Source organism: Porites lutea, chromosome 3 (genome assembly GCF_958299795.1).
Source record: "Porites lutea chromosome 3, jaPorLute2.1, whole genome shotgun sequence".
In the NCBI taxonomy this organism is placed as follows: Eukaryota; Metazoa; Cnidaria; class Anthozoa; order Scleractinia; family Poritidae; genus Porites; species Porites lutea.
The window spans coordinates 7,716,436-7,781,133 of NC_133203.1; the positions used below are offsets into that span (position 1 = coordinate 7,716,436).

General features: G+C 40.2%; 3 protein-coding genes across 3 annotated transcripts in view; 2 read left to right on the forward strand and 1 right to left on the reverse strand.

Annotated features, from left to right (window-relative positions):
* LOC140930345 (organic cation transporter protein-like) overlaps positions 1-2,053 on the reverse strand; it is a 14,893-nt gene extending 12,840 nt beyond the window's left edge. Inside the window, exon 1 of the mRNA XM_073380027.1 lies at positions 1,971-2,053. The gene's annotated coding sequence lies outside the window, so the exon portion shown is untranslated. The remainder of the gene's footprint in view (positions 1-1,970) is intronic.
* Positions 2,054-5,684: 3,631 nt separating this feature from the next.
* Positions 5,685-30,620, forward strand: LOC140931516 (uncharacterized). The gene is made up of 19 exons (XM_073381325.1): positions 5,685-5,985; positions 7,236-7,464; positions 9,699-9,897; positions 10,407-10,619; positions 11,287-11,421; positions 11,836-11,930; positions 12,129-12,237; positions 12,894-12,966; positions 13,945-14,144; positions 15,147-15,302; positions 16,793-17,120; positions 19,296-19,483; positions 20,029-20,268; positions 21,539-21,754; positions 22,795-22,929; positions 24,857-24,975; positions 25,687-25,795; positions 27,862-27,934; positions 29,094-30,620. The coding sequence occupies exons 1-19, from the start codon at positions 5,695-5,697 to the stop codon at positions 29,298-29,300; spliced, it is 3,315 nt and encodes a 1,104-aa protein (XP_073237426.1). The 5' UTR covers positions 5,685-5,694; the 3' UTR covers positions 29,301-30,620.
* A 2,008-nt stretch (positions 30,621-32,628) lies between these two features.
* Positions 32,629-57,944, forward strand: LOC140930346 (EGF and laminin G domain-containing protein-like). The gene is made up of 7 exons (XM_073380029.1): positions 32,629-32,780; positions 43,042-43,228; positions 45,929-46,947; positions 49,527-50,114; positions 51,440-51,888; positions 53,942-54,125; positions 55,561-57,944. The coding sequence occupies exons 1-7, from the start codon at positions 32,717-32,719 to the stop codon at positions 56,460-56,462; spliced, it is 3,393 nt and encodes a 1,130-aa protein (XP_073236130.1). The 5' UTR covers positions 32,629-32,716; the 3' UTR covers positions 56,463-57,944.
* Positions 57,945-64,698: the final 6,754 nt, after the last annotated feature.

Consider the following 64,698-nt stretch of genomic DNA (forward strand, 5'->3'; position numbering starts at 1 on the left):
TGGGTTCTAATTTTTGCATTTTTGCCTTTTATCCCAGCGATCCGCAAAAATAAGTTCCCGCATATAAAAATTACTTCCCAGCAAAAATTTACTCCAGAGTAAATATTCTCTAAAAAGTTAAATTCGCTACACAAAAATACAGTACTAAGAAATCGTGTCTGTTCAATCACAACTTGTCTCTTTCATTCAGAAACAAAACGGTATACAACGACTGTACTGGTTTTTTTTTTTGAAAATATGTATTTCTATTGCACATACTCAATAAGAACGAAAATATTGTCAATACTGGGTACTGGGTACTTTCTAAAAATCGCAAGAATTAATTCCCGGCAAGAAAAACCAATCTGTCCTAACCACAAAAATTAGTTCCTTCAAAACACAAAAGATCGCCAATCCGCAGAAAAAAACTCCCGCAAACATTTCGTGCCACGCGGTATCTAAAGTCTTGGCAGGATACCGATTTAGGATCTACCGACTGCATTATGATATGGGTCTACTATAAAAAACAATAATTCTTTCTGTAGCTGGTATCAAATAATGTCGGGGAAATAAATGGCTTTTTATGTAACCTTCTAACCCTTATAAAGAAACCACCTTACGTTTCTCAAAGTACAGATATTATTTGGTGCGGATGGGCTTAAGGCTAATCCAATTTATCTTTGAGGAATTGCCCGTTTATTACGTAACTTTGAAGCAGTCAACAAGCATTCTCTTTTTGGACACTCATAAAAATCAATGTTACGCTCTCTTTTTTTTCCAAACATTTAAACTCGAAGAGAAAATGCTAAAGGGCTCTAGCAAGTTTCCTTAATAAATGGGTGGGGGAAGTAGTCTTAAACATAGAGAGGAACAACCCGCGACACCCAGGGGTGGTGGTGGGGGGGGGGGGGTAATCTTTATTATGATCTAAACAGGGAGGCTCATGTCTGAATGGGGTATTCGTGTCAGGCTTCAGGTATAAGAAAGGGTAGTGATTTTGAGGGTGGAAGTATATGATATAAGGTAGAGAGGTTTCTGAATTACAGTATAATGCGCATCGCGCCGTGGAAATGACACCAAACTCGTAACTGGTAAAAACTAAAAATTACAGGAAATTACAGCTTTTAGAGACTCTGCAAATATAAAAATTTCCAAAAATAGGCCAAAATAATCTACTGACAAATGATGTCGATAATTTGTGTTGAAAATTGATTCGGCATAACCCAAAAGATTTAGACTCCTGTTATGTTGAATCATTATCCTCCCGAAGTATCCCTTCTGAAGTGAAGGGAGTTTGCAAATCAGCTTTTTCTTCTTGCGCAACTATACGAAAAACAGCAATACGGTTAGTTTGGATGGTTGCAGTTTGAGAGTCGAAATCGTTTTTGTGAAGCTGGAACAAAACCGGTCTGGAAAATGTTAGAGCCTCTAGCTTGTTTCAGGCGTTCATTTTTTGGGAACGGCGGATTTGTCGAAGGGCTCGCTCTCTGCCTTTCCGCCGCACTCCACTATCTGAACGCCTGGAACAGGCTAGAGATAAGCGAGCCTCTTTCTTGTCCGAATTCTAAAATCTTTAATTTAAGGTCGAACTTAGATATTGTCTCTGCGGAACAACGCAGAAAATTTCGCCCGCTCACAGGCGAGCAATGCTCAGTTCAGGGTTGCATCCGTGCGCTGCAGATAAATTTTCATCGCGAAAGAAACTGTCGAACAATTACCACGATCCATATTCACCAAAAGCTCTAAAACAAACCTGCAACAAGAGCCGCCTTTTGTTGGTCTGGTGCCCGGCCTTTAAGGCGTTTCGCGAGGTAAATCTGAATCGTCTCTAAGCGGAGAATGAAAGAGAGGTGACTTTTTTCCCGAAGCACATTTTGAAACCAGATAAAATAACAACCCTTTTTCGATCAGCCGTTTCTCATTTTCCATGATAGTATCTGGTTAAAATTCGAATTGTGAGTTAAGTGTCTCAAAAAATTGAAGATCCTTACCTACAATGCGGAAATCTTCAAGATTTTTCCTCGTCCCACGTTTACTTCTACTTTCCAAGCTATTCTTTGTGCGTTTTTCACAGCTTCAGCAGCTTTGGTTGGAATTTCCTCCAGTTTTAATTTCCTCCTGTAACATTAAACTACTGTAAATGGAAATAGGACAGACAGACTGATGCCCTTTGTATGTACACCCCATATAGTATAAGCTATCGCATTGCTTATAATTAGTAATTTGTGCTCAAGTATTAGAAAGATCTGGCCCCCATCTGGCCAGACCTTGCAAATTACTGGCGTCACATTTTAATAAAAGAAGCAACTACAACAACAACAACAGGAACAGCAGGTTTTACAGTTTCATCGCATCGGGCATCAAGGGCTCTTTCTCTGTGGTTCAATTTTAGCATTGGTTTAAATTCCCTTTTCCCTTGGTTTGTGGTGCGGTAATTTACGATAATAAGGTTAAAACAAAGGAAAATAAAATTCAAACCAATGGTAAAATTCAACCAAAAGATCAGTACATTATATAAGACCATATAAACCAGACCTAGACCCAACAAACGAGGAGTGTCTGCATGAGTTTTCGAGACCAAAACGACCCTGAAGCTAAGTATTAATGAAATTCTTGTCTCATCAAGCCTAAAGCTAAGCCTTTTTGAAACCGGCCCTGATGCTCGGTTCATGTTCGTCTATTATACAACAAGAGGCTGATAGGTTTATAATTACTTTTCCCTCAATTAAAAGATTATATCCCTGAATAGTAAGGACTCACCTAAATTCCTAGTAAAAGCGATAACAGCAACAATACATCTTTTATAAATCTCCATACAATGCCCTATCGGCCTGTTGTTAAGCGCTCTCATGTCCAAACGACTGATGTTGTTCTAATTCTTTTTTAATCATTAAATACTTTGCAAGTAGTTCGTGTACTACTGTATTATATGCAAAGATCGCGCAAAAAGTCAAAAAACAAAACAAAGCAAAACAACAACAACAAAAAAACAAGTCAAAAACAGACAAGTCGAATTTCTACGTGTAAGCTTTGGTAACATCTCGAAACTGACGTATCTCCGTGACAAAGGTTCTTTTTACACTTGTGGACCCTATTTATTGAGGGCTCGGAGGGGCACTCCCTTATTTGGCCTATACGGATATATGCCGCTGAACAGTGTATGCTTTTCAAGGTCTTGAGTCTTAACAGGGTATACAATTTCACTATTGAGCGTCTTGAACAGGGTGTCTTTTTGGACTGGAAGCCTTTCAAAGAGTGTGAAGACTTGCGATGAGTGGTCTACATTTGCAATACCAATAATTTTTTTTCCTAAATATATCTTTTCAGTGTGAAAAATTACCTAATTCTGTATGCAAAACAAACCAGAAAGAAAAGTAGTGTCTCATGTCTTACACAGGGCAGCGAAATGATCAATTTTTGTCTTAAACAGGGTCAGGGTTTGAAGGCCTCGGCGGCACAGCTCTACCCCGACTTCCCTTGAGTTTCCCCCGAACTGAGAGCCCCAATAGGGTTCTTCAATGAGTCATTCCGACCCCTTTTCAATCCCCAATCTCTCCCCCCATTTTGCCTCGAAATCCCGAATCCCGGCCTTCAAAGAAGGCAAATCTCGAAAATCTTTATCCATGTTTATTGTCTTTATCAATGAAATAAATTGAAAACCGGTAACTTAATTGAGGCCCAAAGATTATACGCCGTGGCAAAACCAAACCATAGTTTCAACTACCCGTGAAAGAAGAGAAAGAAGTGAAGAACAAACACGGATTTTAATATGCAGGTTGATACTAGAGTGTGAAAAGTTACTGATTAACAAATTAATAAGCCTCCTTTACATGGAAACCATTGTATTGCTCTTACCATTGACCATTCTGTCTTAAATATTTAAATCATTTTGCTTTCGGCAAAGCAAAAGCAGCAACCTGGGAGATAAAAGGGACCATTAGGAACAAATATATGGTCAAGATTTTTAAACTAGTAGCGGTGGAACAAAAGTAGAAGATCAGAAGAAAATAGAGAAGAGAACTTTGTCTATATCAGTTTTCACCATATCACGCCACTGGGTTGTACAACCGCTTTTGCAGGAGATTTACTTGATACCATATAAAGGTGAGGAATTTTGATTTTGTCATTCAGCCAAACGACAAATAGGAAGGAACTAGCTGTTTAAATGTTTAACTGAATTTGGAAGTCTCTTGTTCAAGTATCTGTCAGCAGAAGACGAGTCAAATTCCTGGTCCTAGCCGGCAACCAAGTATGTGTGTAATTTATTCAGAAGAGTAATTGTTTTTCTGAAACAAAAGGCTAGTCCACGACTGGTGTTAACAAAAGAAGTAATGTTATTTAACGTCAGTAATTAAAAATGAAACGCTCATGAAAGACTTGCATATCTGCGGTGCTGGAAACCTGTAAGCAAGCCGAGCCATGCTATCCCTTCGTGGAAAATCATGAGAAGTCGCGCGCGAGTAGCACGCGAAGCGAAAGGAGACGCGCGAGAGATTGGCCGATAGAACTAAGCCTCTCGCGGCTTTGCCGTGCCGCCCACTCGCGCGTTCTCTTGCGGGGTTTACTTCGCTTGCCACTCGAAATGGAGAGCTTACTTGTGGGTTACGTTGCTGACAGAGAAATTGATTTCCCTTGCCTCATAATTTTTTTGGGGTTCTTTGGTGATTGAGAGCAAATAGAAAAATCATCTCTCTCCTTGCTGTCCAGTCTATGTTTTGTTTGAGAGGACTTTTTCTCCCTTTTATTTTAATCAACAAAACTTCTTTTTTGCCCCTATTTTAAAATCTGTGGCTTCATTAACTTCTAGTAATGTCCTGAATGATGTAGTCGAACTTTCCGTCTGCAAACACCCTAGCCGTGTCCGTTTAACACTTGAGACACAGGAATGAACGACATAAACTTTCTGAAAAATGTATTGACCTTTTAACTAATTCTCTCAAGGAAATGTAAGGATTACCGTACAGCACAGTTTGAAGAATTTGTATGTGGACACTTGGCTGTTCACATCATACGGGATCAGTTTCCGTGACGGACAATAAAAATCTATCCGTTAAGGTACGGTAAAACGTGCAACTTGTTTTTCAACATTGCTGCAAAATGAGTTTAATGCCGACGTTGCGCTATTTACTAGTCACGCTGAAGCCTATCTTGCAACAATTCAGGTTGTTGCAGGTTTCAAAAATTTGTTGCAGAAAGTGGAGAGTGGTCCCTTTTTTTTACAACAAAATCTTTACTTGTTGCGCGTTTTACCGGCCTAAAGCAGACTCGTTTTGCAGCTAGCCTGCATAACAGGCGCTTTATGAGCCAAGCGAGGCGAACACGGCATTTTGCGTGCAGCGCGAGACGAGGAGAGGAGAAAAAAAACAAAGCTTTATTTTTTCTCCTCTCTTCGTTTCGCGCTGTGCGCAAATGCCGCGTTCACCTCGCTTGGCTCAAACGGAGCGCCTGTTATGCAGGCTATTTTGCAGCAAGTGCCTTAACTCCCGTGTATGGCGTGACTCCTGCGTAATTTAAGTTTATCCAGACAGGTTTAATACGTGGGTGGTTAAAAGCGCAACATCGCTATTCAGCTTGTTTTGCAGCAATTGTTGCAAAACAAGTTGCATGTTTTTGCTGCCCGTTTTACCCTAGCTTTATGGTCTGAACGCAACCTCAGTTAATATCACGGGTTCCAAGTATTCTCTTTCCTTCCCCCGATCAGGTTTCTTTATCATAATGGCACTGGACATTGATCAAGTACTGGAGCAAATCGGCAGCATGGGCCGATATCAGATCCGCTTTATAAGCGCCATGTGTTACCTTGGATTCTTCGTATCGGGATTTCAAACCATGATCATGACCTTCATTGCAACCGAACCCGGATGGCGTTGCGTGACCAACAGTACCTTGTGTAACGCAACAGGCGTATATCGTCCTGGAGACGTGGGTTACAATGACCGGTGTGATAGAAAACTGCCTAGTTCCGAATGGGAGTATGAAGATACTTTCACATCAACAGTTACTGAGGTATGTACCGGTCAATTGGAGATTTCAGGTCCTCATCTCCTGGTGAATTCCTATAGCTTTAGGAAAAGGGCCCTTTGCACGAAACGGTCACGCGGTACAAAAAGCACCTAGCCGGGATGTAGCAGCTGCTAGGAAGCTGAAAGCCAATTGGTTTGCTACCCAAACCCGAAAACAATGGAAATCAATGGCAAACAATGAATTACCATTGTTTAAAAGAACGAATCAGGAAAGACGTTACGAGCGGCTCTTACATTACCGCCTTGCTGGTTGGGAAACGTCCCAGAGGGGCAAGAAAAACAAAGTGATGACATCATTCAAAAACTGAAGCTAATAAATATCCTTTCTTTTCAAGGTCCCACTGCCTCATTTGCCATCCAGCAAGGTGTTTTTTTAATCATGTTTCGTGTAAAGGACCCATTGAGTTGGTCAAAATATCATTCCTGGGCAAAAAATATTGCTCAAATACCCCACCTTATTTTGGCTATAAGAACCCGATCACAGACCCCTACCTCCGGTAAAAAAAGGATCAATTTAGGTTTCTGGGAAACTGCCCACCTACCCCTCCCCTAAGCCATCATTTTGCCTTAAGTGAGAAGTAAGTGTTATAATGTTAGCTTAGGGGAGGGGTAGGTGGGCAGTTTCACAGAAACCTAAATTGAGTCTTCCCCACCCCCTTCCACCGAAAAAAAAACAGTGGAGAAATTTAATCGTATTCCAAGGCAAACAGGTAACGTTAAAGTTACTTTTTATCTCAGCTTACAGTTCTTGCATATCTTTTCGCCCTTCCTTTCTAGCTTCATACGAAGAACACAGCTTAGCCTCCAACATCAGATATCGATCGTCACCATTACTTGCACCGAGGATAGTATCATAACTACAAAATCCGTTGCTATGGGTTTTACCATGCTGAATTGTCGACCACAGGAATGACTCTGTCTTTCATTTTTTTATGAAACAAGTTCGCGTTGAGTGAGAGAATTCTTGTATCAAGATTGGGACAAGATTGCATAAGCTATGACTTAGAATATTTTGGTTTCTGAATGAAAAACACAAATTCTAAGAAAAAGAGCACCTTAATTGGATCAATTTAGGTTTCTGGGAAACTGCCCACCTACCCCTCGCCTAAGTCAACATTAACACTTACTTCTCACTTAGGGCAAAATGTTGGGTTAGGGGACGGGTAGGTGGGCAGTTTCCCAGAAACTTTCAATTGATCCCCTTAATTTTCCCCATTCATTTCTTCCTTCCAGTGGGATCTCATCTGTGACAAGTCAATTCTTGGAAGTGTCTCATCTTCGGTCATCTTCGCCGGATGGCTTATTGGAAACGTTTTACTCGGATGGATCTCGGACAAGTTCGGTCGTCGTAAACCTTTGTATTTTACTGTATGTCTGGCAGCAGTGTTCGGCTTTGCTGGCGCATTTTCTCCTCTCTTCTGGTTATTTGTGTCAGCAAGATTCTTTGTGGGATTCATGCTAGGTATGTCAAGTGCAATAGTGATAGAGGTGATGATACTGATGTTAGGATACAAACAACGGACCTTTCCAACTTCGTTCCCAAGGCTCTCTCATACTCATCCAGCGCGAGAGAGGGAACCCTGGAAACGAAGTTTCGGTTTTTTTCCTTTACAGTACAGTTCAAATCCTCTTGTCGGTAAACCTGTTACCATGGAGTTGCACTGGCGACTACACGGTCGACTAGTGCAGCGAAACCGCTCTTATCCTGTGTAGACCTCTTTGCCTGCTCAATGGGGAAATTTAATAATTTAGCGATATTTATCCAAAGGTCTTGTTTGTATGGACGCCTAGACTTCGCAAACAGCACCTTCTCTGTCAGCGTAGTGTATGGACAACGGCAAAAATGACTAGTATATTTTAAATATTGGCTCATGGTCACATTTCTTTCTCTCCTCGCCAGGAAAGTCCTCCTCCTTCTCTGTTTCATTTTTATTGTTCTCCCTCCTCCTTCTCCACCACATTTTTTTTTAACAGGCAGGTTATTTAGAAGGTCAGACAAGTTAAAACCGGGCTGTATATAAAAAGTCACAGCAACAAACCAATGAGTGGTGCCGAATCTCCCAGTTGTAGACCTGGATCAGTACAATTAAACTTGTAGAAAAATATGAAACGGCAAACTGAACCTTACGGCAAGGCGATCAAGAAGGAAACAAAAGAATAAAACAAAAAAAAATTATATTTAAACAAATTACCTAATGTTTCGGTTTGAAAACAAACCTTCTTCAGGGGCTAAAAGAAAAATGGAAATAAAACTAAAAAGTAAAAAAAGTTTCCAGTTTTAAAGGAAGCTAAGTCACGCTATTCAATATCTTTTCCAAAGATAAAACTTTTTTTGCGTCAATTAAATCCTAAACATAACGGTCCATTTTTGTTACTCAAGACCATGTTTAGGCATTGAAACTGTTTCCTGTCGTCTTTTGCAACGGATGGCAAGGATGGACATGGACTTAAACTTGAAAAAGTTGGGTCAGTGTCATAGAATGCGCAATTAATAGTAGTTACTTCTTTTATGCTAATTTTTTTGTTTAAGTACTTTTTTGCCATAGGACGCTATTGCGTAACTTTTAATTGTTGCAGTTGGTACTTTATTGTTCGTTATAAAACTAATTCGGTAGAGTATTCATCGTAAGCTGTTCTATTGGTTGTAAGCCGTTAATTACCGGATCAGACCTTTTACAATGGTCCCTTTTGCCACACCTTGCGTTTGCATGGGATTTGGAAATCTTGGATATTAAGAAAGAGCCGCGTCGCTAAAAAAGTCAGTGCGGAGGGCGCGTTCAGAGAAAGTGTAGGAGAGAGAGACCTTGAAGCACAACCACTACTGAAATCCGTTCAGCAGAGGCGTCCCCTTAAAAAAAAAAGAAATCATTTTGTCAGGAGGAAAGCGGTTTGATGTGCTGTAAAAGTTGAGAGAGCAGGAGAATTATTGTGGCGACCGTAACGTCGCTCCACGACCGTAACATCTCTCCAAGAACGGTTGCGGAAAACCAAACTGAACTAGAGAGCAGCGACAGACCGGGAGACCGAAGCCGGAGCAAGTCTGTGAAAGATTTAAGAGTAAGGCGGCCTACTGGAGTTTAGAGGTTTTGGGATTGAGTAAAAGTCGTGTTGTGTTCGGAAGGAGTCGCGGCGGGCTGGACTTAAGGAAAGAAAAGGAACTCTGTTTTATACGTAAGGTGAACTAAAAAGGGAACAATTACTGTGTGTTCGAAGAAGATAATTTGTAAATACGTTGTAGATTAAGTAGTTCAAAAATTGCTGTGTATTTTTGAGCTAAAAAAGCAATATCGCATTAGTCTTTAGAAATTAGAATAATTACCACGTTTTAATTGTTTAGTGAAACGAGTATACAGATACGTTAAGTTAATCTTAAAATCGTGGACTGTTGGGAGTATTGTTTTAATAAACATATAGAGCATTATTTTTTTATATACGTGTTTTCTTGAGTTTGTCTATGCTCGGTGTTATCGTTGGAGAAGACTCACTTTTGTGGCAGGTTTCGTCACAGTCAACTTTTTCGAGTTTCACTGCTTTGCCCTCCCCCGCCCCCCCTCCTGCATTTTGTGTATGGGCAAAGACACAAAGTAATAACCTCAGGTCAGAACTGACCTAAAACGGCAAAATCTGATTGGAATCACCAACTAATGGCTCTTACCGTTACCGTTTTGAAAAATCAGTTTGTACAATTTGTTTCAGGCGGATCTGGGCTGGTGCAGTTTGTTCTTATCACCGAATTGGTTGGCATACAACACCGTCATTCGGCTGGAATCATCAGCTTCTTTGCGTGGGCCACATCTCTGATGACCATTCCCCTGTTTGCCTACTTCATTCGCGACTGGAAGCTTCTCAATACTGTACTGTCCGCACTGGGCTTACCATCCTTGTTTTTTTGGTGGTAAGACAAATTAGAGAGCATAAGAAGCAGAGTTTTTGAGCGACGGTCGTCAAACGGAAGTGGACTTTTTGCATCATTGGGGAGTGGTTTGGTTGAAACTCTAGCTCGGGTAAATCGTCTTTATGAGAGAAAAGAAACTTGGCAATACAAATTTGTTAGCGTCAAGGCATATAAAAAGGGAGATGGCCTCACTTCCGGTTGACGTACGTCGCTCAAAAACGTCTTTGCTTGAGCTCCTTATTATTAATCTGGCCTCCCGTTGAAAGTGGGGGGAGGTGGGGGAAGATACTGCTGACACTGTAGACTACGCATAGTATAGGCTGTTTACAGTTCCCCTAGTTTTTCTCTCTCCCCGCTGCGTGTCGCCTTTTCTCGAGTGGGGTGATTTTCACGCGCGCTCTACTGTCCCTGAGGAAAAATGGGGGACTACTCGTAGTCTATAAGCTATCCGGCATGGTGTGAAAATAACCGTAGTATCGCATAACAATCACTTCATTTATCACTCACAGGCTTATTCCAGAATCTCCGAGATGGCTTCTAGTTAAGGGCAAAGTAGAACAAGCCGAGAAAGGCCTGGCGGAAATTGCGCGATTCAACGGGAAGGAAATGCCCCAGGAACCATTACTCGCTCCAGTGGATGGGGAAAAGTCATCGGGCGGTTTCCGCGACTTGTTTGCTACTCTGAAAATGTCTCGAATTACACTGGTATCCTGGTTTGGATGGTGAGTCTGAGACCTTTTATAGAGTACATTGGAATGATGATAGACAGCTTTTTTTCGATTTCTTACGCGAAAATCAGCGCCGTTTGTGATGCGACTTCGATGAAATCCACAGTGAAATGTTTGATCACGTGTGCTAAAATTTTGATAATTTAGTTGCAACCCAAAGGATTGTGGGAAGACATTCCAATCCTCTTTGTTGACTACGAATGGTCTCTCATGTTGAGCGAGCGAAATGCGCGAACCCGCGTTAAAATATGCCACGTGCGTTGTGGCAATTTTCACGCGCGCTCGCGTATTTTACTCATTCAACTACTTCTGAGGGAAATGAGAAATTACTCGTAGTAGAGAGCTTTAATTAGTAGCCAGGAGGAAGGACAAGTTATCAAAAAACCATAATCGTCATCCTTTTCAGAAATCTTCTTCAAGTTTGTTCATCTTGATTCCTTTTATATTTGCTTTGCCGTTTATACCTTCTTTTAACGTTCAGAGTGGTCTTTTTTTGTTTCACTCAATTTAGTGGCAGTTCTAACTGTTTGAATTTTGATAACTGTTCCGACACAGTACCTTTTAGTCTCCGAGTAAGCTAATTCCTGGACTCTCGTAAAAACTATAGGAAAATCTTCATACAGGCCATATGTGCACTCACTCTATCATTGTCTTTTGCCAGGTTCGTGAACTCTATGGTTTACTATGGCGTAAGTTTAAGTGCTCCTGTCTTGGGCGGCAACATGTATCTCAACTTCTTCCTTATCAGTGCTCTTGAGGTCCCCGCCAACTACGCCACAATCTTTTGTAACAGAAAGTAAGTAAGGCTTTTCATTGTCAGCATATGAAATGCAAGCCTCTAATGCTGATTGTTTCAGCCGTTTTTATCCCTCTTTGTGATTCTATCGTGCCCCAATCTATGAGCATAAATCAATAATTCGATCACGTGGTAAAAACCCAGGTTACCCGTACGATCTCCCGCCAAAATGTGGAATTCTGCAGAGGGTTACTTCACGTTAGCTTACAAGGATAGAATGGACGTACAAATGCTGACGTCATAACCAAAATTTCTTGACTTCCCAGGTTATCCTAATTTTTAGCCATGGTGCTACGGTTCGTGGAGCTCCGCTTAAGTAGTATCTTTTTTGCGTTTAAAAAACTCACTTTACCAGACATTTGATAAATATGACGGTACCCTTTACCCTCTCAAGTTTAAGTTGCGTGTTTTCAGGTTTGGACGAAAGAAGACGGTTATTGTTCCCATGGTTCTTGCTGCGCTTGCGTCGATGGGGGCGGTGCTGTTGACCAGCAACAATGATGAAACCGGTGGGTAGAAAATCATTAAGAGAATCAGCAAACCTCAATTTCATTTGAACTTTATCAACGCCGATAACGTCAGATTTGTGTGTATATAGTTTTTAATCATAATCTTTTGTTGTTAAGCTGTAAGAAAATAAACTTGCTGGAAATGTAATACTTATTAGCAAACGTGCAATTGTATGAAGATTACATGTTCTGTTGCAGGTTTTTTTGTCGGGAGGATCTTAATGGCACTGACAGCTAAGTTTTTCATCACAGTCTCCTTCAACGCCATTTATGTGTTTTCTGCGGAATTATTTCCAACCGTCGTCAGGTACCGTGATACTTATGATCTCTAATTTAAACCAGAAAAAGGTGCAATTGATAGGAGTAATGGCAAATGTAACGCATTAGTTTTTGGCGTTGACGGTTGGTTTAGCGTGCACAGGGGCTGTGGAACCGGCACTTTGCATTCCGCCCTTTAGTTGTAATTAATGCTCCGCACCTCAGTTTTCCTGCGCTTTACTAAAGCTGCAACGTTTTTTGTGTTCTGTGCAGTTTCGTCTTGTTGATTATTGTAGACTTTGCATCAATTACAGGCCTCTAACAAACTCCACAGACTGTGTCACGTGTATCTCGACCCTTGAACCTCGTTTTCTTTTGTGACATGATCAGAAAACTTGTAGATTGCGAGCAGTCTCTGTTTTTCTCCAGATTCAGTGAGGGAATTGCACGCGCGCGGAACGAACGTCGAGCGCCGAAGCTACGAGACGCAAGAAACTAGGGTGCCTCTGCCCTCGCAAGCCTTCAGTTACGCGCGTGATCATTTTCGTGTGTCGCGCGTTTCGTTTGACGGACTAAGAAAAGAGGTAACCTTTTCGTAGCCTAGAAAACTTGAAACTTCAGGGCAAGAATTTCGAGAAGGACAAAGTGGACAAAAAAATGGCATTTAATTTTATTATCAGTTCTGATTTGTTACTTTTCTTTAAGAAATACTGGAATGGGAACAAGCTCAGGAGCTGGAAGGATTGGGTCTTTCTGTTCTTCATACATTGTTTGGTTGGTAAGTACGTGCTTTTAACAATTATTGATTCTCGTTTCTTTCCTCCCGAAGATGGTGGTGGGTTTAGGGGTGTCTCTATGACTTTTGGGTAAGTTCAACTGCAATGGCAACGCTTTGCTAAAACTCATTATCTTACTCCATTATAACTATACAGTCAAACCTCTTTAATACGGACACCAAAGGGACAGAACCAATTGTCCGCTTTATAGAGGTGTCCGTATTATAGAGGTAGGGAATGTATGATTTTTGGCATTTCTGGGACCAAACGAACTGTCCGTAATAGAGAGGTGTCCGTATTACAGAGGTGTCCGTAAGGAGAGGTTAGACTGTACAGTAGTTAGAAAAAGGAAATGTTCAAACAAGTGATCAGTTTTCCATAAATAATTGAAAGGTGGCCGTTTTTGAAAACAGTTTGTAGAGCGTTTTCACTCATTTGGCTAGCAGCAATGCAAATTTATTGGAACAAAAGAAAGTTTTTACAAAAGAAAAAACTAGGTTTAACTCCTACATGATTGGTTTAGAACACCAACATGGCCGCCGCTTCATTGTTTTGGGACACCATTATGGCGGACATGGTGACGTCATGTGAAAATGCTCTATAATTCGCCATTAGCAGAAGTATTCTGTTGTGTAATAACTATGAGGTGTCTGCCCTCATTTGGGGGTATCCATTCAATTCTAGCCACTTGCATTTTACATCAAACTAAACTTCTTGAAAACTTTAACCTTTACAGCATATATATGACAGTACCCCCCCCCCCCCCACCCCCTTTCGGTAACATACTCTCCATCATATGTCTCAGTGTTGCCGAAAAGAGTTCCAAGCGACACTAGGTACGTAGTCAAGTACATTTTCTGATGTAAAAATACAATTTCCTTCATTTTAATTTATGTCATTTCGCAGATCCCTGGGAGTCTTTTTGAATAAACAAATTACATTTCGAAACTTTTTTGGTTTACAATTATTTTGATCAACAGACCCGAATACACGCACTCCTGCCCTATGGCATTATGGGCATTGGTGCTTTCGTGGCAGCCATGTTGTGCTTGACACTTCCGGAGACTAAGGACCAGCCCACAGCGGAATTAGTTCTCAATGATGTCAGTGATGTAGCAGTGAAAGAACGAAAAGAAAACCTTGACAGTGAGGATGAGAAGATGGAATTTACTTCAAGATTGTAAAAAAAAAAAAAACCAGTAGTACGTGCTGTGTCAGTTCTTGTCTACCTGCTGAAGAGAGGAAACGTAACCTTCATATAAAATGGTAAAAGTTGTATTAAGTCTTAACTAAACATCACCCAATCCGTACATGATTTTAATATTAAAACGTTTTAGACTTTTTACTGGTGAGAAGTATTAGTTTTTGTCTCCGTTTGATGAGCTCCCTTACGGCCTTAACTGTTATTTGATCATATCTTGAGCGATGGTCATTATCAAGGCCAAAACATGGCCTGTATGGCAGTGCAAAGTGGTTTCCCCGCGTGTTGTTTCGTTCTTTGACTATAGCCTAGGTACCAAGTTTTTCTCGGGGATAGATCAGAGGGTTTTATTGGCACTGGTTTATTCTGGAGCAGACGGTGTCGATGCTTACATTTCGAGCTGGGTACCTGTAGCTAGCAATCAGGCTCAACTGATTACTCATTGATGATATTGACCATTGATTAATTATGCCTGAATATGTGCACGTTTTAGAGAAGAAGGGGCGTACTAAAAGTTCAAGTGCTGATTAAAATTCCCTTTGGTGAGGTCCAATACAAATAGTGAAGATTATTACCATGTGATACGCATGCAAGGTACGTTCGATTCAAAAACAAATATTGGGAAAGGAATTAAAGTGATGCAGCTGATGACTTTGCTGTCTACAAAGCTGCACAAATTTTCGGTACTAACCAGCGTGTTTATTCAGTAAACGGGGAAGGAAAAATGGCTATTATAAAATTCTTAATTCAGTTATCGGTCGCTGTTTTACTCTCGCTGTCCATCGTGGATTCTTGTTCGCTTGACTATGACTGTGCTTCTTCGGAGAGCATCGACCTGGTGAGATGCTGCAAGGGTGAATGCATCGGCAAACACACCAATTGCCCGCTGGGGACAGAAGATGCAATAATTGCTCTTGTTTTTGTCTGTGTTGTGATTGTTGTCGCGGTCTGCTTGATCTACTGCTGCTGTTCATGTCTAAGATATCGACAACATTCAACAGGAAAACTTGGAATGAGAAGTGCACCGCCCTATCAGAAGCTCATGAACCACTCCAACGAAACTAACGTCACTAACAAGGCTGCTTCTTCACTAAGCATTGATGTGTTCTACCCACAGCCCTCATCACCAGTGCAACAGTACGCTATCAGACACCCAATGGAAGTCAAAGATGATCTTGACGGATTTGCATAACTCAGAGGCAACCTGTAATTTTCTTTTTAGGATTTCATACACGAGGAGTATAGCTGACTAAGCGGCGTGGGAGGTGTTTCCACCATCTCCCATAGAGGGAGAGCACTTCTCTATACCGACTGATATTAGAAGGATTACCAAGATACCGTGTAAGGAATTCATTGAAAAGACGTCAATACCAGGGTTGAGCGATCAGGAACCTTGTGAATATGCGTGATTTTATGCGTTTGTTTTTTTTTGACATTCTTGCAAAATGACCAGATCAATGGAACGAAATTGCATACTTGAATAATTCAGTCTAATATTGTGTTAATGAAATTGTTACACAGTCAATCTCAAAAAGAAGTACACGGCTTTCCTTATAATCTATGCCTGCAGTCATTCTTCGGTCATTTTCCTTGGCTCTTTATTGGCCATTTTGGGGCAAGTAAACCCGGGGGGAGGGTACTTCCTTATAAAAGCCTAATGGGGATGCGCCGCAGGATGGGTTCACATTTTCAAGACTGGATTGGCTGTAATGGGGTCGCATTTTCAGTAGAGTTACTACAATGGGGTCGCACATTTTCGGATTTTTGGGGTCAGAAAGTTCTTTATATGACACGGTTAGCAAACGTACCAGAATGTCTGTACTGTAGGTGAAAAGTAAAGTGTTCTTCATTCACTTCAAAAAATGGGTCAATTCATTTTAGGGTGACCTATTTAAAGGCTCCAACATAAATCCCCTTATTTTAAGTAACCGGAAGACTTGGGATAATCGCGAAATGGTTTCAAAGGATGCGGAGTCTATTTTTCAGCGACATTTTCATGGACGTCGCCGTTGTCTGATCGTAAGGCCCGGTTCAGACGCCGCTCCACTCATGTGCCGAACCTAACTGATGAATTAAGTACGGCAAAAGAGCGGCGTCTGAATCAATTTGGTACGGCAGTTTTAGTTCGGTGCGGCAAAAGCGTTAAGTTCGACAGAGTCTGTCAGTTATGTCGCGTTTTGTCTTGAAATATGAACAGGATTTATTTATGAGCAAACAAACTTGATGTCAGACATTTGGCAAGAACATGGTAAAGCGAAAAAACATACTGCGCATCTCCCTGGTGTTACTTAGCAACCATGAAATATTACAGAGCAATATCAACACACGTTTTTTTATAGGCCTTATTCAAATACACCATATTACTCTTCGTTTTACCTCCAAAATATGGGTAAGACGGCAAAATGCAGCTACCTGTGGAACCACCAAAAAATTGCGCACTGCGTGATCCACCCAACGGGGTATGAAGTCACGCAAAGAGGCAGTCACGCGAGGGAATCGGGAAGCCTGGAAGGTAGCCTGCGATCATGCCCTCTCCCAGTGATCAACCTTGTGATTTGTTTTCGGGAGCAGGGCGTTATTTTTTTCCCTCTCGAGCCAAAGAAGCCAGAAAAAAATAACGCCTGATCTCAGGTTACCTGGAAGGAAAAAAGCATTGCCAAGCGGTTATTCAGGGTTATTATGGATGCAGACGAAATCCTCGAAGAGATAGGAAGTTTTGGATTTTTCCAAAAGCGAAATGCCGTCTTTCTTGGTCTTATTATTTTCGTTTTGACTTTCCAAACGGTCTCGATGGTGTTTATCGGAGGTGAGCCAACATGGCGGTGTACCGCAAACAGCAGCGTTTGTACGCAAAATGCAACGATCAGCCCAGATGACGATTATTATAAAGCACGATGCAACATGTCCTCAGAGGACTGGGAATTTACTACCGAGTTTACTTCCATAGTAACAGAGGTAAGAATGTTTGATCTCTGAAACTACAGAGTGAAAAACTAAAGCTATTAAATACCGTAAAATTCCGAAAATAAACCCCTCCAAGTATAAGCCCTTCCAAATATAAGCCCCCCAAACTGGTAACGCAAAAAACCCTCCGTTAAATCGCCCCTCCGAATATAAGTCCCCTGGGGGCTTGTACTTGGAAAATTGCCCTCAAATACAAAGTAAAACAAAGCAAAAATGGTAAGTTTACTTCCAACTATAAGGCTAGCCCAATCGATTTTGAAACGCAAATTTCCCTCCGTAGATAAGCCCCTCTGAATATGCGCCCCTTCAAAAATAAGCCCCTCAGAAAGGGCCTTTGAAAAATATAAGCCCCAGGGCTTACTTTTGGAATTTTACGGTATTCAATACAACTGATTTATGTAAAAAGTCTTCTGTCCGCAAAATTGTGAGCAAATGAAACTTTATAAGCTTGATAACAAAAAGCTAACAAGCAGAGGGGTTGTGTGAACTATCTGAATTCTTTGCTAGTTTCATCCCGGAAGCAAGGGGGAGGTGGGAGGGGGTGGAGGGGATACTCCCTTAACTCTTTAAGCCCTAAGAGTGATCAGCATCAAATTTCTCCTTGTAATATCAATTCTTTGTTAAACAGAGAGTGGTCATGAGAATCACAGACATGATCACACAAGATGCATTTGCTAGATATTTTATCAACTTCTCCCCACTACTTCTGTGGGAAATGAATAGGGGTAACAAATGAGAATTCAAATTTGATCTTAGGGTTTAAAGGGTTAAATTGACTAAATGAGTGTGTCGGCAGGGCCGCCACATCTTTGAAACTCTCATGGAGCTATTTCAGACAAAAGGAGATGAATATGAAACCCTGTTGCAAACAGGAATATTAAAATAGTAGGCTTACCCTAGCCTGCGGCTGGCTCAATGATAAAAGGACAAGGGGAATGTAGATTTGCTCCTAAGAATCATGTACCTGAAGCCTAAAGGATACCTCTTTTGGGCGTAGCCTCCCAATATGGGCCAAAATAGGATGTATCCCCCCAACTCAGCCAAAAATAGATACTGCAGGGTTTGTACAGGTCATGGAAAACCTGGAAAGTCGTGAAATTAAACAATACAGTCAACTCCCAGTAACTCGAACCCTCTATAACTCGAACCTCCTGTTAACTCGAAGCAATTTTCATTTCCCTTCTGATCATTTTCTATATAATTTTACCCTCGATAACTCAAACTCCCGATAACTCGAGCTTTTTCCCATTTCGAATTAACGGGAGTCGACTGTAATTTATTTCATTTTCCAGGCCTGGAAAGTCATGGAATATAATATAATTGTTGGTCCTTAAAAGTCATGGAAAATTAAAGTTTTGTTTGATAGATTGGTTAATGTAGATGACGAAGCAGGGACAATGTGAGATAGAGAGGAGTAATTATACAGCACAAATGGCAAGCATTTCGGCGGACATCAGAGTTTGTGTCTGCTGAACTGCTTATGGTCAAAAAATACCTTAAAACAAGGAAAGCTTTGAAAATTTTTTAAAGTAACAGCTAAACCTAAGGCCACGGAAAATTTAAATTGTCATAGAAAAGGTCATGGAAAGTCATGGAATTTGAAGAGATCAAAAGAGTATGCATCCTGTACTATACTACTTACTTATTGTTTCTTTATTGATAAATAAGTACACAAAGCACAAGTTAATGATAATAAGATGCCAAAGCCAGAGGCTTATATGGCGTAGGTCAGAGAGTTACAATCTGCTGCTAAGTTACAATGAGAATAAAAATTAATAAGTACAAGATTTACAGAGAGAAGGCAAACTGTTACAACATATAAAGAATTATTACTACATATAAAGCAAAATAAACTTAACAATAAAATTAAGAATAGATGATAGTGTGCAAAAAGAAAAAGAAGAGAGTGTGCAAAAAGAAAAAGAAAAGAGTTTGAAGGTACCTCTGGTACCTCTCAATAACACAAAGCTCTTTTGGTCCTAAAGATACCTAATGGTTGTGTTTGTAACTTTTAATAATAGACCCAAGTTAAATCAGTCCCTTTGGTGTTTGAATTTATAGGAGGTTTGACTACTATTATTTTAATTTTCTTATGAACACCAAAGGATGCTAAAAACTGGTATAAAAAAGTGTTTGTCAACTTTTAACACTCTAATTTTTTTGCAGTGGAATCTCATTTGTGGGAAGGAATACTTTGCCAGTTTGTCGCAATCAATGCTGTTTATTGGATGGATCCCAGGAGCATTTATCATTGGAAGATTGTCAGACAAGTTTGGACGCAGACGTGTCTTGTTCCCAGCTGTATTTGTTGTTGCTGTTACATCATTTGCCAGCTCTTTTGTACCTGTTTTTTGGTAAACTAACATCTAATCTGGAATTGCCCTTGCTTGCTATTGTATTCACTGATACCTTTGCACACAAACCAATATTTACCCCATATAAGGAAATCCAAGACAGTCTTGGATTCTTGATGATAGATTCTGGATTTCAGATAATGGATTCCAGATTTTTTCTGAGTGGAAATTAGATTCCGGATTCAAATTGTTTAAGTGGGATTCCGGATTCCTTGAGCTGTATTTGGGATTCAAAACCCCAAGGTTCCAGATTCCACAAGCAAAAATTTCCTAGATTCCAGAATCTAGTTTCACTTACATAGGGCGAAGCCAATACTCCTGTAGTACATTACATAATATTGTTAAATGCGCAGGTCTGGAGTATTGGCTTGTATTTAAAGTTATCAATAAAATAATAATTAATACAATAGCAAGTTGAGGTTAATTTATTGTTTAGTTTAGTGGGGCTTGATCTTTGCCTTTTCCATGTTCCGTTTGATTAAACTCTGAGTAACCTTGATAGTTTACTCATGCCATCATTTTGTGTATGTTTTACTGATTCAAAGGTTGTTCTTGACCCTGCGAGGCATAACAGGTTTCTTCCAAGGGGGAGTTTACATTACTTTATATGTGCTGGTGATAGAGTTTGTTGGCCCCAAACATCGCAGTTTTGTAGGGACCTTGATGTGGATATTTTACACAAGTTCTTTAATGCTACTAAGTGGATTGGCATATGGAATACGGGAGTGGAGAACACTGTCCATTGTGATCTCAGTGCCAGCATTTCCATTACTCATCTTTTGGAGGTTCGTATTCTCTCAGAGAGGGGTAGACTGAATCTGTAGGTGGAAATTCCTAGGTATATAGCAGTTTCCATCTAGGTATTATATAAATAGTGACGTTCCTGTTGTACTTCCCCATGCACCAAATACAGATTGTACCCCTCCAAGTTAAAGGCAAAAACTGTAAATAAGGAAATTATAATCTGTGCTGCTTTCATTTTCCTCATGCTCTCTAGAATCAGTTTTTTAAGAAATTCCTTTAGCATCCTTTTTGTTGTGCTGAGGTTTTCATACTCAGGGAAAATATCATTAATTTTTAACTCAAAACCATGAGAGGAAAGATTCTACACGGCTGTTAATATTGGACCTTGTTCTCAGCAGCACCATTTTTTTACCCTGCAGCACCATAATGATTATATAAGGGAGTTAATAAGAAAACAGGGAACTGTAAAGTCAAGTCAATAGATGCCAGGAAACTCCACAGTGGCATTTAGCAACTGAATCTGTGTGTACTTGAATAATTTACCAACAAGAATAATATAGCCGAACCCGTATTAAGCGGCACCATATTATGTGGTCACCCTCTATTAAGCTGTCAGTTTTCAAAGTCCCGAAAATTACCTCCCATGATGTACTGTAATTTCGACCTCTATTAAGCAGTCACCTCTATTAAGCGGCCACGTTCACCATTTGTGAAGTCCCAATGGGACCTTTTCTATTATCTTGACCTGTATTAAACGGTCCCACGGTGTCAATTACTTGTTGATACAGTTTCAAATACTGTAACACACGAGGCACAACAGTAATTGTTGCAAAAATAAACAAGGAAATCAACATTGATTTCCTTGTTTATTTTCGCAAATCCTTAAAATGCTGGAAATGTCGAATGTTTCTATTTGAGGTCAAACGTCTGATCTGATCAGCACTGGAGATCGAATTCTTTGAACTGTATTTCTTGCAACCTGTATTAGATGGTCACACTGTATTAAGTGGTCACTTAGCCATTCCCTGAGGGTGACCACTTAATACAGGTTCTACTGTATTGTCTTAGACTGCCAACTGGTAGTCTCCTTCATAGCTGCTTGGTCCGGAGTCAGACAAGCTCTGCTTGGGCGGGAAGCTTGCATGACTCCAGCTTGTGGCTGTGAAGGAGACAGCCACCTGTAAACTTGCTCTGTCATTTACCTTAAGTGATATTGTCCTTTCTTGCATAAATGATGTTTTAGTGTATAAAATTACCTAGAGATGAGTTGAATTTATAATGAGTCTTAACAGTCAGGCCTTTTTTTCCAAGGTGGGTTCCAGAGTCATGCCGGTGGCTGATAGTTCACAATAAAGCAGAAGAAGCTGTAAAGGTTTTTTCATCTATTGCTTCAGCAAATAACGCAAACCTTCCTGATGATAAACTGCATGTTGAAATGAGAGAACAGGCTGTGAATGAGGGTGGATTCTTGGATCTGTTTCGTACAAAAACTCAGTGTGTTAAGACTCTCATTCTTTGGCTTTGTTGGTAAGTAAAAGACTTCCCCTTTGTAAAATAAGAGCGGAAAGTTTTTTATTAAACTACTTGAAAACTTAACCATTTAAGATGCTGTGATCTTGTCTAATAGTCATGTTCAGTGGAACCATCACACTTGGTCTAATCCAGCCAATAAATCTCTCCTAGACAATGAGGGGCCGTAAGCTGGGGCCTGGGTTTGTTTAGAAAACTTTTTGGAGGACATTTTGGGAGAGCTTAATGAAGCCTGTGAGTGGTGACGGGTCACTAATCTTTTGTGACTTGCTTGCACATTACCCATGACCCTTACAATGACATCCAACAAAATCACTAAGGAACTTTGTGGCAGGAAAGGAAAGCTGGAACATTGCAAAAGAAGTCAATAATGTATATTATTATTCATTCAAAATATTTCTCTGATTCTGATTGGCTAAAAGCACACGCGTAACTCACCATAACCAGTTACTGATGACCAAATTTGGAAGAATTTTGTGTTTAATGAGGAAATGACATGAAAAATGCAGCGTTCTTGCAGGTTAATGCACTGTTAACCGAGAAGACCTGGGGATGAGGTTGAGTTGTTTTGGTTGTGAAAACAAAAAATGGTGGACATTTCACTCATTTCAAGAGTAAGAACTAGGCAAAATAATAGCTAAAAACACAAGAAGGGCGACATCTGCTATTTGGAGAATATTTGCGGAGCTGAACAACCCTAAATGTGCACTATCGAAGGTGAACTTAACATCGATGGAGATAAGCATGTTTTAGCTTTGTTTTTAAACTAGGAGGTATTTTGAATGAATAAGCTAAATTCAATAATTTATATTATTGAATTTGGCTTCCGTATCATATCAAGAATTATGGAGATCTCAGAGGGTGTTATCCGCCTTGGCCTACGGCCGTGACGGATAACACCCTCCTTGATCTCCATAATTCAGTTCTTCATAAGATACTCAGCCTCATTCATTAATTGTTAAAATTTAACAATTAATGAATGACACTATAGTTAAAACTGTTGACTGGTTGCTGTCATTAAATTCATATGATTTCAGGTTTACTAATTCCATGGTTTATTATGGAGTTCTGTTGAGTGTTGGAGTGCTCGGTGGAAGTTTGTATCTCAACTTTTTCCTCACAAGTGTCATTGATATTCCAAGCAATATTTTTGTCATGTGGTTCATGGGCTGGTAAGTATGATAATTGCTGCAGAGCGACCGAAGGGAGCGAGCAGCAACATAATCAGGATTTAAAGGAAATATATAAGGGGCGACGAATTCTCGAATTCATCACTTTTTACCACAATGCATTGCATTTAACCACACTTTTTACCACAATGCATTGCATTTAACCAGAGTGCATTGCGCCACGAACAACTCAAATAAAAACACGGGGAAGTTCGGTGGGTGAGAGAGTGCATCGTTCGCTGCTCAGACTTAGAGTTTTCTTTGTGGCAAATTTTCTACAGCACGGTTTGAGGTCTTACCAAATTTTAAGACACGCAGGAGTCTTTCAGATGAGTACGATGGTTAACTTGGGGATTGGATGTCAATTCAAGAGCCTTTTTGACTCGTCCAGGTGTTAAACCTGACGAGAAGATGAGCATTTGCTCTTCGACTCCGCAACACGGGGGATATACAAATTCCAGCTTGATGTGAAAGTGAGAAAATGTCATGCAATGCTATTCTTAAGAAACTGTATGAGCCGAAAATGGATGTGATTTTGACCATTCGCTTCAAAATAACAGCGGAAATCGAGATAACAAAACATATGTATTGTGTCCTACTTTGCAGACGAGGACGTGTATCGGCGTTTTGAAAAGCATAATTATGTTCTTTCATTCATTTATTGCCATGGAATATGCGTTTACATTGTTTTTTCACTGTCAACAGCTTGGTTAATGCGGCTGGCGATCATCTTGCCGGCGGAAGTTTCATGGAAAAGGAATAAAATGAAAGACTTTTCCTAACGACTATGTAGTCAGTCTCTGTGGTGTAGTGGTTAGGTGTAGTCGCGTCGAGTCGAAGGTGCCGGGTTCGACTCCTACTAAATTAGTTATTCCTTTTTTCTTTTTTTTTCCGATTTTTGTGTTGTTGTTTTCTATAAATATATAGCTAAATAACTGTTACTTAATAAAGCGCAACAAACAGCAAGAAAGTATTGTGTTTCCAGAGAAAATATCGTGCACCGTATATTAAATATATGGATAAACGATCTGAATTTCTATTATTTCCTACAATTTACTGTGGGAAAACCAGAGTTGATAACCACTTGATCATTTTCTAAACAACGTTCCCACGAGTTCTTTCTATAGACTGATAGTAATTATTCTAGTACTTTCCAACATGTAAATAGGACATTCAATGTCATTTTTGATTCTTTTAAGTCTCATTGCCTAACTAATGCCAGTATCAACAGAATGTGCCGCAGCATTACTATCTTTTAGATACCCTAGTTATGTTAACAGTGTTCTAAAACTTCTGATGAATTCTTTTGTCAGACAGTCTCTAATACACTTAAATAGTTGACTGTCAGTCATACAGTCAGTCAGTCAGGAGTCAGTCAGACAGTCAATTGGTCAGTCAGACAATGGTCAGTCAGTCAGTCAGTCAGACAGTCAGTCAGACAGTCAGACAGTCATCTGTCAATCAATCAGAGATATAGTCAGGAAGACAGTATGGTGGGTAGAAAGTCCATAAGACATGCATTTAGTACACAAAATATACACTCACACAGTTTTAGAGAATTAGTTGGATAGCGACATTGTCAGAGAAACTGTATCCATTAGACCACACAGTTGTTATGAGGACAGACCCAGTCAGACAGTAATTCGGTCAGTCTGTCAGTCCGTCAAATTGCCAGTGACTCTCAGACAAATGCATGGACAGCCATACTGTCTTTATCAATTCAACAGGACACCAAATTCGTTGGGCTACCTGTTCATCATTCAATTTGATAGACGTAATTTACCATCACCAAAAATACCACGCAGCCGACCGATGAAACACTATTAAACAAAGTAAAACTGATGCTGTCAAAGGAATGTGAGATTGGATCTCAATTTTTCTTCAAGTGGATATGAACTGATGTAGAAGTATTTCTTTATATTTTTTTCAGGCAAAGGCCAATTTTGTGTAAAAGGTTTTATGGTAGAAAGAGAGCGTTAATTCTTTGTATGACCTTGGCAGCCGTGTTTTGTCTCATCGTTTCTGTGATACAAGAGCTGACCGATTCAGGTAACGGCTAGATGTAGATAACTGCAAAATTATAGGTATGTTCACACTTACTCGAAACATGTGAAGCGTGGCCAAAAATGAAACACTTCTTCCCAAGTTTTAAGTTGAAACTTATCCGGGTCCTGCTCTCTTCTGAAACAGGCTCAAAGTACGATTTATCAGAGCTTAATTAAAATTATCTTGCGAAGTTGTTTCGATCACCTTTACGCAGAAGTTAAACGAACGTGAACGTAAAACACTTAACGGAAGATGGCAGCCAATGAAGACAGTAATTTTGTAGCGCTTGTACACACGCCTTACGTGCCTACTTAAGTTAACCGGATACATTCAGGGGTTTCTCAAGTGCAATTAATGGGGTGCGTTTCTGTTAATCTGCGGATACCTAAAACCCTATATCAAACTATTGCTTATTGAACTGGCTATGTTCTAGTTTTTTACTGCAGGCGCCCGAATAAGTTTTTAGACTTTTTACAGTACTTCTGGGGTCTCTAGCTAGAATCCGATAAATGGAAATCTGATAACGGTACTCTATACGGTCTTTTTAGCACGAATCAGATGGAGGGAACATATCGGTACTCTAGATCTTGTAGTGTCTGTTAGCAAGAATCAGATGAAGGGAACATAGCGGTACACTGGGGCTTAGTTTTTGAGTATAACTGAAGTTTGTAGCCGTAGTAATTGGTAGTTCATTACGTTATTTCTTCTTTTCAGGTGTTACAGCTTTGCGCATCATTTTTGCAGTTCTTGGAAAGTTCTGCATCAATGCATCTTTCAGCACAATTTATGTGTTTTCAACTGAGCTCCTTCCTACAGTTATCAGGTTTGATATTGTTATTTATTGACTAAAGATTTCAGTTCTGACTGCCACCCGGTTAGCCGCTTAGTTAGAAGAGTGCTGGCCTGCTGAACGGGCGGAACGAAAAACCTAGCTTCAGCGCCCCTCCCCTCAATAAAAAAACAAGGTCTTTGATCGTGATATCTCTGATTCAAACCCTTTTTCAGTTCAGACTTTCGTATCATTTAATTAGGTGGTGACGTGAAGCCGTTAGCATTGTCTCCCTTATCTTTACACATCCTGTGGCTGCAGTAGAGTGAGAACTGGCAGCGCTTCGCTTTTTTACCCTTTTTCATCCACAGTATCCAGAGTTAGAGCCACTTTCTACATGGTAATGAAGAGAATCACAGGAAAGTGCTATTCAGTAGCTTTCATTTGAATGGTCACACTTTAGGATTTCATCCACAGACTCAAAAGTTAGAACCACCTTGTACAGCGTAATAAACAGTACCACAGGAAAGAACTGCTCAGTAGCTTTGATTTGAATGGTCACACTTTAGGATTTCAGCCACAGACTCAAAAGTTAGAACCACCTTGTACAGCGTAATAAACAGAACCACAGGAAAGAACTGCTCAGTAGCTTTCATTTGAATGGTCACACTTTTGGATTTCATCCACAGACTCAAAAGTTAAAACCACCTTGTACAGCGTAATAAACAGTACCACAGGAAAGAACTGCTCAGTAGCTTTCATTAGAATGGTCACACTTTAGGATTTCATCCCCATAGTCAAAAGTTGGAACCACCTTGCACAGCATTATAAACAGTATCACATGAAAGTGCTACTCAGTAGCTTTCATTTGAATGGTCTCACTTTAACATTTTATCCACATAATACGGGACTTGTCAGAAATTAACAGGGGGGGAGGGGGGGTGGGAATTTTAAATTTGGGTTCGGAAATGAGGTGACCCATCCCTGCAATGGGAGTGAAATTTGCTAACCCTCCCCTTGACCGTGGCCTAAAATATCATGACCCTCCCCCTCTAGTATAAAAGATAAAATCTAGTTCTTGCAATACACTAGGGTGAGTCAGTATTATGAAAGCTCAAAATATATTTCTAATCTGTTCTTTGTAATGCCATATACATACATTTTAGATGACAGCATTAAGAGTCCGACTCTGATTCTGACAGCTGATCACTCGACTCCTATTTCTCCCAGTTTTTTTTTAGAAAATAAAGAACTCCTTTTTTCTTCTGTGGGTGAACCTCTACATGATCACGGACACATATTTGCATGACCCACCCCCTTTTAACGGGCCATTTTTCATGACCCCTCCCTTTTCTGCAGTCTCAAAAAGTTGTGACCCTCCCTCTATTTCCACCCCCCCTCCCCCCCTGCTAATTTCTGACAAGTCCCTAAGGGAAACTACTCCCTTGCCTGACTAGTTTAGCATTGTCTCCCTTATCTTTACACATCCTCTGGCTGCAGTAGAGGGAGAACTGGCAGCGCTTCGTTTTTTTACCCTTTCTCATCCACAGTATCCAGAGTTAGAGCCACCTTCTACATGGTGATGAAGAGAATCACAGGAAAGTGCTATTCAGTAGCTTTCATTTGAATGGTCACACTTTACGTTTTCATCCACTTACTCAAAAGTTGGAACCACCTTGTACAGCATTATAAACAGTACCACATGAAAGTACTGCTCACTAGCTTTCATTTGAATGGTCACACTTTAGGATTTCATCCACATACTCAAAAGTTAGAACCACCTTGCACATCATTATAAACAGTATCACATGAAAGTGCTACTCAGTAGCTTTCATTTGAATGGTCTCACTTTAACATTTTATCCACATAACAAGGGAATCTTCTCCCTTGGCTGACTAGTTTGCTTTCACTTTACGGTGTACATTAATTACTCTGAGCAATGAGAGCAATGGCCAACGATTTGCCAGGTCATATCAGACACTATTTACACAAAAGAACCAATCACGTTTCAAAGCTGACTTAATTGTATAATAACAATGGCGGGCTGGGCGCCAAGCGCGCGTGAAGAAAAGGCGCGTGAGGAAAACACAAAGTTTTTTCTTTTTATTGTGTTTTTGTAGGAACGTTGGAATGGGAAGCATGGCGGTATTTGATCAAACGGGTGCCAGCATCGCTCCGTTCGTTGTGTTACTGGTACGTCTTATACATGGTTGTAGTTAGTGACCTTATGCTCCTACAACGCAAACGTCAATAAATTAACTTCACATCCTTACAGATCTCCGCGATTATTAAGAGTTGAGAAATTAAGTCGCAACTCAAGGGAGCGGATAGGTATAGTTAAAAATTCACTCAAAATTTTCTCTGTACCTGATTAGCTTTAATCCATCAGCTAATTCTTCATAACCTGTTACAGCTGATCAAACTAACCAAATTTGAATTTGGTTTTGCTCCTATCCCCGTCATTGAAGTCAGTGACTTAAATCATTGATGATAAAATAGCAAATTATTAGTCTCACATTTTGTCGCGATTATTTCAACTCACTTTAAATGCCAAACGTCGGTGAAATTCCCTTGAGTTTACTTTTAGACAACCGCACCAAAGTTTAGAGAGACAAGAGAAAGAAAAATTCGTGGTTGTGAGTTCACGTACTCCATATAACGTCCACATGACGTCTCACAAGGCGATTTCACGTCCTAGAAATGCAGTGACGGCGAAGAAGTGTGCCAAAATGTGTGATCCTTGCGTAGAGTTGTTCAGCTATTGCTTTTTGGAGTTGTCGTTACCTTCGCTGTCGTTGTTGCTAAAATTTCCTTTATATTGATTGACGCCGAGCCTTCAGCAAACTAGCTGAGGCAGGCAACTGCCGTAGGCCATATCACAGCCTTTTCACGGACTGATTTATTTTTAGATACATTTTGGAGCACTTTTTCCCGCGAAAATGGAAGTTCCGCTTCGTCTGTTGGCGCATTCAGAGTGTGTCAGAGGAAATCGAAAAGCAATTTTGAAAAGGTCAAAAATACTATTTTCAGGTCTTTTGGTTTTGCTGGCTAGTTTGTAGGACTTGCAAGATATTCTAAATTCGAGCTAAAGTCGTTCTAAATATAAACTTGTCGATGAAAACGCCGTGACACGAGTACATGGAAATTGCTCTCTCCGGGTTTATGGACTCCTGTAGCCTGCGTAGCAGGCGCTAGGAAATAAATGGACGCAAGAAAAAACGCGCGCGCGAGGAGACACGCGTGTCTCCCTCGCGCGCGCCCGTTCTTTCTTGCGCTTATTTACTTCCTAGCGCCTGCTACGCAGTCTAGGACTCCTAGTGAAAGTAATTTTTGTCTCCTTTTAATTTTTTAGGGAAAGACCCATCCTGTGATTCCTTTCGCGATCATGAGTGGATTTGCATTCACTGCTGGTTGTTTATGTGGGTTACTTCCGGAAACTCTGGGAAAGCATACTCTGGAAACGTTAAAAGATACAACAGACATGAATTTAAGGCAGGAGCGTGGCGCCAATGAACCACTTGTAACCACACCCGAGGATTTGGGTCCAAGGGCCATTTAAACTACCGGCGAAGGTCCTCTGACCATATCTGTTTGAGCCCCACAGGTTTTACTATTTTTATGCCAGGGTTGGCTTAAAAGCACCGGCTACTTTGCTCGTAAAGGTCTTTTATTCCCGCGGGTATTTTTATTTTACCCGAGGGTTGCTCGTGGCTTAATGCTCCACCCGCGAAAGGAATCTGTAGTAACAACAGAACACCATCGGAACAACAACCAAAAACTTTAACTATTGTTTGTAAGAATATTGTATATTTTTTTAGATTTTTAATTCTAAATTATATAGCGTACTATCGCGTTCGAGGTACGAGAACGCAACCCCTAATTTCTGTTGGGTGTTTTATGCTTTTTTGTCCTGTGCAATTTATAAGGAAGGTTTTTTCAGATTGATTTGTGTCGACACACATTTGCTTCGCTTTGAGGCGCTTGTTTACGTTTTGTCTCACTTTGACGCGCTTAACTCACGTAGTGATTCGTGTGTCCTCGGCGTTCATCTTTCAAACGTTTGCAGAGGTCTGCTATTCTGTCTTCGTAAAGCGTTCATCTTTTAAAAGTTTGCTGAAACTTCGTAAAGCAGACATATTTCAAGAGTCTGCTGAAGGTCTACTATCGATCTGTGTTTACTGAATGTTCCAAAGCATTCATCTTTCAAAAGTTTGCCGAAGTAAAACACCCTGAGTAAAATTTTACTTTCGATTAAGCCTTCACTGTATTTTTTAGCATGGTTCGTCACTATCTTTGGAAATGTGTGCGACTCCTGGTGCATGCATTAAACCGCGTTGTTTTGCTCTGCGGCCGTTGTGCCACAAAGTAAATTTACCGAGTTGTGTAGCTTGGTGTGCATTGTGCCACAAAGTAAATCTACCGAGTTGTGTAGCTCGGCGGCCGTTGTGCCATAAAGTAACCGAGATATGAATCTCGGCGGCGCCATTTCATCATGACTTATGATATTTTCGGCACCGGACAAACGAACATTTTAGCTCTATGTTGTTTATTCGGAAAAACCTTTAAACCAGCTCACGGTTGTGCCACTCAAGTCACTGAATTCAACAAACTCGACCAAGTTACTGGAAAAGTTATTGACGTGAGCCGCACACACGTTCCACTGACTGTAGCTTTGATGATTCCCTTGAAACGTGTTAAATTGAGAGGTGTTGTGTAAGTGAACCAGTGTTCAAACACAATTCATTGTGCCCCAGCGTTCACCACAAAAACTGTGGTCTTAGGTCTTTATCCAGTAAATTAACACAAGTAAAAAAGACTTGCAAGTAATGGTTTCATTTTATAGTATAATTCAGTAATTGTCTCCACGTGGAATTCTCAATAAATAAAATTAATGATTACATCTAAAACGTTGTCAACTGTTTGCTTTTTAACAACACCTAGGCCGGGTTGTCCAAAGCTGGGTTAAGATGACCCAAAGTTGGTACGAAATTTGAATTCAATTATATTCAGGTTAATTCACTGTTTTGTCAACAAGTTGATGATTGGATGCTCTTAAAAATAAAGGGGAAAATTATCCGAAGAAATGTTTTTGAAAAGGTAACCCGGGTTAAGCGCTAATCGGCCTTCGAACAACTGCGCCCTGCAGAACATCTATTGCAACAGTAAAACAAAAAGTTCTATTTACACGCCCGACGCACTCTGGCCAGTGTCTCGTCAAATTACAAGCACTTGAGACGAACCGTATGATGTCACTAGCCTTCTTAATTATTTAATGATTTAAATAGAGGTTTCGCTGTTTCGTTCAAAATATGCCATAATCATATTTGTCCATCTCAAGAACCATCCACCCTTCCCCCTCAACTGCCACCAGTTCGCCTAACAAGATATCGAACGCACTCGCCTAAGCTCCGATTACTCCTAGTTTTAACATAAAAAAATGACAAGTTATATAAATGGTTACCCCAATCGCGTTCTTCAGAACGCATTCTAATCTTGGTGTTCCTGTGGTCAAGCCACGAATTTTCGAGGTATCGGGGGCAACTGCCGATTAGCCGCCCCCACAGATTTTATCAGGGGCATCTCGGTCGGGAAACTGGACTCTTTCAACCCGATTTCGTTTCCGTAACTGACGGAAGCGGATCCCTAATCAATGATTACCTCTAGTTATATGACTGATCTAACTTATTGTGATGTTATGTTATCTACCTTGCCTATTTTCTTCTGCGATGTGGCCTTTTTTGCCTTGGTATCTATTTACTAGCATTGATATCAGGGTAAAATAATACCTGGTGGTAAAATCAATTTACTATCGCGATGGAATATTTTCTACTTTGGTATCAATTTACTTCCTTGATGCAATTGAGGACGTAAATATCAATTGACTATCACGGAAGTAAATTGATATGAAGGAAGAAATACTTTCAACTCTTGCCTCGTGGACAGCACGCTTTTACAACACCCCAATAATAACATTTGCATAAATATACTTTTTCGCTTGCCGCGCGCGAATGACGACCGCTCGCGGGCCTACCCAACAGTTTCCACGCAACGTTAAGATGTACCGGTCGTGATATGCAAGGCTGGCCCCTGGCTAGCCTGCGCGGAGCTCTCGCACATCATTTCGCTTACACGAAGGCTAACATTAAGCTTTTGATTAAAAAGTGGAGCCAGGTAGGCTCCTTGCCAGGTGCGTAGCCTTCGCTACCCCGGCCCCCAGGGGGATGCTCCCATATATTGGCTATACCGGTATGTGCCGCTGCACAGGGCAAGCTTTTTGAAAGCACCCTTTTTCTCCGGTAGAGGAGAATTTTTTACCTTACATTGACACAGGACAGAGTCCATTTTTCCCCATATTAAATGCCTTATTATTCTCGATTAAGCTTAGGTATAAAACTACCTATACGCCTCTCTAGAAGTTTTATCACTGAGCCAGCCACAGAAACAGGATTCCTATTTTTACAATTCTTGTCTGGAATTGGAAGAGGGTCGCAAATTCATCTCTTTTTGTCTCGAACGCGTCCAGAGTAGCACGGTCCTGTCCCCCGTCAGGCTCGTTCCCAGGGCTTTTCCTTTGGTTCCCCATGCAAAACAAATGAGAAATCGTCTGTCAACTTATCGAAAATGTTGTCGATGCTTTAGAAAAGTGAAAGCCTCGTATGGTCAACAAATATCACGGATGTACAGGTAGGGAACAACTCTCTCACTCCCTCACCACCGCCACCGCGAGCAATATTGTTACGTGATTCAATTACAGGACCCGGATATGATCGCGTTCAACGTTGCGTGACATTTGCCCCACCCAGAAACCACTCAAAGTTCAAGTGTTTGACCAATCGGATTACGTTCTTGAACAGGTGTTATCCAATAAGAACGCACCAAGAAACAATGTTTGGAATGTATGCTGGAAAGCGTCGTTAGATGTTCACGTGACAATAGTAAGCGTGGTTTCTGATTGAATCCACCATCTTTAGTGTCATGGATGCAAAATTAATGGTGTCGGTGTTGTGGCTCTTTCACTTTCTGGCAATCGTCTTTGCAGGTAAGAAACAGATCAGGCTTTGCAGAGATTGTCTTATGCTTGATTCTAGCTCGAAAATTCTTCAGTTCGTTGCAAAGTGTTATTCAAGGCGGGAACGCTGTTTTTCGACCCAACCTACCCATCAACTTTAAATTATCGGTTATGTGGTTATCAGCCATTAATGACTCGAGTATATTAACTTCACTATTCGCTCTACTGTTTCCACAGAGGATAAACATATTTGTGTCCTTAAGTAATGTTAATTTATGGCCGAGAAAGGGGCTATTTGGAAGCAGAAAGGTTCGATCGTGGTTTGTCAAACGTACGTGTTTTTGTAAAGTGATCGGTCGTTGCAGTGTAAATCATACTCTTGTTTTGCTGTTTCGATGTGAAAAGCATCACACGTGGCTTACATAGAGATCAAGACACAATGTATCATCACTCGAGGTTTTGCCTTGTAATTGTTGATTACACTCCCACAAGGCGGTCTGTAGATTCCGACTATTGCGTGATCTGTAAATGCTTGTTATTGAAAATATTCGAAGTTTTGTCCACACAAGCGTGAAACACAGCATGACTAGGAAGCAAGATCTTTTCTACCTTTGTACAGTTGTTTATTGTGTATACTCTAGTGAAGATTTTTATATATTTTCCTTGTGTCTTTGTCAAGTTGGTTTTTCAGAAATCAAAGGACGATGTTCGTATCATTTTAATGTTGTGGTTATCATTTGCGACACATTCTTATCTTTTTGATACAAAAACCTCACAGGAATTTCCTTCATTCATAAATGTGTTTGTTTTGATTACGATTCATTTCAGATTATCCAGGACTTTGAACAATGAGGGTTTATTCTCTGTAAATTTTTGTGGACTAAATAAAAGCTCAGGTTGTACAGTACCCATATACAACATCACGTATGTGCTTGTGGAGCAAAATATCCAACTTTTGTCAATCGGCGTTCAACGAAATTATTCTCTTTTTTTTCATTTTCACTTTTCCAGATAAAATTTAATCGCAGAATTTTTCAATAATTTTGTGGGGTGATTCTTATATTACATATCAATACTGCAAGTCAAATCATACTCATGTAGTTTCCTTGTCATATTTTTATTTTAATGAGATGATGTCATTAATATAGAAAAAATATAGTTTGGTTACTAGTGTGAGCATTTACTCTATCAATACACATTTCTGTTGTTGTGGTCATTAATTGTTTCGTAGCGAGGTAAATGAAAGATGTCAGTTTCCTCATTCCATAAATACTTTTACTGTCATATTGCTAAAGTCAGGGACCATGGAGGTATGGGGCTGGGTGGGCTATAGCCTCACCAATAATTTTACCAGGAGTTTATTTGTTTGCATTCACCAAAGTACCTCTAATCTAACACAATTTTATTTTTTAAATGTATTTTTTGTGCAGAAATCTAACAGAATGGTAAAAAAAATTGGACAAAACTTTTTCACAATGATTATTGATAGAAATAAATGCATTTCTGGTGATTTCAGAAGCTCTAAATTTCAAAATTTTCTGGAGCGGATGTGTTGCAGGTTAAATTGAGCCTTAGGTTAATTCGTTTTTAAAACCAGGTCAATTTGTTTCAACCTAGGTCAATTTGTTTTAATTTTCAAAAAAAAAATAATACTGTAATATGCCATTTTCTGCACGACCCTACCCTATCCATCCTATCTCTACCCCTTACTACAAGCTAGCCGTTTTTTTATCTTTGCTTACCTCGTGTATTGAACCGAAGACCTCTGGATGTTCACTGGATTCATGTCCTGATGTCCTATCCACTGAGCCACGATGACTTGCATACAAACTCAACCAACTTTTGATAAACATATTCTACAGGTACCTCATTCATTTACCCATATTATGCAAATCAATAGTAGAACCCAGTGCTCCTCAGTTAGTCAAACATGGCAGCTTCCAATGTGCCTAAAGGCTGTGTAGAATCTGCCCTGTTTTATAGCAAATTAGAGGAACTAAAAGAATCAAAGAAGGCAAAGTCAAGCAAAACCACATTGTTTATTGAAGATTGTTTTTTCGATGAAACAAAAACATGGCTGCAAACAAATCCTGAGGAGCGAAAGAGTCTTAACCTAGGGAAGCTAACCAAGCAGAAAATTACAAGGAACAACTGGGATTTGTCAAATGGAGGAAAGATTATCACCTCAGATAACAAATGTGTAGTACCAAAGAGAGAGATTCATGGTGTACTGTGTGAAGCTCACTCGGCCATAGCACATAGAGGAAGAGATAAAACAGAGAGACACATAAGAACCTTCTACTTTGGAATTTCTCAAGAAGTAATAACATTGTTTGTTTCACTTTGTAAGCTACACCAGCAACAAAAAAGTGTGACAAACCACACCAAGAAGGCAATAACAAATCCAATAACAACAGAAAAATTCCTGGAACATGTGGAGATAGACCTCATTGACTTTTGCAATCTTCCATGTGAATGTAATTCCAAGCATAACTGGGTACTCCATGTGATAGACCACTTCAGTAAATATTCATGGCTGTTTCCTCTGAAGAGTAAAGAGACTAATGAAGTTGCAACAACACTTGAAAATTTATTCTAGATGTTTGGCTTCCCTTCAAAAGTTCCCTCTGATAATGGGACGGAATTTAAAAGCAAAACAATGAGTGAACTGTGTGAAGAGCACAACATCAAACAGGTTTTTGGGGCACCCAGAACCCCAACAACACAGGGCCTTGTTGAACGAAACAACTTAACAGACAAGGAGAACATCACCAACATACTCAAAGAACGTGATCAGAATTTAAACAAATGGTGCAAAGTCCTTAGTGAAGCGGCATACAAGAAGAACATCTCATTACATAGGGCGATAAATAAAGTGCCATACGAGGTTGTATTTGGAATGCTTCCCTGGAAAGAGATTCCCCTGCACAGAAAAAATCAGGTTCAACTTCATGTAGAAGAATGTGAACTAGTTACAAACTTGGGAACAGCCACAGAGTTCAATGAAATATCTGAGTCGACTAATAATCCAAATGGTTCTAGAAAGAGTACAATGGGATCTTCTGCTGCAGATCATCCAGGAACTTTACCTGAAAACCCACACAAAAGGAAAGCTACAGAAGAGTACATCACTGGGCAACAACAAAATACAACAAGAAAATGAAAGAATCCAGAGGCAGAGTCAATAAATTCAAAATTGGTGACTTTGTTGCAATAAAAATTGACAAAGTCGATAAAACCTCCCCACTGCATCCAAACGTTCTTCTTGGCAAAGTCATTGAAGTTCAGGAACAATCCAACAATCCAAAGTACGCTGTGTGGTCCCTGAAAGTTAAGTACACTGTTTTACTAATACCTGTTTACTTGGAGGTAGGGATCATTGGTAGATGTGGTAAAAAGGAATTTAAACTTTTTGTAAGAGATACAGTGTTCTTTTGAATTATGTCCGCTTGGTTTGAAGAGTTACCTGTGATTTTGCATACAGACTCATTACTTAGTAGGTTGAACATGATCGTCCTGTGAACGTAGTTCTGAATAGGACTGTTGTTATCAGTGAGTAAAGTTTTGATAACCTGTGCAGTACATAAAATGAGTTGTATCACATCAGTTGATGGTGTCAAACTCTGGCTATGTACCTGATTGTTCAATTTATTCATGATGTTGTCGGTTGTCTGTCAGTTAAGCTGTGATGTTATTGGCTGTGAAGACTGGTTATGTCATAGGTGTGTTTCGATCCAGATCTATCGTTAAACAGTTATTTACTTTAAGTCAAAATTGTTGGTTGTTCTATCATTCTATAATTATAGTTTTGCTTGAGTCTGTCAATAAGTTGTTTGTACGGTGCCGATAACTCCTCACTATGATTCAGTGGCGTTTGTTCTAACTTAGTAAACCATCTTTCTAAAGTAAGTCGTTGATTGTACATGTTAAACTCATCACCAATAGATGAGCTTGGGTGTTGGTGCCTACAAAGTTGGTGGAGCCAGGTAACTGCTCTTACAAGAGTAGGAGGTATCCATGGCAACTCTGTGAGCGGCCCCCACCCAAATGGAATCTCCTTGGTGCTTGAAAAGGGAGGAGCCAGCCAACAGGGGTGAAATGGAACCTCCAACTCCAACAACTCCAAGCACCAAGCTGCAACAGTTGCATCAAAACACAAGACAATACGCTTACCAAAGGAATGCAGCTGACAGTGAGAGCGACACCATTATCAGCAGTGCACGTCCAGGTCAATTCAGTACTCAACCCGGCTGCAATGTCAAAGGCACTGTAGATAACAAATGGGACCCGCAAACTCAATGACACGGGATGTCAAGCCAGCTGACTAGAGATGCCTGCAAGAGCTTCAGAAGGTGTCTGGATATAAAGCTGGTATGCATTGCCAGTCCAGCGTCCAAGAGCCTGAATTAGCTGGTGAGGAATACCATTGTGAGCTGCTACCATGGCTGCCCCAATGCGGAAGCTGTGACTTGAAAAATTGACTTCAATCCCCGCAGTGGGGAAAAATTGCCGCAGCCAATCAGTCAGGATTGAGCAAGACAGAGGTTGACCATGCGTGAGTGGGAACAAGGGGCCAGGGACATTTCCTCGCAAGGAGAGGTAAGCCAGCAATGCGCAGAGAGGTGCCCGTCCCAGACCAATATGGATGTAGCAACCCTGACAGAACGGATCTGTTTTTGAAGCTTTTATTTGAACACGGAGACAGGCTGACGATTGGAGTGAATCCACTGCGATGTCTTCCACCAAAAGCTAGCTAAATTGGGGATTGTAAATTCTGCAGCGTGGAGAAAACCAAAATAACCTAGCATGCAAGCTGCCAAGAATGTGCAATGATAAAAAATATTGAGGGCCATTCCAACGCCCGATGAATAGCCAAAAGCAGGCTGTCAGTATTGGAAGGTGCTGAGCTGCTGGGGAACCTGGGGAACGCTCGACCCCTATTAACACTCGTTGAAGCCGCAGTTAATTAAGCAAAAGGTCGGGAAAACCTTGCCCTATTTGCAAGGAGCAAACTGCAGATAAATATACTTTAATTGACGAATGCTGAATTGAATCTGCAAGAAATGAAACAAACAAACATAGTGTCCACTAATCTGCAGGGCAAGGCGGGCCATTGGGGTGGAGCTTTCCGGTTTGATGGCAAAATTTGACAAACTTGCGTTGATACCTGACGCATATGCTTTGCGGGTGGAAGGAGCCAAACCCTGGGCTAAGAAATGCAAGCACCATTGCTCTAGGGAGGAGGTGTTAAGCTGTCCAACAGGAGCTGAGGAATGGAACAAGGGGAAGAATGAGCGTCCGGAGCCAGCTGCCTGAACTCCTGCCAACAGAAACGAGAGATAGCATCAGCTATTTTGTTCTCAACTCCAGGAACGTGAGCAGTGTTGAAAGTAGAACCCCAACATGCCGTCGAGAGCAGAAGATCATGGAGAAGGTGCATTAAAGCTGGACCCTTCGAGGTCCTGGTTGTTAGAATAGCAACTACGGCCTCGTTATCTGATCAAAAAAGGACATGCTTCCTAGCCTGCTAAGATCCCCAAAGGTGAGGAGCAATCCCCATAGGAAAAAGTTCTTGATATACAATAGATTGCCTGGCCTGCACCGTTGCCAGGCACCATAAAACCATTAGCCTCGAGAATAGGTACCAAAGCAAATTGCACCAGCCGCATCCAAGGTGACCTCCAAGTCTGTGGCAGCAGACATGCCAGGGTACAACCAGAACCCAGCTCCATGCCAGGAGGGTAGAAAATGCTGCCACCATTGAAGATCAAGATGAAACTCCTGGTTAATCCAAATGGGGTGGTCCTTGTTATGGAAGCAGCACAGCAAGTCAATAAACTGATGGAGAAAGGCTTTCCCTGGCCTAACTACATTAGCAGCATGGTGTAAATGGCCAACAAGGGACTCCAATGCCTGCTTTCTGCAACAGCAACGGGGCATCCAGGAGTGAATGAGCTCTCTTAATGCAAGCAATTTGTCCTCAGGAAGACGAGCACATTCCTATGTGTTAAGGTTATAAGCACACTGGGAAGACTGTTGGGGACCTGTGGTAATAAAGTCATCCAAATAATGTAACAAATCTGAAAGGCTATATCAGCTATGAAATTGAAATTAAATGGTGCAGAACGGAGACCAAAGGGGAGAAAGAGGTCAATGTAGAACTGACCTCACCGTTTCATGCCAAGTATGAAGTGGTCATATGGGTGAACTGGAATATTCTGATAAGCGGATTCCACATCAAATTTTGCCATCAGGGCACCTGGGCCATAATGGGAAACCCTGCAAATAACTTGATCAACCTTTATATACTGGAGAGAAAAATCCTAGGGATCAATGCCGTCGTTCACACTAGCACCCCCTGGGGAAGACAAATCAACTATCAAGCGTCAAGGAGGAGAAGGGGCCTTCAACCCTGCCCAGAGAGACTTCATCAGCTAGATACGCATCAACAATGTGGGCATGGTGAAGAGCAGAGGGATAACCGTAAGCGTGATGCGGGAGACCCTGGAGGACATAAGAAACCTGCTGCTGGTCGGGTTGACTGGCCAATTCCTTTGAAAATTCCTGAAGTTTAAGGGGATTTACTGCTGATACAGGAGGGAGAACTGGGCAAGCTGGGAAGGAAAAAGGCTATTTTAAAATAAGGCAGAGCTAGGCCGGTAAAGGGGTACCCCAGTACTAAAGAGAGAATTTTTGGACAACAAACTGCAAACTCAAACAAGTTGACAACTTTAGTGCTGAACATGCGGCCCAACCTACATGTAGCAACTGTCTACAAAGGTGAGGTAACGCGACTTAAGAAGTAATTAGATGAATAATGGTCAGGAATCAAGGATAAAACTAAAGACAATCAAAAGCAGTTCAACTAGGCAAAAAACAATCAGTATAACAAAAAGTGCATCCACTAACGTCTGGATTTCAAGGCGGACGGGGGTGCGGAGGGTGGAGAAGCAGATCTGCCCTTGCGATTGTATGAGGATGTTTTGTCAAAACGAGGAGAGCATTCAGAGGTGCAGTGGGAACCCGCACACACACTGCGATGATTGGCGAATCAACATGAAGCAAATTGTGCCGAACAGCGTCCCCTGTTCCACGACCAGCAAATGACCTGGGATGAGTCAGCTCCAGATGGTTCTGGTAGCTTGCTCAAGGAACCACCAGACCCAGAATGCACAGAGGCCCCAGCAGCCTGAAAATTGTAGAGCTTAATGTTCATGGTCGACCAGTCTACGAGCTTCGTCACCGCAGCGTGCTGGCAAAAGGCCTGATTATTTGCCAGCCAAACATGACCACTGAACTGACAGTAAGTGCGTAGGATGAGAAGCTTGTAGGATGTTAAATCTTTCCAGCGGTGTGGAAAATATGATGTCAGAATCAACGTGAAAATTGTAAAAGCTTCAGACCAGGTCACGATGTCCTTGATGCATCAGCATTACTTTTTGGCACTTGGGAGAAACACTAAGTGCCTGTCAAGGAATGCTTGTGACTCCGGCTCGATCTGAATGATGTTTACGGAAAGCAATTCCCCCAAATCCACATACTTTTGCCAGCAATAATGTGGCTAACTGTTTTCCCCGGAATTGGTGAAAAACCGGGCCCAACTACAAACGGCTGTTGGAGTAGTGGTCCCGATGGCACGCTGGCGACCAAGGAGCTATTGCTGAGTGGTACCGGGACAGAAGTGCCTGCTGTGATCCAGGTGCTTAAAATCGGTGAGCGCGGGGTTGCAAAAGTGGCAACAAAGGATGGCACAGTAAAGTTAGGCCTACCTTGAGTCGCTGAAGGTAAAGTTATCGCCTGTTGCTCCGGAAAGGCACCTCAAGAAGCTAAAAAGGTTACCGTTTGTTGAAACAAGCTGGGCAGTGGGGCAGGAGTGCCCCAAAAGCTGATTGTAGCACCACGCTAGCTGTATTGCCAGGTGAATCACGTGAGGTAGAGCCAGGGCCATTTTCTGCTGCTAAAGAGGCCTTAATGGCAATGACAAATGTAGCAATTAGAGTGGGATCATGGACACCAGCAGCAGTAACTGGGGCGGCAACTGTTTAAGATGATTGTGGCACCGAGTTTGCTGCAGAAGCGGGCAATGAAGGAACAGACAACTGGGCGTGCAGAAGTGTATCTGGTGGTGAATTCTCTCTGTCCAAGCTAGCAGACAAACTATTGTTCTTTCGACAAGTAGTCATTGTACAAGCAGAGTAAAAAACCAAAGCACAAAAAAATGCAAACAGCAAGCTATTGCAACAACACTGCGAAGAACTGCAAGTAACCAACTGCATATAGAAGTCACAAGGTGCCCCTGCGATAGGCATTGGGTCACCTCCAGTATAGCTGAAAAACCACTGACCAGCATTGCTTCTAGGTTAACTTTGCCTAAATTACATTTAGCCACAGCAAATCTGATGCAATTAAACAGTTTCTTTGTTTTTCATGCATGCATAGTCTCTTTACCAATGCTCAAAATGCTGCTGCAGAGTTGTGGAGAAGAATTCAAACCAATTTCATCAGCGAGCACCAATTCCTGTGCTAGCTTTTTAAGGAGAGTCAAAATGGAGAATTTGGTCAACCCAAGATGTGCGGAATGAAAATAAAGCTCATCAAAGAGTCTTTTGAGAACTGATTATATTTCGCTGTCTTGATTATAATTCAAGCATCATACAAACACTGTTGAAAATCTGAGTCAGAATACCCCCTGGCCTTCCTAAAATCCTAAGGAGAACACTGTTACTGGAAATTAACACATTTCACAAATTTGTGCTAATTGTTGTAAACATTAATTTCAATGCCATTAATCAAGTGGAAGGTTAATTTCTGCGATGTTAATTTCCATTTTTTTGGCCCCAGATTGTAAAGTTTCTGTTGCAGATTATACATTTAACTTTGCACCAACCGTAATAATTATTAGTTGCGGGCAACAAGAGGAGTCTGCTGTACGTAGCCAGCATTCGTTTAGACTTCATTAAAAATAAATGGAATGCACATAACGCAATTTGATCGTGCCCGTTTGGACCTTCTTTCACCCATAATCTGATCACGTTTGTTTTGACCATCTGTCACATGAAACTTACAGCGATGGAGCATAAGTGTTTTGATCTTCAATCATTGTCGCCTACACACTGTAACCTTTGGTTATTACTAGTAGTCATTTACTGCGGGGAACAAGAAGACCCATGCGTCGCATGTATGTAGCCGCTCATTCATTTGGACTTGTACAGAACAAATTTGATCACACATGTTTGGACCTTCTATCACTTGTAATCTGATCGCGCATGTTTCGACCATCTGTCACGTAAAACTTACACCAATGGAGCATGAGCGTTTTGACCTTCTGTCCTTGTCGTCCTCCCTCCCTAATCTTTGGTTATTAATAGTTTGTTATATTAGCAGGAAGAACATTAAAACGGTCAACTTTCAAGTTGCAATACATGTCCATCGTTGCCAATGGTTTCAATGGCTAAATATGGTCTTAATCAACAAATTTAGACCATTATTTTTGGAATCAGTTGATATAAAGATAAGTTTTAGCCTTTAAAAATGATTACAGGTAGTGTGACGTAACCACTTAAAAAATAAATCCAAACTAGGTGTATTGGGCATTTGATGGCTGCTTAAAGCCTGGTTCTCTCATGCTGCCGAGCTACCTGCGACATAGCTGCCGGCACCTCCTGCAGTGCCGTTCTGATATGAGAACAGAAGTTGCCGGCAACAGAGGCTATGTCAGTCTTTACCGCCGGCATGCCTGTAAAGTTGACTCGAGTTCAACTTCGCAGGCATGCCGGCGGTTAAGACCTGAGGTGTTTCTTGTTGCTGGCAGCCCTGTGTCCTCATTTGTCAGGGTAGTATTGCAGGCACTACTGGCGGCTATGTCGCAGGTAGCTCGGCGGCATATGAGAACCAGGCTTAATAGAGGGGACAGCAATAGGAAAACTTTCATCGCGATAGCCAAAAGGTGTCCATGGCTGCTTGATAGAGTGCTTGATGGAGACTTTAAGGTGACTCTAACTTTTGAGTCTGTGGATGAAATCCCATGATATGACCATTCAAATGAAAGCTCTCTGCCTGTACAAGGTGCTATTTGTTTTTCAAAATTTCACAAAATGACATTTGGAAATTTGGTCGAAATTTGCGTTTGATTAAATTTGGCAGTGAAAGGGTTAATAGATTTTCATTTATGATTCTTTTCTACAATTATTATTTTGGGACTTTGATTACTGGCCTCTTTGAAACAGGGTGGATGCTTTTTGGAGGTTCAACTGTATTTTCTTTTTGATTGTTTTATTATTTTTTTCTTTAGCGTCTCGCCAGTTTACTGGAAGTGGTTATGTGGAGTACGACGTTAAATCAGCCATTTATTCTGATGACTCTGAGTTAAAACTTACCTTCAGGACGGTACAACCCTCTGGGCTTCTGTTTCAGTCAACAAGTTCAGGAGGTGATTGGGCAGACTATATTACCCTTGAAATTGTTGGAGGAAGGTTAAGGTGTGTCTACATGTACCTTATTACGCACTGTTCTCGCTAGGTATTTTAGGCTAGGTGGGCCACCTTGCTTGGTTCATGGGAAAATCAGTAATGTCTGTCTTAAAACCCAAAGATTTAACCCAACAAAAGGTTATTTTGATGTCTAGAACCAGGTATTTCAAAGACAAAATCACTCAAAAAAGTTCATGAAACATTGTCTGGTGGTTTTATTTGTGTGTTTTCTCCCACTTTATTGATTATAAAAGACTGTGATTTATTGTTGGATGAACATGTTTAAATCTGTTGTTTTGCTGAAAGGCAGCCATCTTGAAATTGTTCCAGAAACAAAAGGGCCCATCAAGGGGCTTACATGTAGTGCTATACAAAATTCACTTGCTTGCTTTTTAAGGTTTCAAATCGACTCGGACTCTGTGACATGTATTACGTATTCTACAGACTACTTTCAATGACTCACTTTAGAGAGCTGGTTTACTAACTTGAAAGAAATGCCACTGAATCGTAGTCAACAGTTACAGAGCTTTAAATAATTTCCCACTAGTGCCGGTCAAGTTGTCCAGTCAAACCTACTATTGCTCTGTCACAACCCATTTTGGGCTGGACAAATGTCTTTCATCTAGGACTATTCCATTGCACTGTACAGTGAAATATATGCGGACTGTTATAATAATACTTTAAAACACTACACACCCTACTCTTGAGTTTGTGGTGATGACTTTATAGAGGACAAAGCAATAACTCGCAACTCCTGGAAAATGAAAAACCACTGTTACCACCCTGCCGCGCTGGGCTTCTGAAATTTCTCTCAGTCACAGAGCCGTGAAATTCAGGTAAATCCACGAAATTCACAAAGAAATCTTACCAAATACATCTCAGTTCAACATATTTAAGACTTATCTCGGCTTATGGGGCTGTTTTTTGCTGTAAACTTGCAAATATTATTTATCTTGAAACTTCATCACTGCAACGAGAAAACGTCCCAAAACTACCAGGTGTTCTTAGATGATTATTGCAAAAAACTGGGAACTGGCCAGTGCATGATATAAAAAGCTTTGCCATTGGCACATTTCTGAGCTCATTGTTGTTAAAAGAGCAAGTGATAATCTCTTATAAAAAATAACCTGTGCGAGACAATACATTGTCCGTTGACTGGCCATTATTTGAAGCCCTGCATTACCGGCACTGTAAAGATGATTTATTGAAGGAATTATGAGAGACCGACCGGACAACTGACAATTTGACTAACAATAAACGACTTTTTAACTGTGACAATAGACTGATCGAAATGCACCAATGACATTACAAGTCTTCATAGCCAATAACATCACGGCTTAACTGACAAACGACCAGTAACATCGCGACTTAATTGACCAATCAGGTCAATAACCAGAGTTTAATAACATCAACTGACGTGATACAAATCACTTTGACTCAGAAGATGACTACCACACAGGTTGTCAAAACGTAAAAAACAACAGTCCTATTCAGGACTACGTTCACCAGGGCAATCATACTCAACTTATTTATTATTATTATTATTATTATTATTATTATTATTATTATTATTATTATTATTATTATTATTCCAAAAGTGGTGAAAAAAGCTATGCTTTTACATAAACACTGACAAATTTTTTAACACGAAGATATGATTATGTTGTAGTTAATTTTTTATCTGAGGTAATTTTTGTTTTGTTTTTGGTTTTGGGTGTGGTAATGTATGCTAATGAACATGAAACAAAAAGAAAAATAACAAAAGTCCCAGTGGATGACATAAATGTCAATGTGCTGATTCTAATAATACGGCAGGGCTGTCAGAAAGGTTTGAAATAGACGGCTGAGATGTCAAAGTAAGCGGCCAGTCCAGGGATGTTTTATTAAAAAAACGCCATATGTAAAGAAAATTAATGCCAACCATAGTAGCTGGCCAATACTAACCAAGTAGGCGGCGATTTTCGCTGGCAGCCGGATACTTTTGACAGCCCCGATACGGATAAGTTTCTGATCCATGACGTGAGATATAGATCTATTACTGTTCATTTTCTCTTCCAATTTCCCGATAAGAAGACTTAACTAAAGGTTAAGAGATTGATTAAAAAAACATTTAAAAGTAAGGCAACACATCAATAGTCCTATTGGATGGCTCTTTCATTAACTTCAACATCAATATCAACATTCTTAATGTCACCGGACACTCTTCTTGTCCTTGATCCTCTTAAGACAAACCAACTCAGATCTCAAGAGTGTGCATGAGGTTCTGGTTCTGATCCAAGAGATGGTTTTGGCATGCTGCTCCCCTTTTTTGATGACAATTAGCTGTGCTAAATGACTATGATACATCAAGCACTCCTTTCCCATTCCGCCAGTTGTGGTGAAGACCAAATACATAGACATATTTATACGTTATTTGATGATAATAGTAACTACTTAATTGTCCTCTTCCCTCATGGGGCTTTTCAGAGAAAGTGAAACAAAATTTTTAACCTTGTTATGCTCCATTTAAAATCATTTAATGATTTTAAATGGAGCATAACAAGGTTAAAAATCTTAACTGGTAGAAGGCAAAGCAGCTGGCTATTGGCTGACAAATGCAGCTACCAGTCAATGCGGGCCTCTGGATTACAAGTCCAGGGCTCTAAACGCTTGGACACACGACCTCTCTAATGCTTTTAAGACTAAAGGATGTCTGCGTCTTACTTACAGATTTGCTGTGCGATATGGATATCGAAAAGACAAAAATGATGCTCATGTGCGGTTCTTGGGCAAAGATCTTGATGATGGCAAGGCTCATACAGTTAATGTAGATCACAAAAACAAAGTTACAACCATAATACTGGATGATAAAACGCTTCAATCAGAAAGAGAAGAGACAATAATCAACACGTATTTTCAAAGGCTTGATATTGATCGGTCTATTTATGTCGGAGGTGCACCTAATTTTAAAGGATTATTATCAGTGCAGTCTAATGCTAACTTTATGGGCTGCCTATCAGAGGTAAAATTTAAAACCCTCTTGCCAAAAAGCTTAGAGATTGATTTCCTCGAAGGAAAAGAAACTGTCACCTATCCCTCTGATATGAACAAGGACTGTACTTCTGAAACCTACTCACCATATACCTTTAGTTCAGCTGATTCGTACTTTAAATGCGACGTGGATGGCCTGGCAGCAGCATCTGAATTGACGGGAAGTTTTGTGTTCCGAACATATAAGGACTCTGGAACCCTTATTGAGCAAACAAATGGCGACAATGGCTTTGAAATCACCTATTCAGCAACGTTGATCAAATTATCTTTAAAGATTGCCAGTCAATCACCGATCATTGCACAGATTGACTATGGTCTAAGCGAGTTAACTTCCATGAATAATGGAAACTGGCATCAAGTTAATTTCTCCATTACAACGTCAAAAATCACATTGGATGTTGGTACCAAAAGCGCCGAGGGTTCAGTGCCTTCGTTTCCTAGCAACTTCTTCATTAAAGAGGTAACTGCAGGTGGTTATGTTGGTTGCATGCGGAATCTGATAATAAACAAGTTCGATTGCAAGCCAGGTCAGAATTCCAAGATAAAAAATGTTGAATGGAAAGATAACCCCTGCAATATCACTGACTTTTGTGTGTTTTCTCCCTGCCTGCATGGAGGGAAATGTACCCAGACAGGGAAGGGATTCACTTGCTCTGGATGTGAAACAAAAGGATATAAAGGCGATGTCTGTCAGTTTTGTAAGTACTCTATAGATGATACATGCTTTTAGACTGGTCAGTTTAGGGCTTGCTTGTCTTATTTCATGCATATTGCTGTTAGTCATTTTTTATGCGTGAAAGGGAAAAATTACACCAGGTAAATAATTACATTGTGCTGGATAAAGGGTGTGCTGGTTTGGGTGCACAAACCAGAGCTGTAAATCAGACATCTTGATGTAAGTCATATTTAAAGGGGCTATGTCAGCTGGAGAGCATGTGTTCTAAGGTTATGCAAATTACTTTCAACTGTCAAAATTCTATTGTTTTTAACGCGTGACTTTCTCCATGTGCGCTCTGAGGTTATGCAAATTACTTTCAACTGTCAAAATTCTATTGTTTTTAACGCGCGTGACTTTCTTTATGTTCTCTGTCACGTCCAAGGCTCCGAATTTAGAGAGGTTAACAAGCGAAATGTGTTTAGATAAGGGATATTTCGATAGAATTTACGGAACGTTTCTTTTCTGGTTATGCTAGATCAAGAATAAAGTTGTGACGAAGATTTTACTTGTAGTTTTGGAGTAAAAACGCATGCCATTCATAAAATAGTGCGCAAACAAAAATTCAACAACATATTGTCTTATTCAACAAAGTAAATCGAAGTTGTATTTTACAAACGAGCTACAAAAGACGCTAGACTGAAGATAAAGACCAAGACTGTTTCAAATCATTAACAATTAGACTTGTCTGTCGCTAGTGATTTTATAATTTAGATGCTGATAGAACAAGACACATCAAGTCTTTGTTTTGATCTTATGGAAACATACATTATCGCGCAAAATTGTTCGATCGTGCCGAATCACTGCGACGTCGAGAAAACAGAACCAAGCATCATTGGTATATTACTCCACTATAAGCAGTCCGTTGATAAAAAGGGAAAGTAAACTCTGCTATTTTCCAAAAATATGCTCAAACACAAACAGTTCAAAAACATAGCATTTACAGGATCTAACTCGTACTAAGGTGCCTCTCTAAGTCCATTGAGAACAATCTGGACGAGCAAACGGTCGTGTTTATCTTTGCCGTAAATCCAGATAAATACAAGAAGGAATCTAGCCGAATTTTATAATGTTTCCTTCGCCAGGAGTTTAGTTTGGTCACGAAAGGGATGGCCTGATGCTCTTGTAATCGTTTACCAAAAACGGCCGCCGCCAACTCGATAGCCGCTTCATTATATGTCCACATACTTTGAGCACAAGAAAAATCCAAGAGCCAGCAACCTCTAAAATAACTCAATAGAAAGGTTCTGTGAACTATAGGGAAGATTCCATCAAAGATTCCATCACTCATTGTGGAGAAGCCGTCATTAACTCTGCCATTACAACGGCCGCTGATAAGAGGACACAGTAAATCCACGTAAAAACATTCCACAGGCAAACAATTTCAAAATAACGCCAAAAAATTATTCTGTTATCACCATAGAACGATTCTTAATACAGAACTTCGCTAACTATCGAACGATGGCTGAGATTTAGATAAAAACAGCCTTCCAAAATCTCCGACAGAACTTGAAAAAGACAGGCCGACTTTTTCAAGTTTGTTTTCATTGGCTCGCGCATGCGTGTGGGGTGACATAGCCCCTTTAAGTGCAACAGCACAAAATCACAGCATTTAAGTTACAAGAATTGAAGGTCTCTATGCAAAAGCATTACTACGACAATGTGGGAATTTTGGAAAGTGTTGCAAAGTCACCCAATCATTTTTTGTACAATTTGGTATCTACTTTCGCACAAAAAAACTGTCTTCATAATGGACAAATTGTTTCAATCTAATTTTGGGAGGAAACCTGAATCCAATTCCATAAAACATAGGTTCGCTAAGGTCTGTGGGAAAGGCCTTATAGAATACAGTGGAACCCCATTAATATGGTCACCAATGGCCCAAAAAAATTTGGTTGATTAATTAGTGACCGTTTTAACGAGGGTTTTTACAAGAAAATGTATGGCTGTTTTGCTGGGCAGCAAAAACAAGTAGCTGTAATAACAAGGTGGCAGCAAGGTGGGGTTCCATTGTACAGACTTACTGTGAAACTCACAGAACTGTGAACACCAGAAAGGAATGTTATTGTGTTGCAAGAAATAAGCCAATAAGGGTCAAGATAACTAAACCGCAAACAGCAACGGTAATTCGTTTGTGGTTTTGAGTTTGCTCACGTGGCCTGGTCTTTATTGTGATTGGCCAGTACACAATCGACATTCCTGAAATTTTTCAGGTGATTACGGTTTTCTGAGTTTGACAGTAACTACTCGCCATCTTATTGATAATATGACAGATATCTTCTCGTCACTGCCAAAAGAGCGACAAGAGAGTACAACAGAGACCGCTGATAGGGTTAGCAATACCATTATAAAAATAATCTGCCTTTTTGGTTTTGTTTGACACATATTGTGGAAATCTCCAGGTTTTTGGGAGCTTTTTTGCAAGCACTCCAGATTTGCATGGTATAGGGGTTGGAAGGTCTGTTTGAGTCCGAAGGCCTGCATACTGAACTGTATGCATTTTGAAAGAAGAAAGTGGTAATAAATAAAAATGGTTGGTTTACTTTTTCTTTCCGTCATCAGCAAAACACCATTCCACATGTGATAGCTTAAAGAGAGACAAAACCCAGATAACTGATGCTGATAAAAATTACACCCTTGATGTTGATGGTCCAGGACCCATTAAGCCTCAACAAATCTTCTGCAACATGACTGCTGATCCGCCGATCACAGGGATTTTTACAAAAAATATTGGAGTAAGACTTAACTCACCTGATGCATTCATTTCCCAGGCTATAAGTTATATCCCCAGCCTTGCTGCAGCCAAAGCCCTGGCCATGAACAGTAAGACATGCCAGCAGTATGTTGAGTTTGGCTGCAGAAAAAATCGGTTGTTAGAGGGCAAGGCCTCAAGCTGGGTTGCAGCTAATGGAATTTACCAAAATTACTGGGGAGGGGGTACGCCAGAGTCTAAAGCATGCAATTGCTGGAACGATAAAATTTGTTCGGATAAGTCTAAACGGTGCAACTGTGATGCCCAGAAAGACAGCTGGACCTCAGATAGTGGGTATTTGAATTCGTCGACTTTGCTACCTGTTACTGAGTTGGTATTTACACAGTTCAACCCCTCCGGAGAAGCAAACTACACTGTTGGCAGGCTCAATTGTATAGGTAAGTGTTATTGATGTTCCTCCTTAACTGTACAGGGATGTACACTGTGCAGTATAGGGCTAAGGGTTAACAATCTGCCTGTTGCAATTGTGCTTGTGGATAGATTATTGAATTTTCTTCCCCACCCCCCCCCCCCCCCCCAAAAAAAAAAAATTAGCAACAACAATAAAATAAGTAAATAACAAAGCATTTTTTGATAATAATAATAATGATAATGATAATGATAATGATAATAATAATAATAATAATAATAATAATAATAATAATAATTACAGTAATGGCTGTGGTCACACTTGGGATTTGACGTTGGGTATTTTCCGAAAATTTCCGAAGATTTCCGAAGATTTTCGAAGACTTTCGAGGAAGACCCGAAGATGTTTCGATGATACACCAACGAATTCAAGTACAATTTAAGAGACAAACTTGATATCAATGAAATCATCGATAAACTCACGTGTGAGATTATGGAAAATAAACCACTCGGGTCCCGGATGTAGTTTTTATGAATTTTACGAGTGGTATATTTTCCAGTAAAACACTCGTGTCTATATAATAAATGTGTTTATATGCAGGACCAACATACAGTGGAACCTCGATGTAACGAATGGGCATGGGACTGACAAAATATGTTCGCTATAATGAGGTTTTCTTATGTTGAGTTCTTTTCCATATATTTTACTATCACTAGGGTAAAGAAAATCGTTCGTTACATATATCCCATATATGATGTCCATTTCATAGAGGTTCCACTGTACCAGGTGTTTGAGCTCAATGTACCTCAAAATTGGTCGTATACCATATTTATTTGAATAAGTGCCCAACCTTGAATTAGCGCCCACCTCGAATAAGTGCCCATCCTAAAGGCAGAAAAAGTTAATAAGTGCCCAGCCTCGAATAAGTGCCCACCCCCTCCTCCTGGCAATCAAACTCAAATAAGCGCTCAACCTCACCCAACCCACCCATGTGAATAAATTCTAATAAGAGACTTCACCGAGGACGGAATTTTCGTTAGAATATTTTACAGAAACCTTGCTTTGTTACTTCTTCACGTTTTGTTATTAGCATTTATTGTTTTGTTGCAAAATAAACATATTTCACTTGCTGAAAATGGTGAAAATTTAATAAGCGTCCAGCCTCGAATAAGCGCCCACTCTCACGGTGCAAAAGGTGGCGCCCAGGGTGGTTAATCGAATAAATACGGTAGTTCAAAAGAAGTCAGGCCATTTGGGCCTTGATCCATGGCTGTCTTGATGATCTGTTGCTTTTTTTAACAGTTTTGTAATTTTAGAAGTTAAAATAATAAATGATTTCACTGTTTTATTTAGGTAATATCAGCAACACAGCAACCTTTGTCAACGAAGATGGCTTCATCTTGCTTGACCCTTGGGAACCCCCATCAGATGGTGTCATCTCCCTATACTTCAAAACCCCTTATGCCAAAGGAACATTACTGTACAATGGTGTGGATAATGAAGATTACTTCCACCTCAAAATCCTCAATGAAACCACCATGCGTCTTTTGTACAACATAGGAAACGGTGTAAACAACGTTGATTTAGTATTACCAGCCAATAAGAAACTGAATGATCGGTCGTGGCACAAGGTTATTGTTTATCGCAACATGAAGGAGTTTGGTTTGAAGCTGGATAATTTGGATGGCCGAAATCTTAATCCCCTGTTTCTAGAAAGAGACTTAGATGTAGACAGAAAACTGCGTGTTGGGACCTACCCCTATGATGTTTCAAAAGGATTTGTGGGGTGCATACGAGGATTGGTAAGAAAGTTTATTTTGTTAAAAACTTTTCATCTACAGAGTTGAGAATAATATTATTAGTAGAATCTGGCTTATAATGTTAAATAATATCACAGGAAAGTACCAATCTGGTATTCGTACCACAGGGTTACATGTTTAAACTAAAAAGCACAACCGCCTTGTTTTGTATTTTTTTGTTCTATTTTTACGGCCATCTTGTTGGCCCTAGATTGTGAATACAGCCATCTTTTATCTTGTTTTGCTCCTCGCCACAAAGGATGCATTAATGCTATTGCAAGCGAGACATCTGCATTTTACACCCAAACATTGCTAATGAATGATTATGAAATCTCAGCGGATTCCCAATACTGCCTTTAGATACCTGGATGCAAAAAATATTGGAAAATTGTGTAATTTCTTGGGGTTCTCATTATGTGACAATAAAATTATTATGAAAATGGAAATGATCTTCACAATTGAATGAGAAATATAAGCCATTGAAAAGAAACTGAAAAAAAATCGGGCTTGACCAGGATTTGAAATGTGACCTTTACAGTGACCAAATGCAACGTTTTATCCACCGAGTATGTACTACCGAAACAGGTAGACTGTTTTTTCGCAGACGTACATAACAGTTGCCCTTCACGACAATGGTGATAGTTTTTGGTCATGCGTCTAACGAGATGTTATCTCCAAAGGCAAACGCACCTGATAACATTCCTTCGCATTTCTTTGCTCGCGCTTTGGCTGTCTATCATTGCTTATCCGCTTTTGTTTAGTAATACTACATGATCCAGCTAAAAGTGTTCTATAATATTTCTTTTCCGGAAGATCAATGCGAACTAATTACAGCGGATGAAAATGAGGTGTCTACCTTCGATGATCTCATGCGAATTGCAAGGAATAAATAAATTAGAGTGTTAACAATTTATTCCTGATGAAGAATTGCGGAGTTTGTGTATGGAGAAGCCCGCCATTGTTTAATTCCCAGGAATGTAAGGAATGTGATCACGTGTGCTTACATTTGAGGAGTCAGGGATAGATCACGTGGGCTTAATTCAAATATGTTTCTCTGCAGAGGCAACTGTTTTGCGCGTCTGCGAAAAAAACAGTCTACCTGTTTCGGTAGTATTCATAGAGCATTGCGTCTGGTCATCACAAAGGTCAGGGTTCGATTCCCAGTCAAGCCTGAATTTTTTTTTTTTTTTCAACTGCTTAGGTTGTTTATTCAACTGTGAGGACCATATTTTTTGTCCACTTTCATATCTTTATCCGCAGATCAAAATATGAGTCATTTTATTAATGAAACTGTTGATTAATGTGGAAAATAAATACCATAGTCTCTTTAAAACTTGGGTAGCTGAAAGAAAATTTTGACAGCATTTTCCATATCAGCCTACTGTGTGATTTCTCTGAGGAGCACTTTACACTCAGCACTTGTCTTACACCTGTATTGTCATTAGAAGGACTAAAATATTGTGGATTTTAGAGGTTCTGCTTGTTGTTTCCAAGACTAAGTAGCCTTGAATAGTAGGTAGTTCATTTTGTCCAGATTATACACTCTTATTAAATTATGTTGTGTTACATGTATGATTTCTTAAAAATTATGCAATTGGATGCGATTTGGGATTAACTGTACAAAATTGCACCATTGTGTAATATCAGAAGCCCTAGGAGAGGGTTTTTTCTTTCCAAATTAACCAGCAGGTAAATTTCCTTTCGCAGGGAAAGACAATTTTTGTGCACAAGGTCCATTCGAGTGCGAAAGACTGTAAAGCTTTGCTTAGTTACTGGTGACTGGCCTCTTCACAGGCGGCCAAAGTCGCTGGTTGCCGCCTGAAAAGGAAAACCCTGTGTCCTCTCAAATTCCATTGATAAATACACTTATCTGCAATTTTGTCTGCAAAAACAAGCACAGAAGTAAAAACATTTTCTTGTTCTAAATCTGGGTCAATTTCAACCCCAACGTTCCTATGAGACAAGGTCCTGTGAATAAAATTGTACATATTCAATGTTTTTCGCAATACTCTGACATAAAGTTAAATTTTAATGTTTTGTCCTTTTTTGCTCACAGACCATTAATGGAAAGGTTCAGAACTTGTGCAAGTTGGCAGCCAATAGAGATTACGTGGAGTGTGGTTGTGGAGCAGCATGTGCTAAACATGCGTGCCAGCACGGGGGAAAATGTCTGGATAATTACAATGTTTATTCTTGTGACTGCAGCAAGACTCCATTTTATGGTTACTTCTGTCAGCAGGGTAAGCTTTCTGTTAATGATGATGATGATGATGGTGATACTGAGTGAAATAAAAAAACAACTGCTCAAACCATGAAAAGGAGGCAGGGGCACCCAATGACTGTTTTCAGTAAAATATGCTGTTTGGAGAAGCAAATATTGCCTAGAATTTTCTATTACTCGGTGACTGCTAAAAATTTCTAGATGACCGTTCCATTCATGTACAGTTTTCCGAGCTTATGTAATAAATCCCGTACGACTTTGTCAAGTTTAATTTTTCACATTTCACTACCCAGGTTATGCTATTTTTCGTAGAAATAAGGAAACCTAAAATTTTTCAATTCAAAAATGCAATGGAGCGAGGAATCAGAAAATGCCTCACTTTCGTATCATGTCAAATTGCATCTAAAATTTGCGGAAAATAACTCAAGCCCTTGTAATTTGGAAAAGAGTTAGGTTGACCTAGGATGACCGAACAGATACAAATTTTATAGTTCCGCTTAGAATGCATTTCTAGAGATTTAAATTACTCTAGATAGCCTAAAAGTGTTTTCAATGGATTTAGGAGCAAACCGTCACTGGGTGCCCCTGAAGAGGTACATGTATAAATAACACAGCAAACTCAATAGGAGGCTTGGATGGCACAAACTTGAAGACGATTGAAAGGGATTGTAATTATTGTCGTTTTTGAAAACTTGTTAGACTCACAAGTTTTCAAAGTTCGTTTTGGTTGTTTGTAACAATTCATATACAGTTGAACCTCCACTCATGGCTGACTCTCTACAACGGCCATTTTTTTTGGCGAACAGTCCCTACACTGACTCTTGTTTCAACCTCTCTGCAACAGTCACCTCTCTACAATGGCCACTTTCTTCTGTTCCCAAGGTGACCGTTGTAGAGTAGACTACGTGCAGTCTCTCTTTTTTTCTGTAGTCCGTCGAGCAAAATGCCAGACACGCAAATGGTCACGCGCGTGACTGATGGCGCGAGATGGGAGAGGCAGGAAAAAAGATTTTTTTTCCTTCTCGGGCTGCCGCCCTCGTTTCGCGCGTCTCGCGGCTTCGCTTCTCCCACGCGCGTGCACTGCTCTCACTAAATCTGAAGAAAAAGAGAGACTGCTCGCAGCGTATTGTAGAGGGTTCAACTGTAATGCGTACAAGACATATTTGTTTGACATGAAGTTGTGATTTTGCCATTCACAAGAAATTTCTCAAGTTCTGTAGTGAATAAGGACACACAATTGGTATTAATAACAATGAACAAGACTACCATGACACGGCCTCTTCAAGACGTAACAATTACAGATCAATTTAGGTTTCTAGGAAACTGACCACCAACCCCTCGCCTAAGTCAACATTATCACTTACTTCCCACTTAGGGCAAACTGTTGGCTTAGGGGAGGGGTAGGTGGGCAGTTTCCCAGAAACCTAATTGATCCGACGTAATTTATATTTCAGATAAAGGTGCATCCTTTGATGACAAAGACAGCCAGTTAAGATACACGTATCCAACTGTTGCGTCAGTGCCGAATGTCGACATTGTAGTTGGCTTCAAAGTAGGAAAAGACAAGCCTTGCGCTGGGGACATAGTCCGAATTGATAGCAGAGATACCGAGCAATACTACCTGGTAACGCTCAACTCTGAGAGCAAGAAACTCAGATTTTATTTCAGGGGTGTCCAAGGAGAGGCTTATGAGGAGTTTGATCCCGCTCAGGGCACATTCTGTGAAGGAAGACACACGTTTGCGGTTACTCGCAGAGGCAAGAAGCTAAACTTTACTATTGACGAAGTGAAGAAGCAAAAGTCTGAAAATACACGGCTTGAGGGGCTCTTTTCTCAAATGGAAACAATTACAATTGGAAGACAGGGGGATAAGGGGTTCAAAGGGTGTATAACTGGAGTGAAGATCACGCGAGCATCATTTGGAGGCAAGCCGGAAGTGGTAGAGCCTATTAAGGCCTATTTCTATGATGGTGTAACCAAGGGTTACTCGGCTTCAGATGTCAGCTCATCTGATAAAGAAAAATGTGGCAATGAGCCAAAAGTGCCTCCAAAACCTACCGCCCGTATTATGGGTCCCCAAACAGGTTTCACCACCAGCTCCCCAAAGACTGGACTGCGGGCTAAACAAGAGGAGGACGACAGAACAGCCATTATTGTTGTAGTTGTTCTTATCCTGGTTCTCTTGCTTGTGGTGCTAGCTATTGCGATCTACTGGTACTGGGCACGTCATAAGGGGGAGTACCACACCCATGAAGATGACGAAGAGCTGAAAAGTGTTGATCCATACATTGATCCATCTGCGCCAAGGAAACCTCAGGCAGAGGAGCCAGAGAAGAAGAAAGAGTGGTACATTTGAGGATTTTGTTTTTAATACTTTCATTTTGACGCCCAAGTACTCTCGTAATGTGAGATGTTGCTCACGCATCGCTGACAAGTGACAGATCATCACGATGCTGCAGATGCCAGTTGAGTAGTGTTTTCTGAGCAAGTCTTGTGCGAGGTTCAGTACAGTTTTAATCTTGACTTTCTTGTTTGTCCCTTAATTTTGCATAATTGTGTCATTCTGCTACCTTTGCTTTTTATATAAACACTTTCGCATTTTGTATGAAAAAATAATGAAATAATGAAGTAATAATAATGCTTATTTACTTTGAAAAACCATTGAACTGTGGCATCAGTGGAGATCAACTGTCATCGCACTGCCCTTGTTTTTTTACAAAAACTCAACAAGGTATCTTGAGAGTTGAACCACACTATAATAGATTAGTCGCCTTCAAAGCTGCTTGGACTGGAATCTAGCCTGTGCCAGGCTCTCAGATAGTATAGTGCGGACGTATTAAAACGAGCAAAGGGAAAATAAGGCGCGCGCTACCTGGGAAAGGGGGTGGTGGCGGCGGGAAAAATGTCTCTCCCCAGCCCCCGCGCGTTTTTCTTTGTACTGAACGACTTTTTACCACTATCTCGGAGCCTGGAACAGGCTAACTGGAATCACGCAATGCTCCTCCACTTTGCGTGACTCTGGCGGGAGTAGCTGCAAAGGAAACTACACCACAATGGTCAATCAATCACAAATTTGACTTCTTTCCAAATTTCATTGGTTTTCATTGTACCATTTATTAACTAGAATAATGTGTAATTATTGTGCGTCACCAAATGGCGTAATCTAGTTGAGACAAGTAAGAATGGGCTTGTTATATAATGTCGCATCAGCGGATGAGAATTTATTCTCATGGCAATGAATGAACAATTCATTATGTTACTATTGACTAATTCATTTAACCCTTTAAACCCGCCTTAAGAATGATCAGTGTCAAATTTCTCCTTGTGATATCACTGCTTTATAAAACAGTAGTCTTGAGAATTAATGACACGATCACACAAGTTGAATCTAATGGATTCTTCAACAAATTGTCCTTACTACTTCTACTGAAAACGTATAGGGACAACAAATGAGAATTTGAATTTTGATCCTAGGATTTAAAGGGTTAAACCAGGCTGTTTACCTTTTTGTGTTGATTGTAGTCAACTATCTCAAAGATGGATACCACTGGGTGTGGCATTAAGGTGCCATCTTAGAGAGAGGTCTGCTTTAAGGCCAGTTTTTATTAGTAACAGATTGGATGTCGCAAGAATGCTTACCTTATTGTAGGAAATTAACGCTTCATGAAATTAAATTCGCGTTAATTGAAGTCACGTTAATTTTTAAAAACGTTAATTTCTGCGCCATTAATTAAGTGGAGTGGTAAATTCCGCGACCTTTTTTTATCCGTTATTTTGGCCCCAGATTCTCGATACACTTCAGACATTCTTGATACCTAAGTAAGAGGAGTGTTTTATCCTGGTGGAGATCTGCTAGCCTGCGAGAGCATCTGGTTTTTTCAGCTCAAATTTCTAAAGTGGAAACTTGAGCCGAAAAAACCGGATGCTCTCGCAGGCCAGAGATCTGCCAGTATCAGTGAGACTGCTAAGAAACCTCAAAGTAGCCATATTTCTTTGCTTTACCCCCTTCGTACATTTTGTACGTTTGGAAAAAGAAACACAAACAAAGTTTTCATTTCGGAATATACATTTAACTTTGTTCCAGTTATCTCATTAAGTTTTGTTTCTTTTGGAACGTCAATTTTTTTAATTTCTTTTATTTTAAAATATTACCCTGCTCTTTCGAGTTAATTTTCTTTATTTGAAAGCTGCTTTCTATTAAATTTACGTTGATTTAAGTTGCGTTGATTTCTTGGAGTGTTAATTTCGTATAATAAGGTATCACCTAGTGGAAATATCAAATCTGAGTCCTCGAAAGAGTAGTTGGAGTCGCAAGAATCATAGCGTGTTCAATTTCTGAACCTGCTTTTGACACTGTTGCTTATAACTAGTAAAATTGTCAGTATTGGAATCAGAGATTCAAGAATAGATCATTCACAGTGGCTGTTCCCACACATTGCTTGTTGGTTTTGTTTTTCTGCTTCTCAGCTTACCACTCCAACAATCTACAGTTTTTACTCAGGGGCACCCAACGAGAATATAGTTCAAAACCACTTAAACATAGCATTGTTAAACGTCTTTTAGTATTTAAACGGTAGATATAGGCATATTTTTATCCCCTAAAAATTTTTCATCTGTTCGGATTTCCTAGCTGAAAGTCTAGTGATCCGAAAATTATAGGGATCAAAACTTAACCTTTTCGAAAATTTCAGCCAGAAAAAAGGTTTCCGAAAATTCTAGGTGACCTTTTTAGGGTAAAAATCCGTTAAAAATAGGCAAATATACCATTTTTTGGATGTTCGAAAATCCTAGGAGAGGCAGGCAAGCAAGAAATTTTGCAACAAAGGTTTCGAAAATTCTAGATCTCAAATCGTCTTCCGAACAGATATTCTTTCGAAAATTGTCGTTGGGTGCCCCTGTTTACTGGAGAGGTAGCCTGCGTCGCAGACACTCTGAATCACTGTATAGACCCGGGGGGGGGGGGGGGGTACTCCGGATTACAAGTGACAGGGATGAGTGGGGGCAAAATTCAAAACCTCTGATACCCTGTGTAAGGTTCAGTACCCTCAACAACCGTAGCCTACTGGGTGGTATATACCTATCTAGCCCATGTAAGGGGGTGCACCCCCCCCCCCCTCCCACCCAGGTGACTGTTATGCTGCTGGGTTTTACCAACAATATGAAACAGTGGAGGAAATAAGATTTTGGAACAGCCTTCATCTATTAATGTAACTGTGGTGTACTAAATTTTTGTAAGGTATAATATGCCATTCTTAATACGTCAATTTAAAAGTTTTCTGCCAATATCTTACCAGTCCATTTTGGTGGACAAGGCTGGAACTCTCATCCTGCCCTTTATACAGTAACGCAAGTATGCATATTCTCTATCTCTTTTCTCTATACAGTTCCTATGGTACTGATGAGAATTATTGAAACATTCAAGTCCTCCGATACATAGGAATCCTTTTCCTTATTCTAGGGTCGTAACGAGGTATATGGGATCAGGGATCAAGCTATAAATTGGGTGGGATCAGGAATCACAGCGCCGGGATCTGGGATCACAAACGGGATCGGGATCAGTAGTATTGTAAGGGGATCAGGGAACTGGTTTTCCGATATAACAACGAACACGACAAAATTTCTGAAAGCGCCTTAATTGGACGAACCTGCCAACATTGAAGGTGTTTCGAAACAGTTGTTCGGAGACCATACCGATATTTTTTAATCACCTTAAATGTGATTTTATCCTTGTCCGATCGCTGTAAGATGATGGACACTTTATTATGTATCTCATTCATTCTTTATCAAGTATACGCAGCTAATCCAACCCAGATTGAATTCAGGGATCCAAAGAATTTTTTAATCGATCAGGGATCAAGATTTGCAACGATTTTGAGATCAGGGATCAAAATATAAGTCCAAAATGTGGGATCGGTCGGGGAAAAATATACCTTGTAACGACCCTGTTCATCTGATGACAATATAGTTTGAGTATTTTAGTGATCTTTTAATCTCTTAAAGTAAGCTGTATATAATTTCTCAGGGCTGTCACAAAGATTTCAAGTTGCTTGGTATGGAAGGGAATTGATCAGATAGGACCGTCATAGCTTCTATTTTCCTTTAATTTGTTTCCTATGAAAACAGCTGCAACCATACCTTGCCCCGCCCCCACTAAGCGACAGCCCTGATTCTTGTTAAGGTCAATACATAAATTAATATTTTAGCTGTCTTTATGGGTTTCAAGAAAATGCGGTAACCTTGACACCCACTGAGCGTATTTTTTAGTGTGGCAAGAGCTTGCAGAGCTTTGTTCTCAAAAAATAAAATTTTGCCTTGAAAATTTTTTTGCAGTAAATAGTGCTGATTTAATGACAGTTATTGATATAGACATTTTTACTGCTAAACCTGCCATTGAAATGGGTTGTTGCAAGTGTACATAGCTAGGATATTAACTAATAGGTGTGTTCATGAATTTTGGCCATTCCTCAAAACGTGGCTTAGTGCAACACTTTCTTTTTTGTGATAATGACGTTTATTTGCATTAGAATAGAAAATCATTTTCACATCAGTAGCTTAACGCTTAGCCTCGCTTTGAATCAGAGGCTTAGGGTAACTCGGAAATGGTCTCGTTACTATCATGTGACCATTCAAGTCCTATATCATTCAGTGTTGAATACTTTTGTATCTGTGGACCAAACAGTATGGTGTGTAGCCTAAATTCCGACGATTACTTCGAGTCGTTTTCCCCTCTCACTTAATACTCACGTCAACCGGAAGTAGCCTGTTTTCATTTGTGGACGACGGTTTTGCCCAAATTTTCGGCCAAATCGTCGCTACAAGAGTAAAGAAGCTAAGCTACACAAATTTTATATCGTCAAGGCGTGTTAAGAGGGAAAAGACCTCACTTTCAGTTGACGTCCGTCGCTCAAAAACGCCTCTGCTTAAGCTCCCTACTGATGGAGTAAAAACGACTCGAAATAATCGTCTGAAATTGAGGCTATATGGTGTGACCATACAAATGAAACCTTTTTGACAGTACTTTTGCAAAGTTGTATGAATTCTTGTTTGTTAACGATGAGTCTATGTGACTTAATCATATGATGTAACCATTCAAAATAAAATTCTTGAGCAGTACTTTCACATGGTACTATTTATTTAGTCTGTAATTCTAGTGAATGCTTTGGTGTGAGGGAACCTCTTTGGGCGATTTTAATTCGGCATTCAAGACGTTCTTTACAGTTTACTTACTGGTGCCAGTCACAAGTTTAAAAAACCGTGGAAGGGGCCCACTATCCGTTTGACGCTCGCTTCTGAAGACGCGCGCTAAAGACGCGCGCGGGTGATTTAACAAAATGCTGGTGCTAACTGGTGCTCAGTCCTTTCGAGTTCAGTCTGACAACAAACAATATGGCGGCCTCCAAGCGTCGTGGAGGCAGAAAGACGTTTTCTGATCAAATACTGTACGATAACCCAACAAAGACTTAACTGAAAGGAAAACGAAGAAAGATGCTTGAAAAGCAAAGCAAGCTAGGCTTCCGTCAGGTATTTAAAAATAATTGCACATAAATTTAATTCTCGATCCACTTGAACTCGAGCAGCTCCGCTTTGCGCTAAGGGTTACAGTTCAGTCCAGAGAACCCACAGCTGGAATTTACTTTTACTGTTTTCCCAAAAGGCAAAGAAGACAACGGAAAATTGAGAAAAGTTCTTAACTTGAATGCAAGTTACAATGGACACCAATTCAACCTTATTCCCTTTATACAATGTTAGCTTTTCGCTCCTAAAGCCACTCGATGGCAATAGATATCATATCACGAACCATAGATCTTTATGTTTTTTGAGCGATTTCATCCTATGACTTCTTCGCTGACGCGAAATTATAAAGCCTTTTATGAGAAGTTTTAAAAAGCAAAAGAAGAAGTTTGTCTTTTGCGGCCGGCCGCCATGTTTTTTTTTTTGGCGCCAAAATTTGTACCTGGTGCGCGTGGGATCGAGCATTGTGATTGGTTTATTCTTCCGCCGCTCCTCGGGCTCCGATTATGTGGCCGGTTTTCACTGAACTGTATGTGAAATTTTAACTAACAATTTAGCCTCCTAATAAACCATTTTATATTTGTGTACCGAATGTCTTGGCCCAAGAGAGAATGCTTGGCCTTAAGTGGAAGCAAGGTGGGAGTTGACCAGGAGTGGGTGAGGGTAAGGGGCGGGGAATCAACCAATATTTTGGTTAGGTGAGGCGCTGTGGTTTTGAAACCCTGACCCTGTTTAAGCCAAAAAGTTCTTAGCTGCAAGATTTAGCTGCTGTCCAGACTCCGTATTATCAGGGTGTTTGTTATACCAAGGTGCCTGCAAGACGAGAGTTGACTGTATGTGGATTATTGCAAGGGAAACTAAAGAACACCCTCTTTTTAAATTTTGAAAGTACTGATGGGGCCTTTTACTGTAAGCAGTCCACAAGTCACAAACAAAGTTGCTTACATAACTCATCAATTTAATGGCATTTTGCTGATGAATGCAGTCAATGTTGTACATTGATTTCCTGCGAGGTAACCATACTGCCATAAATTTATCTCTATATCTGGCCATAATGTTTATTTTAATGACAATTTGTTTTTAGTCTCCCACACAACTTAGCCTCGTTTTGTCCCCCAACATCTCCAAAAGGGTTTCACGACAGAGCTAAGAAGAACTGTGTGGGAGACTAAATTAAATCCAAATTGCAAATCAAGAAATCAACTAAATGAGAGCTGATGGAACACACTATAACTTTCTTTTCGGTTCAAATTTCAAATTTTATGTTCCCCTCTGTTCCAAAACCGTAAATCTTCTATTGACCCCGGCTCCCCCCTCAGGTTGTAGCAAAGATGATAACATCAATCCCCCATAAAAACTAGAATGCAAAGTGTAAAAGCTTGAGTACAGAAAGCGGGAGGTCATGTACAGCTGTAGCTGAAGATCAGAAACATATCCTTGCTTCCAGCACATGAGTAAACCATCCGGGATCAGCCACATGAAGTCGTTAATGATAATAATATTAAAACAATAAATATTCTTTATAGAGGAAGCTCCCGTCACATTTAGTGGCTTTCAGGGAGGTTCTCTCACGAAGGGCGCTTTTCATTTGTCAGAACTGGCCAGCGCGACCATTGCTGGAGCAGTCATTTGGCAAATTAAGTCTGCTTTTTTGTAGAGTATTTGCTGAAAAACCATCTCCTTTGTGCACACTATTTAGGATTAGACTGATCTGGTCAGATAGTTTTGATTAAAAGGGAGATTCTCGTCATGACGGGAATGGTCTGGCTGGTCAGTTCTGACAAATGGAAAGCGGCCTAAGGTTAAATTTATTATTAAAACTACTAATAACAATCAAATATAAGAAGCTAACAGTTAAAAAAGTTAAAAGGCTAAAAAGGCTAAGTGAAAAAAAATTACAGACTAAAAAACAGACTAAAAGATTTAAATATCATGAAAATACAAAGGCTAACGACTAAAAGGCTAAATTTTACAAACTACAAACTATATTTGGCTCTTAAGATTTTTTTAAAGTCCCACCTTAAAATTTTACAAGGTATGGGTTTCCTTAAAAAATTGGGAAGAGTTGTCCAGCACTTATGTATCTACAGTAACTAGTTCTTTTACCCCTTTCATTTTTCGGGTTTGGAATTCTAGGTAAGTCGCGATTTCTTGTGCTATGTCCATGCAAGTCTCTTAAAGTTATTTTAAAAGTCTCTAGGTGCTCTGGTTACAGTCGTGCTTAATAGAGAGGAGAAGTATAATGTCACATCACCATGGTAGCACTATTTCTGGATGACAACAAAACCAATGACAACGGCGATGGAAGGAGAACGGCAAAAAAGTAATAGGTTTTTATTGACAAAACAACAAATTTGCATGTGCTTCATGCTATTTTGTACATTTTTTTACTGTCGTTGCCCCCCCTGCAACATGAAACTTCCTAATTTCACACACTCGCTTTATGGAGTAGGTGAACACAACACAAAAGTTGTTTTTTTCCTCTTCTACACTTAGATACGGTCCTTTCGGATTCAACCCTAAAAAAATTTCGCCAACATGTGCGATTCACTTTTTAAGTGATGTTTTCGGTTTGTTTTCATCCAAAAATTTTGCTACAATGGCAACGTGACGTGACGACTTCTCCTCTCTATTAGCCCTTTAAGTCCCAAGAGTGATCAACATCACTTTTCTCCTAACAAAATCAATGCATAATTTAAAGAAAAGTTCATGAGAATAAATAAAATGATCACCTAAGGGAAAAGGCTGTAATTCTGTAAGGAAATGTATGGAGATCAGTTTGGAGAATTTGTATGTGGATATTGGGGCTTAGTATAGGCAATAGCATGATTTGTAGTGATATTATATTTGGCATAAATACCACAAGTGATTTTTTGAAACTGTTATACATAATTTCACCAGCCATTAGGCGAGTGAAGTTTGAGACAATTTTGAAATATCACGAGTGGTATTTACGCCAAATATCACATACAAATCATGCTATTATTTGTTTATACTACTACCCAGAAAAGGGTTGTAATTTTCAGATGTAGATATTCCAGATTAAGCTGAAATGCCACTTCTCTTAGCCAATCAAATTG

Coding starts and splice junctions, on each gene's coding strand:
- LOC140931516 (XM_073381325.1), top strand. CDS start 5,695: ATGGCACTGGACATTGATCAAGTACTGGAGCAAATCGGCAGCATGGGC. Junction 11,422..11,835: donor ACAATCTTTTGTAACAGAAA/GTAAGTAAGGCT, acceptor GCGTGTTTTCAG/GTTTGGACGAAAGAAGACGG. Junction 11,931..12,128: donor CAGCAACAATGATGAAACCG/GTGGGTAGAAAA, acceptor GTTCTGTTGCAG/GTTTTTTTGTCGGGAGGATC.
- LOC140930346 (XM_073380029.1), top strand. CDS start 32,717: ATGGATGCAAAATTAATGGTGTCGGTGTTGTGGCTCTTTCACTTTCTG. Junction 46,948..49,526: donor AGGCGATGTCTGTCAGTTTT/GTAAGTACTCTA, acceptor TTCCGTCATCAG/CAAAACACCATTCCACATGT. Junction 54,126..55,560: donor TGGTTACTTCTGTCAGCAGG/GTAAGCTTTCTG, acceptor TTTATATTTCAG/ATAAAGGTGCATCCTTTGAT.